At 40.5% G+C, this 72,089-nt stretch overlaps 2 protein-coding genes across 2 annotated transcripts; one reads left to right on the top strand and one right to left on the bottom strand.

Annotated features, from left to right (window-relative positions):
* Positions 1 to 869: 869 nt before the first annotated feature.
* Positions 870 to 3,493, top strand: LOC109622664 (cytochrome P450 9e2). The gene is made up of 2 exons (XM_020077071.3): positions 870 to 2,081; positions 2,145 to 3,493. Exons 1-2 carry the CDS (start codon positions 1,537 to 1,539, stop codon positions 3,223 to 3,225), a joined length of 1,626 nt encoding a protein of 541 aa, XP_019932630.3. The 5' UTR covers positions 870 to 1,536; the 3' UTR covers positions 3,226 to 3,493.
* Positions 3,494 to 23,003: 19,510 nt separating this feature from the next.
* LOC109622653 (alpha-tocopherol transfer protein-like) lies at positions 23,004 to 59,707 on the bottom strand. The gene is made up of 6 exons (XM_020077060.3): positions 59,018 to 59,707; positions 24,664 to 24,758; positions 24,314 to 24,467; positions 23,553 to 23,857; positions 23,342 to 23,492; positions 23,004 to 23,279 (listed from the first exon to the last, which is right to left on the bottom strand). Exons 1-6 carry the CDS (start codon positions 59,199 to 59,201, stop codon positions 23,245 to 23,247), a joined length of 924 nt encoding a protein of 307 aa, XP_019932619.3. The 5' UTR covers positions 59,202 to 59,707; the 3' UTR covers positions 23,004 to 23,244.
* Between the last annotated feature and the right edge of the window lie 12,382 nt (positions 59,708 to 72,089).

The following is a 72,089-nucleotide window of genomic DNA, read 5'->3' as shown; positions in this document are numbered from 1 at the left end:
GGAATTCCTTCGGGAACCTTCCTCCAGGAATTACTTCGGGAATTCCTCCAGGAATTGCTTTGAGGCTTTCTACAGCAACTTCTTTGTGAATTCCTCTAGGAATTTCTTCAGAAGTTTCTCCATAAATTTCTTCGGAAATGACTCCACGAATTTCCTTGGGAATCCCTCCGAAAATTGCTAAGGGGTTTCTCAAGGATTTTCTCTTGGATTTTATTCAGGAATATTCGTCCAGGAATTCCTGCGGGGTTACTTCCGGGAATTTGTTCGGGGATTCCTCCAGGAATTGCTTCGGGAATCTTCCTTCAGGAATTTCTTCGGGAATTCCTCCAGGAATTGCTTCGGGAATTCCTCCAGAAATTTCTTCGGGAATTCCTCTAGGAATTTCTTTGGGAATATCTCCAGGAATTTCAACGGCGTCTCCTCCAGGAATTGCTTCGGAGATTCCTCCAGGAGTTCCTTCAGGAATTTCTCCTAGAATTTCTTCGCATATTCCTCCAGGAATTCCTTCGGGAACCTTCCTCCAGGAATTACTTCGGGAATTCCTCCAGGAATTGCTTCGAGGCTTTCTACAGCAACTTCTTTGGGAGTTCCTCTAGGAATTTCTTCAGAAGTTTCTCCATAAATTTCTTCGGAAATGACTCCACGAATTTCCTTGGGAATCCCTCCGAAAATTGCTAAGGGGTTTCTCAAGGATTTTCTCTTGGATTTTATTCAGGAATATTCGTCCAGGAATTCCTGCGGGGTTACTTCCGGGAATTCGTTCGGGGATTCCTCCAGGAATTGCTTCGGGAATTCCTCCAGAAATTTCCTAGGGAATTCCTCCAGAAATTTCTTGAAAATTACATTACATCTAATGGAAGTTTACATGATATTTTATTACTTTTACATGATATGTTATGTAAATTTCTGTGATATCCCACGCTCCAATTATGTGCATCATATGTCACTGAATTTTACACTCGTTTTTCGATCTGTGTACATTAAGTGTTGTATACTGAGGAAGAATTCAACCACGCGCGGTTGAAAACCACTGAACTAGACACCATTATATCACCCTATTGGTGAGCATGAATTGATCACAGTTCTACTGGATGTATGCTTAGGGTGATTGGTCCAAACACAATCCATAGAAAAATACCATCGTTTTCAAGACCTGTGTGGTAAAGTGCATATCTATTCTCTTGGATCCTAATTACAAAATTCCGAATAAAACAATTTTCGCTAGTCCCTGTTTTCGAACATACGTAACTGACCAACTTTGGTGCCAACCGGTAGATTTTTCGTCAATGAGAATTCTCGCACATCGCAGGTATCAACAAAAACAGTATGCATGGAAATAATCATTGTGGTCGGCTCTGCCAACCTGTTCCTAATGGAAGCAAGCACTTCTTCATATTATTACGCAGTTTAGGCATTCTCGTTACGTCTTAGCTTCCAGTAAATTGACCACCGTGTGTTTAGTAAAGATTCACAGTTCACGCTCCTCGGTTGTCTACGCACGTGTCGGTTTTAAGCTCCGACGAGAACGCAAACAAAATGAGCATACTCGAATGCTTTGCTTTGATCTTTCCCGTTGCGGCGTACCTGGTTTATAGTTGGTGCGTCGGAACCTACAAGTATTTTGCGAAAAGAGGAATTCCATTCGTAAAGCCCCAACCGCTCATCGGTGGACTATGGCCAGTGTTGTGCGAGAATGTCCTTCCGCTGGAAGCTCCCACGTTGGGATACTATATGTTCCCGAAGCACCGATTCTCGGGCTATTTCATGTTCCGAAAACCGGAATACTTGATCCACGATCCCGCGTTGGCGAAACAGGTGATGATCAAGGACTTTGATTATTTCACCGATCACACCACTGTCGTTCCGATGGAAGTAGATCCCGTTATTGGACGATCGTTATTCTTCATGGACGGTCAACGGTGGCGACATGGCCGGTCGGGCATGAGTCCGGCCTTCACCGGAAGCAAGATGAGGAACATGTTCGGTTTGCTGTCGAAGTACGCGGATGGTGCTGTGCAACGATTGGTCGAAGATGCTGGGCAAAAGAAACTGGAGATGGAGATGCGCGATTTGTTTCAAAAGTGAGAGTCATCTTGAAATTATAATTCATGTTCATGAGTTATGTAATTAGAATTTCGTTTCAGGCTTGGTAATGACATCATCACGTCGATTTCGTTTGGTCTGGATATCGATTCGGTACACAACCCTGATAGTGAGTTATTCAAAAGAGGCAAACAACTAGCGGGAACCACCGGATTTCAAGGTTTGAAGTTCTTCCTGTTGATGACGGTTCCCAGCAGCGTTTTTGAGTTTTTCGGCATTCGACTCATAACCAAAGAGGTTGCTGAATTTTATCTTGATATCGTCAGAAAGACTATCAAACATCGCGAAAAGAACAACATAGTTCGACCAGATTTCATACATTTGTTCATGCAGGCTCGTAATAACGAACTCAAAGAGGAAAAAGGTAATAAGGATGATCAATTGGAGAGCGCTGGATTTACCACGGTACGCGAACACATCGAATCTTGTACGGAAAACAGTAAATATTCGGATTTTGGAATCACGGCAGTCGTTGCATCATTCTTCTTCGGTAGTATAGAGACTACGAGTACCGTACTCTGTTTCGCCATGCACGAACTGGCAGCAAATCAGGATGTTCAAACAAAGCTTCAAAATGAAATCAATTTAGTCGAGGAGGAACTCCACGGAAGTCCCTTGACCTACGAAGTTCTGCAGAAAATGAAATACCTCGATATGGTTGTATCAGAAACATTGCGCCGATGGCCGCCCTTAGCCACTACCAACCGGGTTTGTGTCAAACCGTACACCTTGGAAGACTACAACGGGACACAAGTGACCATTGAAAAGGGACAAGCTGTTCAGATACCAATTATATCGTACCATCATGATCCGGACATCTTCCCAGATCCGTTGCGTTTTGACCCCGAACGATTCTCCGATGAAAATAAGGACAACATCAACCGGGATGCGTTCCTCCCGTTTGGCAGTGGGCCCAGAAATTGTATTGGGTCGAGGTTGGCACTGATGCATATCAAGAGCTTGCTGTATTACATATTGGCAAACTTTTCGGTGGAGTTCTCTGAGAAAATGGAACTACCGTTGAAGCTGAAGAAGATGTCAATGACCTACAGTGCAGAGAGTGGCTTCTGGCTAAATTTGGTACCAAAAAGTGATATGTTGAATGGCAACTTGAAAAATTAAGTAAGTTAAATAAGTAGCGTACACATTACACATAAATGACACATATATAGTATTTTTTTATAAAAGAATAAAAAACAGATCTAAAATATGAAAATTATGGTATATGTACAGAGAACAGATATCCAAACTTAACCCGGGAGCGGTCGCGTCGTGTACTGAGTACACGCACCATGAAAAAATACACGCTTTTGGAACATAGCGTGAGCGTGGCGTCGTTGCAGGTAGTCAAAGACGCGACTGCTCGAGGGTTAACCCAGAAACTGTGTAATAAAAATGTCAGTGCAACACAAGTCCTGGCGGCGGTGATATAATCGCCTCTGAGGCGCAGCCCATAAACTACGTATTTAGACTCATTTTTGAACTCCTCTCTCCTAGTAGACTTTTGTCAATACGAAATTTATTGGAAGCCTAGACTTCGACCTGACTTTCTTCCCAAAGAGTCTACGTAGTTTATGGACGGACCCGGACTGATCAATAGACTGCCTGGGAGCGTAAGTGTTTTCAACGGTGTCAGGCCATTCGGCCGAAGGTCATTAGGCCGAAGGCCATTCGGCCGAAGGTCATTAGGCCGAATGGTCATTAGGCTGAATGGTCATTAGGCCGAATGGTCATTAGGCCGAATGGTCACTAGGCCGAATGGTCATCAGGCCGAATGGTCATTGGGTCTTCTTCTTGCCGTTACGTCCCCACTGAGACAAAGCCTGCTTCTCAGCTTATTAACTGAGAGCTTCCTCTGCAAATGACCATTTTGCATGTGTGTATCGTGTGACAGGCACGAAGATACTTTATTGATGCTGAATCTACTGATATTTTACCCATGAATTTTTCCTTCTTTTAAATATAGGCTGTTCTTTCTAGTATCATTGCTGAAATAGTTTTTGGCGCTGAAACTGCTGATATTCAATTCATAAATTTTTCCTTCTTTAAAACATAGGCTATTCTTTCTAGTTCCATTTTTAAACTAGTTTTTGTCAAAAATTGTTGGAAAAGGTAAAAACAACGGCTAACTTTCAATTCGTCCTGATGACCATTCGGCCTAATGACCATTCGGCCTAATGACCATTCGGCCTAATGACCTTCGGCCTAATGGCCTTCGGCCTAATGACCTTCGGCCTAATGTCCCAGCATCGTAAGTTTTCTCTAACACGTGCAAAACTGAAGGCGACAAGAATGAGTGTTTCGTAAGAAGAATGTTTCGTAACAAGAAACTTGTTATGCAATGCGAGGGTCTTGATTTTGCTGCGATCTATTCTGCCGCCACTCGCATAACAGTCCCATCTTTGCTGGGTTTCCTATTCATATGGGACTGTTTTGCGAGTGGGGGCAGTATTCAGCTGCCAAATTTGTGACTTATTCGTAATAAGAAATCTAGTTTGGTTGACTACTGTTTGAACTTGTGTTCACTTTCGCATTCGTTTGCCTGCAGTTCACAACCAATGAGCTCAGCTAAATGTTTGTCAGAATCCGTAAAATATTTTAAGTGTGTATTGCGCATAGCAAGCACGACATAACAAATTGTAACTTAATTGATAATTATATCAACGCCTGCAACATTTAGAAGATATATTTTATGTAATCGGTCTGCAAACAAGATTGTATGTTTGCCTTTCCCGTACACCAGGTGTACCGAAAGGCTATATGTTCACTCCAAAATCGAAAATTCGATAGAGCCCTCGGAGGGGTCAAGTGTTATATACCAATCCACTCAGCTCGACGAGTTGAGATGATGTCTGTGTGTATGTATGTGTGTGTGTATGTGTACAAAAAGGTCACCACATTTTTGGATAGTAAATATGAACCGATTTCAACGACCGATGGCTCATACGACGGGGTACATTGTCCCATTGTTTCCTATTGAAAATAGTTCAGATCGGTGAACTTTGGTTCACCAAGCTTGCGGTACATCAAACAGCGGATTTTTCGATAACCAGATGAACAGTAGGCAGGAAAACATTCTCAGATCATATCTGAACCGGTAGTGTTCCGGAACCAGTTCCAGGTGTCAATCCGGAAGTGGCCAAATATGAAAATGAACCAAGCCCATGCATGCGACACATCAAACAGAGGCTTTTTCGATAACCTGATGAACAGTAGGCAGGAAAACATTCTTAGACCATATCGGAACCGGTAGTGTTACAGAATCGGTTTCAGATGTCCCTTGGCTACGTATAAAAGTTATCCAAACCCTTACATGCGACACATCAAATCGCGGCTCTTTAGGCAACCTAATAAAGATTAGCAAGAAAATAGCTTCAGACCATATTTGGAACAACCGATAGTGTTTAGGAAGTGATTCCGGGTGTCCCGCCGGAAGTGGTCAAATGTATAAGAGAACCAATCCCATGCCTGCGGCACATTAAACAGCGGCTTTTTAAATAACGTGATGAACGATTGGCAAGAAAATAGGCTCAGACCACATCTAAGATCTTTTTAAAGACTACCGATAGTGTTCTGGAACCGATCCAGGGTGTCCCGCCGGAAGTGACCAAATGCCAAAAGAAACCAAATCCATGCAAGCGACACATCAGATAGCGGCTTTTGCGATAGCTTGATAAACGGTTTACAAGAAAATAGGATCAGACCATATTAGACAACATCGGAAGAGTTCCAGAACCGTTTCAGTTGTTACGCCGGAAGTGGCCAAATGTAAAAATGAACCAAACCCAACTATTAGACGCATAAAGTCATAGCTTTTCAGGAAACTTGATGAACAGTTAGCAAGAAACTAGTCTCAAACCATACAAGGGATTATCGATACTGTCCCGGAATCGGTTCCGGGTGTCCTGCCGGAAGTGGTTAAATGAAAAAAAAGTGATCCTAACCCATGCTTGCTTTACATCAAATCGTCACTTTTTCGATAACACGAAAAACGATTGGCAAGTAAATTGGCTCAGACCGCATTTAAAACTACCGGTATTGTTCTGGATTCGGTTTCTCCGGTATCCTACCAAATGTGGCAACAGCAAAAGTGAACCAAACGTATGCATGTGACACATCAAACCGCGGATTTTTTTTAATAACTTTAGGAACAAGAAAATAGGCTCGGACCACATTAGAGGCTACCGATAGTGATGCAAAACCAGCATTGGGTGCTTCGCAGGAACTACAAAAGTGAACAAAGTCAATGCAGCGATAAATATGTGTAAGAGAACGAAATCTTGACTGAACTAAGGCCACATACATACAGACGTCTCACTGTACTCACTACCCATCGTGCTTGTTTTCAACGGTTGCATCAAATAATAATCGTTTTTGCTCGTTTGACGTTTACTCATTACCGTCATGAAGCCAGCAGCGGCTTGTGAAACGCAACCTGATAAGTATTTGGCGATTATTTTTTCGTGACGATGAATATAATAGCAATATGTTTCAAATGATATGTCTGTCTGTACTAAAGCAATCTCATCAAATCACACCATTTCAGAGTCCTGAGATGTAAAAATATACAGTAGGATGTGTCAACGTTATGTGGGAAAATGAAAATTATTGCATCAACCCCAGACAAAGTTTTTTCAATCCTCTTTTGCTTCTAAAACTACTGGGAATTTTTTTTTCGGGATTTAGTATGGGCACTTTCACTTGCTTGCATTTTTTGTCAAATTTTACATGCATCTTGTAACCTACGATAAAAAATATAACCTAAGTGTGAAGAAAAAACTTTGTCGAAGACCGTAAAGTCATCTGTGATTGTGAAAGAAGTTATATCCTAGCTTGTACCGTCTACCCCCGTTGTTTTGATCGACACATTCATGGTAACCCTTTTTGCTGTTTTGTTTTGATTCTGCGTTCCGTTTCACCCCGTTCCTATGAGCAGTATGAAGTTTGAACCATTTTTAGTTTGAACGATGTGCAGATTAGAGGGGGTCAAATTAAAAAGTGTTCAGATTAGATGCGGTCAAACCAACGGGAGTAGACGGTAATTATCGTCTTGATGTTGATCGGCCTTTAGTGATAGTGAAGGTGCTCAAGCAATCAACTGAAAATTTCTGATATTTTTCAGCTCTGTCGATACGTTTAACATAATGCCGGATAATGTTCCATTAATATATTTCCAAATTTTATTGAAATTATTGCTTTTCTGAATAAATTGGTCTCATTTAGGACCAGTTTGGATAACGTCCACGAAAAGATCATGCTTCGGAATGATGGCCCTTGTACAGAAACGTGCTACAAAGCAATAGTGTAAGATTCCAAAAATAGGGACCGAATTCTAGACCGTCCGATAGGTAGGAGATTGTCCGCATCACGACGGTTTCAAACCAAACGAACACATTAGTCCTGTTCAACGACGTAGGTTGAACTAGCTCAAAGTTGCTCCATCCTGCTCTTACCCGTTTGTTGACAAATAGATAAGAGCAGGATGCAGCAACTTCGAGCAAATTCAACCTGCGTCGTTGAACAGGACTAATATATAGCAAAACTTCCGTATGACATTGTTAAGTTTAGCAAAGCCATCTTGACTAGGAAACCTTGACCGATTGAACCCTTGAAAAGGCCCCATACGATGATGATGATGATTATGATGATGATAAAAGTGTACCCGCCATCAGCGCAAGGATTACCTATGGCTGCAGAGTAACTCCGGAAAAGAATGATCTACTGATGGTTTGTTGTAGCAGGGTGCGTTAAAATCGCTGAATCCCTTCGATAGTCAACTTAAAGTTGCTATCTCATGACAAAAGTCTGGCTACTCCACGAACTTAAGTCCGATCATCAGGTCATTTAAATACCTTAAGCATCCCCCCCCCCGTGTGTAAACACGCAATAAGTACAATATAAAAGAAAATTGTACATGTTGTCATACAGAAACAATGAAGGGTAAAATTTGATTGATCTCACCAAACTTTGCAGTCAGTCTTCGACTAGTTGTCTTCATCGTCAGTAGATCGGATCCAGAGGCTCGATTCTCCTCAATTTAGGGAAATTTCTGCCATAAGTTGTGCTATTGTCGTCATCTAGCATCTAGTTTTATGTCCTTCCTGGAACCCAACTTGTTTCCCGATGCAGTTTTTCCATGTGATGTCAGAAACCCGAATGCTATCCAGTGCTTAAATCAGAAATACGCAGCCTTTTTCTCGATCTACTTGCAACAGTATTTCCGTCTCCATCTTGTTTGTTTGTACTGGATTATTGCAGATAAAATCGAAGCTTTTTTTCCAGGAACAGGCGCCTGCACACAATAAAACTTCAAGGAAAACCCCGGCTAAAGTTCTGCCCACGTCCAATTTCGTTAAATGATTACACAAAATTTGAACTAAAATCATAGAAAAGGGACAAAAATGACGGACAGACAAAATTTTGCGTGTGAGGACACACAGCACACTTCGATCGACCCTTGAAAAGGTCCCATACGGGCCGAAATGTCGGAAAATATCATAAACTAGTGTTTTCGATTCCCCCAAAAGACTGCAAAGCCAACATTCTGAAGCAAAATCATCCCAGTCGTATCCCCACCAAGGAAAAATCATGAGTACATGTTCGACGAGAAAGGCACTATCACCACTACACACTACTCAAACGGTTTGACCAACATTGACTCCGCCCCCAGGTTGGTGGTTGAGTTGGTGCTGTGTTTGACCGTGTGTGATGCTGTTTGACGAACCGAATTGGCAGTTCGTCAAACCGATTTGACGGTTGATGGTTTGGTTGGCAAAAATCAAACCAGTTTGATTTTACTCAAACCAACGGTGGGCGGAGCCAATGTTTGACGAACTGATCGTACCGTGTGTAGTGTTGTTGCACAAACATAGTGCGATTTCAAATGGGAGATGATGTTGGTGCAACCAAAGTGACATGTTGGTGCAACACGATTTGGCAGTTCGTCATACGGTTGCAGAAACATAAGATGGTTCTTCGAACCAGGGGGCGGTGGCAATGTTGGTCAAACGGTTTGAGTGGTGTGTAGGGTGCCTTAGGCACCCTACACACTACTCAAACGGTTTGACAAACATTGACTCCGCCCCCAGGTTGGTGGTTGAGTTGGTGCTGTGTTTGACCGTGTGTGATGCTGTTTGACGAACCGATTTGGCAGTTCGTCAAACCGATTTGACGGTTGACGGTTTGGTCGGCAAAAATCAAACCAGTTTGATTTTACTCAAACCAACGGTGGGCGGAGCCAATGTTTGACGAACCGATCGTACCGTGTGTAGTGTTGTTGCACAAACATAGTGCGATTTCAAATGGGGGATGATGTTGGTGCAACCAAAGTGACATGTTGGTGCAACACGATTTGGCAGTTCGTCATACGGTTGCAGAAACATCCGTTGGTTCGACCAATCTGGGGGCGGTGGCAATGTTGGTCAAACCGTTTGACTGGTGTGTAGGGTGCCTTAGGCACCCTACAGACCAGTCAAACGGTTTGACCAACATTGGCTCCGCCCCCAGGTTGGTGGTTGAGTTGGTGCAGTGTTTGACCGTGTGTGATGCTGTTTGACGAACCGATTTGGCAGTTCGTCAAACCGATTTGACGGTTGACGGTTTGGTCGGCAAAAATCAAACCAGTTTGATTTTACTCAAACCAACGGTGGGCGGAGCCAATGTTTGACGAACCGATCGTACCGTGTGTAGTGTTGTTGCACAAACATAGTGCGATTTCAAATGGGGGATGATGTTGGTGCAACCAAAGTGACATGTTGGTGCAACACGATTTGGCAGTTCGTCATACGGTTGCATAAACATACATACATACATAAACTAAGGCACCCTACACACCAGTCAAACGGTTTGACCAACATTGCCACCGCCCCCAGGTTGGTCGAACCAGCGAATGTTTCTGCAACCGTATGACGAACTGCCAAATCGTGTTGCACCAACATGTCACTTTGGTTGCACCAACATCATCCCCCATTTGAAATCGCACTATGTTTGTGCAACAACACTACACACGGTACGATCGGTTCGTCAAACATTGGCTCCGCCCACCGTTGGTTTGAGTAAAATCAAACTGGTTTGATTTTTGCCGACCAAACCGTCAACCGTCAAATCGGTTTGACGAACTTCCAAATCGGTTCGTCAAACAGCATCACACACGGTCAAACACAGCACCAACTCAACCACCAACCAGGGGGCGGAGTCAATGTTGGCCAAACCGTTTGAGTAGTCTGTAGGGTGCCTTAGGCACCCTACACACTACTCAAACCGTTTGACCAACATTGCCACCGCCCCCAGGTTGGTCGAACCAGCGAACGTTTCTGTCAAATTGTGTTGCACCAACATGTCACTGAGGTTGCACCAACATCATCTCCCATTTGAAATCGCACTATGTTTGTGCAACAACTCTACACACGGTACGATCGGTTCGTCAAACATTGGCTCCGCCCACCGTTGGTTTGAGTAAAATCAAACTGGTTTGATTTTTGCCGACCAAACCATCAACCGTCAAATCGGTTTGACGAACTGCCAAATCGGTTCGTCAAACAGCATCACACAGTCAAACACAGCACCAACTCAACCACCAACCTGGGGGCGGAGTCAATGTTGGTCAAACCGTTTGAGTAGTGTGTAGGGTGCCTAATAGCCCAGCATGAGCTACATGGAGATTGTCGGTGTCTGTACGATTGTTTATAATATTGTTGGTGTTGTACATATGGCACCTTTCAAGAAAGTGTAAATTGTTTGATTTGAATGTCAAAATTACATTATGATCCATCGTTGCTACATGGTTCACAACTGAGGCGAGACTCACGAGCAGGAAAATATGCAACGTCATGTGTAGCTCAAATGCAACTGACTCGTTTGATTACGTTACCTAAAACGATCAAAGTATTACTAACCGAGATAAATTATAACGGTAAAATTCTCTCCGAGTACCTGTGTCCTTTTATTGAAAGGTTAGTAAGAGAATCCTAAAATGAAATAGGGTATAACTTAGTCACAGACAAACAGACGTAACACCTTGAACGATTTTCATCGAAATCCATCGCTCAGTTCACACTACCATCACCTGGTGGAAAAGTTGCACGAATCACTGTGTTGTGCCATATCGTCAACAGAAGGCGCTAGTGTGAAACGTCAAACGCATAGAAAAACGATGCGCGCGCCTCTGTTTGTGAAAGCCACAACTATGAAAATTTAAAATGATCGTTAAAAGCGTGGTCGATGGAAACTTCGCAAGTGTTACGTCTGTTTGTCTGTGACTTAGTCATTTTATTTAATAAAAGACAGATATTAACCTTCACGTACCCGACCCCCGACAACTCATTTTCAAAATGCTGGCATTTTGTCAATTTCAACCGTTTTTTTAAAGTCAATCGATCATAAATTGGTGCAAACAGTGAAACACAACTGCGACAATCAGATTTGAATAATTTGACCCATCCTGATCCCCGTGACAGGTTCCGCGGGGCCTCATTGGGGACACTTCTGGTTTTCAACCTAAACATGCCGTGCATATCAAACTTCATGATTTCGAAAGACTGGGTCAGAAACGATAGACTAAAGTCTGTATCAACTATTATGGCCACCCCGGAACATCCAGCATAGGTTCCACGGGGGTGTCAGCGGGGACATTTCTGATTTACTACCAAAACATGCCGTGCAACGTATCAATCTTCATGATTTCAAGAGAATGGGGCAGAAAAAAAATGACTGAAGTATGTATCAACTGATGTGGTCGCTCCGGAGCATCTAGAACAGGTTCCGCGGGGGCCTCTCAAACACAATAGCACACGAAATAATCACTTTTAGCCATTTGGAAAAACAAACACCCCCAACCCCTGACCCCAGTAAAATCCCGAAGATCTCTGCAATGGTTTCGGATATTACATGGCCACTTGAGCATAATAAACTTGCACCAATTTATGATCGACAGAGAGCGACTTCAAAAAAATTGGATGAAAATTGACGAAATGTCAGCAATTTAAGTATGAGTTGTCGGGGGTGAAGGTTAAAGGTGTTCTGTCTTCTACTGACGGAAGGAGAGATGCAATTCTTTTGTGTGGTCCGTGGGCTATTTTTATCCCCGAGTTTAGCAATGCTTGACTAGGAAACCTTTTTCGATTGTTGATTGTAAAACTAACTAAACGTTATGTCTTTTGTAATGATAGTTGAATAATGATATTTTAGAACCCTTGTAAAAGATCCCATACGGACCGAAACCTCGGGAAAAATCATAAACTAATGTTTTCGATTCTCTCAAAGGACTGCAAACTAATATTCCGAAGAATTTCATTTCACAGGGCGAGTATACGAGCTTATGCCTTTGACATTAGGGCCAGGGTATCGAAGAAAATGTCAGTATCCCTTCCCTGGAAAAAAGTACTGTCATGGAGTGTGCATTAACCGTCTTAACAACGCCACTTCCAACGAATCCATATAAAAACTTCAATCTCCTGAAATGAAATGGTTGGTACGGTTATCCTCGTTTCTTTTACCAATAAAAAAAAATGCGTCAATTATGCTACTGTTGTGTGAATAATCTATTTGCCGCTCATTTTTGAATTATCTTCAAACACATAAGTCTGCAGAGTGGCCATTTTAATATTTGTGTCATATCATAACTGATATGCTGCATTTATCAAAGCTGACAAGAAAATGCCAGAAAAAAAATCTGAGATTTCTAGGATGCTTTTCAATACCGGCTGTGCAAGCACTAGAATAAAAACCCGATTTAATCCACCTATGGTGAACAGAACCCTTCTTACACTTATTAAAATTATTGTTTATTATTTGTAATTAACATATTAATTTTGAGTGATGGACCAAAAGTTCTAGAAAATATTGTGGATTTGGCATCTAGTGGATTGGTTTCCAAAATATCATCGTGGACCATGGACTAAACTACCAGAAATGCCAGACAAAAAAAATATCTTACTTATTCTGGAATTATGTATCTTTTGTTAACTGCCAAAAGATCATGAATCGATAAACAAATGGATAAGAAAATAAGCGAGATACACTTTGTCAAATATCTCTTAATCAGTCGAAAAAATTAGCTCCGAAGTACTTGGTATTCATGGTTATGGTGTAAAAATGACAAAAATAATATATCTACTGTGCTAATCAGTTTTGGAATTAGCTAGTTATTTTGGCTGTCCAGTTCTTGCATTTTTCCCACAATATATAAATTCAAAGCTCTCATTTAATATATTGTTAGTTTTCATAGAATTCCTGTTTATTTGTAATTTGTTATTTATAATTTTATTGAAAACAATAATCTGCTAGTATACACTTTATATGAGGTCAGCATTATTGATTGAACAATAATTTCCCATAGACTGATCAAAAGCTTATGCAAGATAACAAACGAATATAATAATAAAAAACCCAAATTAATCCACCTAGAGGTGATAGTGCCTTTCTCGTCGTATATGTTCTCACGATCTTTCCGTCGACGTAAGTCAAAGTGTTCCTGAATCCTGATATTTTTTAAGAAAAGCAAGCATTTTATCAAAGCCATCATTGAATTGACTTAAAACTTATTGATGGCACATACTCCGACGTTGTGTTCAGCGTAAAAGCAGAGCTGAATAATATCAGATTTCTCAGTTGACTGCTTGAGTACCTTCACTAACATTGGGAACTGATCAATATCAAAACGATACTAACAAGCTAAGATATAACTTTTTACACATTCACAGATCACTTTGCGGTCTTCGATAAAGTTTTTTTTGCACATTCTAGGTTATATTTTATTGACCGTTAAAAACAAGAACGTAGTGAGTATAGTGAGACGTCTGTTTGTATGCGGGTTTAATATGTCAAGATTTTGTTCTCTTACACATATTTATCGCTTGCATTGATTTTAGTTACTTTCGTAGTTCCGGCGAAGCATCAAACGCTGGTTGTGCAACCCTACCAGTAGTCTCTAATGTGGTATGAGCCTATTTTCTAGTTAACCGTTCCTCAGGTTATTAAAAAAGCCGTGATGTGATGTGTCGCATGGTACATTTGGTTACTTTCCGGAACAGGTTCCGGAGCACCACCGGGTCTCCCAAATATAGTCTGAGGCAATATCATTGCTAACGTACATCAGGTTACCTAAACCTAAAACCTATAACCACGATTTGATTTATCTTATGCATGGGTACAAATCACTTTTACATATGACCACTTCCAGTGGGACACCCAGAACTAGTTTCGGGACACTACCGGTTGGGGGGCGTCCATAAATGACGTAGCTTTTTTTGAGCGATTTTTAATACCCCCCTCCCCCCTCGTAGCATTTCGTCACAAATTCAGACACCCCCCCTCTAGAAATGACGTAGCTTGTTAAACACCCCCCCCCCCCTCAACTAAATTTTCAAATAAAAAAAACTCGAAATTAGCTCTGATTTCATTTTTAACTTGAATGCTAATAGAATATTTTGAAAAAACAACATTAGCAAGAAACATTGCCGACTGCCAGGTTCAGATCGCCTACAAAAAGACCATAGGTGCAACCAGTGGAGATTATCACCAAAGCTAATGACTCAATAAACCACCCATCGTTCTGCTACCATATTAGCCTAGAAGCTCTTCCGAAGATATTAGTTTGTTTACTAATAAATCTATGAAGAATATCAAACGACATTCGAAGGACCCTGCAGGAGTTTCTTCTAAAATTCTTACAACAGTTCATTTTGGAATTCCTAGAGAAGTTAATTTTGGGATTCCCATTTTTGAGAATGTCTCCCTTTCTAGTTCCTCCAGCACTTCCTTCTGGGATTTCTCCAAGGATTTTTTTTTTTGGTGTTCCACTAGAAAATTCCTCCTTATTGTATTCCTTCAAGGGTTCCTTCAAAGATCCCTCCAATAATTCACTCCGGAGTTCTTTCTTAGATTCCTCCAAAAGCTCCTTCTGAGATTTCTCCAGGAGTTTTTTTTTTTCTAAGGTTTTTCTAAAAGTTTATCCATGGTTTCCTCCAGGAGTTCTTTCAAGGTTTTTTCTCCTCTATTACACCAGCAGTTTCTTTAGACATCTTTACAGGGATTTCAACCGGAATTTCTTTTGAGATTCCATCGGAACTTCTTTCTGTGTTTCCTAAAAAAGTTCCTTTCGGAATTCCTCCAGGAGTTCCTTCGTGGCTTCCTTCAGGAATTCACTTAGATATACATTCCAAGATCTCGGTAGGTAACCCCTTCGGTATTCTTTCAAAACCCTCCCAGGAGTTACTTTTGTGATTCCTCCAGGTGTTCCTTTTTTGATTCCTTCAGGAATTCCTTCCTGGATTCTTCTGGGATTCCTCGAGGACTTCCTTCTAGGATTTATCCAGGATTTTTTTCCCGAGACTCCTTCAGTAACTTTTTCCAGCATCCCTCCATTCACTCTATCCAGGATTCCTCCAGGATATCTTAGAATTCTGCGAGGAATCCCTTTACGGATTCCTCCCATAGTTGCTTCTGGAATTCCTCCAGGATTTTCTTTCTTAGATTTCATCAGGAGTTATATCCAGATATTCTTTTGAGATTTCCCAAAAGTTATTTTCGGGATTGCTTCAGAAATTCCTTACGGGATTCTTTCAATTATTTCTTCCGTGCTTTTTTCAGAAATTAAACCAGGAGTTCCTTCTGACTATTTACAAATTTCTCCATCTAAGATTCTTCCAGAAGTTTATTCAAGGTTTGTCCGAAAGCTTGATCTGAATTGCTCCAGGTACTCCTCACGGAATTTCTTTTGAAATTTCTCTATTTCCTTTCATGATTGTTCCAGGAGTTCCTTCTGAAATTCTTCTGGAAATTCCTTCAAGGATTCCTTCTAAGATTCCTCCAGAACCTTTTGAAATGTTTTCAGGAGTTTTTTTTCTGGGATTCCCAGTATGAATTCCTGTGGAAATGTTATCCTTCTCCTGTTTGGGAAACCTATGAAGAACACAATGAGAAATTCCTTACAAAGTTGCTAGAGAAGTTCCTTAAGAAATTATTGGATGAATTCTTCGAGGAAGTCCTGAAGAAACTATATAAGGAACTCTTGGAATCTTGCCGTAATGCCGAAAGCTTAGAAAAAAATTCCTTTGTAACCTTAGCGACGTGCAGTGCGGCAAACTATTGGTCTTGAGAAGCATTTCAGTGAAATTGATTTTTTCTGCAAACACAATATATTATTCTTTACGCAGGATTTCAAAACCGCGTTCTCAGATGCAGTTGTTGCGTCCGATAGCTGCATGTCTGAAGCCGGCATTTATTTCCATTTTTTGTTATTTACAATAATGTGAATGGAAAAACCCAGGTTAATCCACCTAGTGGTGATAGTGCCTTTCTCGTCGAATATGTACTCAACATTTTTTCCGGCCATAAGCCGAAGTGTTCCTGAATCCTGAGAATACTCTAGAACGGAATAAATCTCATTTTCTTCTTTTGTCACAGTGCTCGTTGACTCGTCAATGAGGGGTGGAGTTGATAAATAATAAATGTATTTGATGAAAAAATTCTTAAAAAAAATTAAGCAAAACCGCTTAAGGCGAAACTGGAAGCATTTCCTATTTTTTTGTTTTTGATTTTTTATAAAATAACGAAGCAATATTTTCAAAATCGGTTTTCGTGCACATGTTGAGTATGGATCAGGGTATATTCTGATTTTGTTACGCGGCATAAAATGTTTTTCGTTTTTGCAGAAACAATTTTTTGTGAAATTTTGTTCAAACATGGTTTCTGCAAAAACGAAAATCATTTTATACCGCGTAAAAAAATCAGAAGATACCCTGATCCACACTCTACATGTGCACGAAAACCGATTTTGAAAATATTGCTTCGTTATTTAATAGTACATCAAAAACCAAAAAATGAGGAAAGGCTTCCAGTTTCGCCTTAACTCATCGGTTTTGATAAAAAAAAAACTTCTGGAAGACTCCAATTTCATTTATTTGTGCACTACTTCAAGATGTTGAATTCCGACAAAAATTTCCAAGGGGGGACCCCTCTGGACTTAAGAGAAAATCAAAATTTGTGTCAGCCTTATTCATAAAAGCAAGAATTTTATCAAAGCCATAATTGAATTTGGAAACTTATTGATGGCTCATATTCCGGCGCTATGTTAAACGTATAGGCCGAGCTGAAAAATATTAAATCTCTCAGTTGACTGCTTGACCACCTTCACTAGCACTGGATGCCGATCATTATCAAGACATTTCGACAATTTTTTTTCTGCGCAGTTTAGCCTATATTTTATTATCATTAGTTATAAGATTCATGTAAAATTTGACAAAAAAAAGTGCAAGCAATCGAAATTTCCCCTATTAAAGACCATTCAAACTTCTACCGTGTTACAGAGCGCGAGGACTCAACCAGTTGCATCAAAATTGTTCGCAGAAATTTTAGACGCAGAAGGGGATTGGTGCTATAAAATTTAAATTTTTCCATACAACGTTGATCCATCCTACTGTAAAATGACGCCTCAGGAATCTAAAATGATGTAATTTGACAAGATCGCTTAAATTTTTATCAAGATTTTGTTCTTTTCCACATATTAATCGCTTGCATCGATTTTGTTCACCTGCGTAATTTCAGCAATGGATCCAACCCTGATTCTGCAACACTGCCGGTAATCTTAAGTGTGGTCAGAGACTATTTTCTTGCTGCCCGTGTAACTGGTTAACGAACATTTTTGATGATTTGATGTTTCGCATGCATGGGTTTGGTTTTGTTTTTAAATTGGTCACATCCGACGGGACATCTGGAACCGGTTCCGGAACACAACCGGTTTAGATACGGTATGAAACTGTTTTCTTGCTTACCGTTCATCTGGTTATCGAAAAACCCCGCTCTTATATGTGTCACATGCATGGGCTTGGTTCACTTTTTTAATTGACCACTTCCAGCGGGACAGCTGGAACCGGTTCCGGAACACAACCGGTTCAGATATAGTCTGAAACTATTTTCCTGCTTACCGTTCATCTGGTTATCGAAAAAGCCGCTGTTTGATGCGTCGCATGCCTGGGTTTGGTTCACTTTTTTAATTGGCCAATTCCAGCAGGACATCCGGAACCGGTTCCGGAACACTACCGGTTCAAACTAGGTTTGAAACTATGTTTCTGCTTACCGTTCATCTGGTTATCGAAAAAGCCGCTCTTTGATGTGTCGCATGCCTGGGTTTGGATCACTTTTTTAATTGGCCACTTCCGGCAGGACATCCGGAGCCGGTTCCGGAATACTACCGATTCAAACATGGTCTAAAACTATTTTCCTGCTTACCGTTCATTTGGTTATCGAAAAAGCCGCTGTTTGATGTGTCACATGCCTGGGTTTGGTTCACTTTTTTAATTGCCCAATTCCGGCAGGACATCCGGAACCGGTTCCGGAACACTACCGGTTCAAACGAGGTTTGAAACTATTTTCCTGCTTACCGTTCATCTGGTTATCGAAAAAGCCGCTCTTTGATTTATCGCATGCCTGGGTTTGGTTCACTTTTTTAATTGACCACTTCCGACAGGACATCCGGAACCGGTTCCGGAACACAATCGGATCAAGCATGGTCTGAAACTATTTTCCTGCTTACCGTTCATCTGGTTATCGAAAAAGCCGCTCTTTGATGTGTCGCATGCCTGGGTTTGGTACACATTTTTAACTGGCCACTTCCGGCAGGACATCCGGAACCGGTTCCGGAATACTACCGGTTCAAACATGGTTTGAAGCTATTTTCCTGCTTACCATTCAACTGGTTATCGAAAAATCCGCTATTTGACGTGTCGCATGCATGGGTTATGTTCACTTTCTTATTTGGCCACTTCCGGCGGGACACTCGGAACCGGTTCCGGAACACTACCGGTTCAGATATAGCCAGAGACTATTTTCCTTCATCCCGTTCATCAGATAATCGAAAATGCCGTGGTTTGATGGGTCGCATGCATGGGTTTGTTGCATTTTCATATCTGGCCCCTTCCTGGGGTACCGGTCCGGAACACCTAAATGGCCATAACGCCGGAACGGCTGGACCGATCTGAACCATTTTCAATAGGAAACAATGGGACAATGTACCCGTTGAATGAACCATCGATCGTTGAAATCGGTTCATATTTACTATCTAAAAATGAGCTGACCTTTTTGTACACATACACACATACACACGCACACACATACATACACACACACATACATACACACAGACATCATCTCAACTCGTCGAGCTGAGTCGATTGGTATATAACACTTGACCCCTCCGGGGGCTCTATCAAATTTTCGTTTTTGGAGTGAACATATAGCCTTTCGGTACACCTTGGTGTACGAGAAAGGCAAAAATCATGCAATTTTTTTATTTACTGGATAATAAGACTTAATGCAAGTAAAAAGTTTATTAATTATGAAATATTTTTTTCTATAGGCCTAGTAGAAAGCTACGTAGCATATCACAAACCCCTACCCCCCTATCGTCAAACTTCGTCACAAAATCACAAACACCCCCCTCCCCCCCAAAAAGCTACGTCATTTATGGACGACCCCTTGTCTAAAATATGGTCTGAGGCTATGTTCTTACGAATCGATCATCGTGTTATCAAAAAAGGGTCTCCAGTTGGCCTAGTGGTTAAGGCTATGAATCGCCAATCCGGAAACGGCGGGTTTGATTCCCGTTCCGGTCGGGAACATTTTCTCGACTTCTAGAGCATAGTGTATCATTGAACTTGCCTCACAATATACAAATTCATGCAATGGCGGGCAAAGAAAACCCTTCAATTATTAACTGTGGAAGTGCTCTAAAGAACACTAAGTAGAAGAGAGGCAGGCCAAGTTCCAATGCGAACGTCGAGCTATAAAGAAGAAGAAGAAGTTATCAAAAAAGCTGCTATTTGATGTACTGTCAAACCCCGCGTATTCATCACTCTTTAATAAGACACTTTTTAACTTGTACCCCGCTCATTCGAAATTTGTTGAATTAAAAAAATGATCAAATGTCTCAGTGTAATACACTGTAAATACGAATGATACGATATTGTGATGTTACTTACACCCGCAGCGGCTCCTCGTGCAGCTGCTACTTCCGAAAGTTCTAATTTGGTGCATTCCGACACCTGATCCGTTTGGTGATCAACCGCAGTGAACCTCGGAAGTCAACAATCTTAAAATGTACAAGCTATCAATTCGTACCACCACAATATCTGTAAGATTTGTGTTCAAAAACAAATCATACAATCTAAACAAAATTAAAATAGAGTTAGTTGATCGAATTGAAAGCTTACACAGGTAATTTGACAGCAATCATTGTCGAATCAGCGTGGTTTTATGGTACGACACGCATGGATTTGATTCAATTTCACATTTACAACTTTCGGTTCACATTTTACCACTTACCCTGATGTCCCTGATGTGGTCTTAGACTAGTTTCATGCAAATTATTAATCGATTCTCCTAAAAAGTCGCAAATTGATGTAATGCATGTATGGGTTTGGTTCATTCGTGCATTTCGCCAGTTCCGGCGAGGTACTCGAATCTGGTTCCGGAACACTACTGACCTGAGACTATTTTCTTGCTGACCGTCCTTCGCGTTATCGAAGAAGCCGTTATTTAGTGTGCTGCGTGTATGCGTTTGGTTTTTTTTTCCACATTTGACCACTTCCGTCGGGGCACCTGGAACCGGTTTCGGCACACTATTGGTTTTCCAAAGTATGGTCTATGATTTTTTTTTGTTAACCGTTCATCAGCTTACCTAAAAAGTCATTAAATGTGTCGAATTTATGGGTTTGGTTCTCCTTTACATTTGACCACTTCCGATGGGGCAACCGTAATCGGTTGCGGAACACTACCGGTTGTCCCCAATATGGCCGGAAACTTTTTTTTTGGTTAAATCAAGATGCCTTAAAATCCGCGATTTGATGTGTCGCTTGCATGGGTTTGGTCCCCTGGACACCCGGAACCGGTTCTGGATCACAACCGATTCAGATATGTTCTGAAAATATTTTCCTGCTTACTGTTCATCAGGATATCAAAAAAGCTGTGGTTTGATATGTCACATGCATGGTTTTATTTCAATTTTATATTTGGCCACTTCCGACGGGACACCCGGAACCGGTTCCGGGACACAAACGGTTCAGATATGGTCTGAGAATATTATCCTGCTTACTGTTCATCAGGATATCAAAAAAGACACTATTTGATATGTCGCATGCATGGGTTTGGTTAACTTTAATACTTGGCCACTTCCGGCGGGACATTTGCAACCGGTTCCGGTACACTACCGGTTCCGATATGGTCTGAGAATGTTTTCCTGCTTACTGTTCAGCACGTTATCGAAAAAGCCGCGGTTTGATGTGTCGCATGCATGGGTTTAGTTCACTTTTATGTTTGGTCACTTCCGGCGGGACATCCGGAGCCGGTTCCGGGACACTACCGGTTCAGATATGGTCTGAGACTTTTTTTCTGCTTACCATTCACCAAGTTATCGAAAATACCGAAGTTTGATGTGCCGCATGGATGGGTTTGTAGCGTTTTCATATCTGGCCCCTTCCTGGGGTACCGGTCCGGAACACCTAAATGGCCATAACTCCGGAACGGCTGGACCTATCTGAACCATTTTCAATAGGAAACAATGGGACCAGATTCCGCGTCGAATGAACCGTCGGTCAATAAAATCGGTTGAGGTTTACTGCCAAAAAGTGATGTGAGTTTTTTTGTACACACACACACACACACACACATACACACACAGACATCACCTCAATTCGTCGAGCTGAGTCGATTGGTATATAAGACTTGACCCCTCCAGAGGCTCTATCAAATTTTCGTTTTTGGAGTGAACATATAGCCTTTCGGTACACCTTGGTGTACGAGAAAGGCAAAAAGGAATTTATTGAAATACTCCCCGAAAGATTTCTCAGTAACCAAATGTCCAATCGAAATAAAATTTCAGGGCCTTCTACAAGGATACTGGAGCTTTCGTTTGGTGCTAAGAGAACCCAAATCGGTTGACAGACGGCTGAGATATTTATTATGATACACTTGGTCAAAAATCTCTCAAAAGTTTAACCTGTGTTAATAAAATTGTATAGGGTTCTACTAGGATGTTATAGCTTTCATTTGGTGCCAGGAGAACCGAAATCGGTTGACATACGGTTGAGATATTTATTATGATACACTTGGTCAAAAATCTCAAAAAGTTTAGTTGTATAAATCCTAAGTACTCTTCGAAAGATATCTCTGTAACCAAATGTCCAATCCTAAGAAAATTTCTGAGCAATCTACTAGGATGTTGTAGCTTTCATTTGGTGCCAAGAGAACCCAAATCGATTGACACATGGCTGAGATATTTAGTTTGATACACTTTGTTAAAAATCTCAAAAAGTTTAGTTGTATAACTCCTAAGTACTCTTCGAAAGATGTCTCAGTAACCAAATGTCCAATCGAAATAAAATTTCAGAGCGTTCTACTAGGATGTTGTAGCTTTCATTTGCTGCCAAGAGAACTCAAATCGGTTGACAGACGGCTGAGATATTCATCAATATGTTAAATGTCAAAAATCTCTCAAAAAGCTAACCTATATGACTTCAAAGTACTCATCGAAAGATATCTCGGTAACCAAATCTCCGATCGTAATAAAATTAAATAGGGTTCTACTACGATGTTATAGCTTTCATTTGCAACTAAGAGAATCCAAATCGGATATCAGACGGCTGAGAAACGTGCGTGACTTTTTTTTTATGTAACATACGCACACACACACATACACACACACACACACACACACATACACACACACACACATACACACACACACACACACACAGACATTTGCTCAGTTGGTCGAGCTGAGTTGATTGGTATATGAGACTCGGCCCTGCGGGCCTCGGATCGAAAGTCGGTTTTTCGAGCGGTATTTATACCCTTCTTATGGGTGTAAGAAGGGTAAAAAGAACAGTAAAAGAGTAAACTCAAATTCGTGAACCGTTTAGCTAAACATAATTTATTTACACGTACAACCTAATAACGAATAATTTTAAATCGAACATAGATATTTGAACCAATGGCTTCGTTTCGTCTTTTTTTATGGAATACTATTTTATCACATAATCATCATCATCATTATCAGAGTGCTTCCCAGTAAATGTGCTTCTTCTTAGAAGGTACTCATTCCGCAGAGTTGGTATAAGTACCGATTAGTTGAGCTTATTGAAGTACATCCTACACTTTTTTGGTGTATCCGTATGAATTGGCAACTAAAAATTTTAAAGTAAAACATTAGAATTTGCAGTTAGAAGTTGCTGCGTTATGAATTTACCTTCATATTCTTTTTGGTACAGTGCGAAAAGTTCTCCGACCAATCGTCCCTCGAATTCCGGAGCATCCAGGGTACCACCATAGCGTGGCCACAGACATATCGGATCAACGAATGATGTCAAAGATTTCCAGTCCTTGCCGTGGAATGAGATCTGTTGGGAAGATACATTTAGTTCAGCTGAACTTCATCCACATGACTCCCATCCCCATACCCTCTTTCGCAGTTTCTCCGACAGGAACGGTTTGAAGATGGTAAACAGCATGTTGAACAGATAGGAATTGTTCACGATGTGGATCGCCTTCAGTCGGATCGCAGTGCACTCCTGGACCCATTCGACGGCCATGGCCGCAAAACGGGGCGTAAATTGGAGAATCTGCGACAGCGACAGACCATCCATGTCCAGAATGACGATGGCACCGTTCAGCTGCGTTCGGGGTTCGGTCATACCGGCTTCGAGGGCGACCTGCATGGCGCGGAACAGATCGTTCAGGGACACTTTGGAGGGTTTCCATTTTCCTGAAATATGGAAATGATTAAGGTTGGTTACAATCTGCTATTTGCGTTTTCGTCTATTTTGATAGTTTTTGAAGCCTGATACATATGCAATTCACATGAGGTCCACACGTATTTCTAACTAGCGATATCAAGGTCTGTTTCCAAGAACGCTTTGAATTATCGGAACGTGCTTTGTCTTTCTGTCAACCACTGTAATTCGATATTGGATCAGACTATCATTTAACACGCGAATCGATCGATTTCTAACATCAGGAACTAGCAATCAACCAACAGTTGTTTTCCTCATTCTGATGATGGGGTTCGCCACTTGCTCTGAACGGATCCGAATCAAACAGGTCTTTCGTATACCTAACGACTTGCATATAGAACACTACACGCAATTGCATCGTAAAAATAGGTACCTGAAACCGTTTTCCCATGATGACAATCAACACTATCGTCTAGAGAGATACTTACTGCCCACTTGCATCACCAGAATCCGGCAGCCGTTTTGATCGCGCAGCGGTTGGAAGTGCAGCAAATCCTCATCGTACACGTGTTGCACCGTCGACGGCAGTAGCTCTTCGCACGCGTCCGGGTGTTTCAGTTTGAACCGATAGTAGCGTTGAATCTAGAGCAAAATTAGCGACAAAAAAAAACATATTTAATCGTAATTGCGTCTCGTCGCTGGAACAGAGATCCGATGAGAACTAATTGACACGGAACGGTATGGAGGTTAATGAGGAACCAAGCCGGCGCGATTCTGATTCTAGATGGGCGACGACACGTTGTTGCCGTTCACCTTTGGACGTTGATGGTTGACTCACCAGGGCGAACGCACTCGACGGGTAGAATTTACACGGTCGAAGGAACTTCATCAGAAACGAGTCATCGTCGATGGGGACGTACAGGGATTTTTCCTCTGAAAGAAGAACAAACAAGGCGGAAACATGTTTTAAGTTGTTTGGGAATGGTGCAAACCCAGACGATATGGCTGAGTGATGTTGAATAAAGCAAAATGTCATAAAGCACATTTTTTAACATATCCTGGGGCTGATGAAACTAATTATTTCCAAGGCCAAAATATCAGAGAATTGCGAGGCACGAATAAAATTAGCAGAGAATTTTACTCACAATCGGCCACACAGGACGATGATATAGAGCTCAAGGCACGAATCGTACAGACGCGACTTCTATATCTGAAAATGTTTTGCATGTTATTTGTTTTGAAATTTTCTTCACCTAGCTTTTGAAAAGGGAATATGAAAAATCCTATTTTTCTTCTTCAAAAAGTAATAACTCAATAACGAGTTGTTGGATTGAAATGACGTACATATTCGAAGATATTCGAGAAAATTTGAAGAAATCTTTTTTAAAAAAATACACAGAGTAATATTCATCGCAGACCTATATTAGATGTCATATAATTTCAATTTTCCAAACAGCTCACCCTTCGATTTATTATTTATTTCTTGTAGAAAGCTGACTTTCAGCCTCAAAACATGCCAAGTAGCCCAAAAACGTCGCTGCGGTGGCTACGATTTCAGAATCAGTTCTCAACCATTTTTTTTTTTAATTTTCGCGTCCTTGAACGATCAATATTTTTTCGCAAAAAAAATCATATCAGTGTTATAATTTTTAATTTTTTTTTTGGGTAAAAAAGTGACTTTTTTTTTAGAAAAATCGTTTCCGTTTGCAAAATAAAACATTTTTTTAGTTATTCCGATCGCTTAAGGACACCTCAATGTGCTCTGGTAATGTTTATGTTTTGGGTTTGCGCTATCAGTTGAGTCGTTGAACTGTAATCATAGTCACGGCAAGCACCTTTAAAGAAAACACGTTATACAGAAATTGTTAAAACTTTGGTAATTAGTAAACTAAGGTCTTTTTTTTACACGTGTAAAAAACGTGTTAAAAAAAACTCGAGGTAAATCTGAAAATATGTAAAGTGTCCTCACTTTCAATTATCCGAGGATTGTTTTAGAGAGTTAGAGTGGAATGGGAGAGGGTAGTGTAGTAAGGGTTGATTCTAGGGGTTAGTGGGAAGAGGGCAAATAATGGACTATGGGGCGCAGAGTGCATACTGGTTCCAAGGTAGATTTCAGAGGTTATTTTGGGGCGTTAAGGACTGACGGACGAAGCGAAGGATTACGGAGACTGTCAACACCCCACACCAATGAGGCATAGTGGTGTAGAGAAAGATTTTCCAGGGCACTCAAGAACTTCCGCGAGTAAAGACTTCAATATCTACGAGGGATCTACGAGGATGGATTGTTCTTACGTTACTTATACGGTGCAAGATCATACAAGTCCATCGAGCATTGAGCTGAAGAGAACAAATCCCCAATGATATTCTAAGTCCTTCAAGAACTTCCGCGAGTAAAAGCCGTTAGATCTGCAAGGGCAATCCATGGATTTGTATTACATTACTGATGCTGTGCAACATCCTACAGGCCCATGGAGCATTGTTGTGTAACGATCGAATTTCCAAAGATGTTCTGGGTTCCCCAAGAACTTCCACGACATAAGGCCTAAAGATCTACAAACATAGCCAAAGATTTCTTGCTACATTACTGATGCGTTGTAACATCCATAGGATGTTTGGAGCTTTGTTCAGTGACAAATTAATTTCCAAAGATGCTCTAGGTCTTTTGATAATTTTCGTGAATAAAGGCCTTAAGATCAATCAAGCGTAATCAACGGACTGTTCTTACATTATTTATATGGTGCAAGATCATACTGGTCCATGGAGCATTGAGCTGAAGAGAACAAAAACCTTAATATCTACAAGGGCAATCCATGGATTTGTATTCAATTACTGATGCTGTGCAACATCCTACAGGACCATGGATCATTCATGTATAACGATCTAATTTCCAAAGAAGTTCTAGGTTCCCCTAGAACTTCCGGGAATAAAGGCATAATCAATGATTTTTTGGTTCATTACTGATACGATGCATCATCGTTCAGGTTTTCCGGTTGGCATCTGCGATTGTGATTGCGAACTTTGGTCAACTCACTATTGAGTTCTCGCATTGGTAAAAGAGAGATGTGTGTGTAATTTCTGTTTGGGTTTGGTCGCTACGAAAAATAAATGTTGCTGACTTATTAGTTAGTTATATCGATTATACTCAATAAGTACCTCATTATGCTCTGTGCCACAAAATCCATACAGAATGAGCGGAAAACAGTCGAGCAACAATGCAACCAAACCTACCCAGCGAAAATTAGTAGAAATCACCACACAGCGAAACAGTCACTGACCATGCTCCATGGACTTGGAGAGTGTTGCAACGCATCAGTAAAGTAATAATAATCCATTGATTATGCATGTTGATCTTAAAGCCTTTACTCGCGGAAGTTCTTGGATTACCTAGAACATCTTTAAAAATTACATCTTTATAGAGCCGTGTTCCATAAATCTGTATTATGCTACATCGTATCAGTAATGTAACAAAAATCCATTTAATACTCTTGAAGATCTTAAGTTCTTTACTCGCGGAAGATCTTGGATGACCTAGAATATCTTTGGAGAGTAGTTTTCTACAGAACCATGCTCCATGGATCTATACGATGTTACATCGCATCCGTAATATAACACATTTAATTGATTACACTCCTAGATTTTCAGGCCTGTACTCGCGGAAGTTCTTGGGGGTCCTAGAATATATTTGGAAACTACGTCTCTACAGAACTAAGCTCTAAGGACCTGTAGGGTCTCCAGTTAGCCTAGTGGTTAAGGCTATGGATCGCCAAACCGGAAATTTTCTCGACTCCCTGGACATAGTGTATCATTGTACTTGCCTCACAATATACAAATTCATACAATGGCAGGCAAAGGAAGCCCTTTAATTAATAATTGTGGAAGTGCTCAAAGAAGAGAGGCAGGCCAAGTCCCAGTGGGGACGTAGAGCCAAAAAGAAGAAGAAGAACCTGTAGGATGTTGCACCGTATCAGTGATGTAACAACAATCCATCGATTACGCTGGTAGATCTCAAGGCGCTTACTCGCGAAAGTCCTTGGATAACGAAAGTTCTTGGATAACCTAGAACATTTTTAAATTCATTTGAAGTTAGAACCATACTCCAGGGACCAGCTTTAGGAAAACCACAATGTAATTCCTCCTCGCCCAGGCACCTAATTTGTCCATAAAACCTCCACCACCTTGAGTTTTGAGCGACCATCTTGGATTTTAGGCCACCATACTGGATATTCTGGTCGCTAGTTGTGGACTCTGGAATCTGAATATCTTCCCCATACAAAATATACTCACGTTGGATGGTTTTAAAGCCTAAAAGCTCTTGAAACAGTCGTCATTTAGAACTTTGGGCAGCAATTTTGGATTTTGAATCCCCATATTGGATATTATGGTCTTCATTGAACGACTCCGTACATCTCCTCCCATCAAATATATTTATATTGCATGGTTTTAGATCCTAAAAGAGTGCATTCAAATTTAAAGTAACACAAAATTTTAAACGATTTGACCGCCTCCCTTCCCACAAAACAACTTTTCTAAATTCTATTGTGTTCAACTGTCACCCCGTTCCGCGGATGTCAAAACGAAATCAGCTGATCCCATCTGTCTCATGGATAGCCTTACATATATCATGATGTTAGAGGTCAAAACTTCTTGAACTGTGGACCGCCATATTTGGTTTTGGGCCGCCATTTTGAATGTTTCGGCCACCATGTTTGTTCTCCGGACATCTACCTCATACTAAATCTACCCATATTGCATAGTTCTAAAGCATGGAACTCTTTAAAATAGCAAACATCTTTAATTATGAACTGCCACCTTAAAGTTTGGGGTGTCATCTCTGATGTTTTTGATATAGATTTTTGCCTTTCTCGTACACCAAGGTGTACCGAAAGGCTATATGTTCACTCCAAAAATGAAATCTTGATAGAACCCCCGGAGGGCCAAGTCTTATATACCAATCGATTCAGTTCGACGAGTTGAGATGATGTCTGTGTGTGTGTATGTGTGTGTGTATGTATGTATGTGTGTGTGTGTGCGTGTGTATGTGTGTATGTGTACAAAAATGTCACCTCACTTTTGGATAGTAAATATCATCTGATTTCAACGCTTTAGGTTTCAATCGACGCGGAATATTGTCCTATTGTTTCCTATTGAAAATGGTTTGAATCGGTCCAGCCGTTCCGGAGTTATGGCCATTTAGGTGTTCCGGACCGGTACCCCAGGAAGGGACCAGATATGAAATTGCAACAAACCCATGCATGCGACCCATCAAACCACGGCATTTTCGTTCATCTGATGAACGGTAAGCAGGAAAATAGTCGCAGACTATATCTGAACCGGTAGTGTTCCGGAACCGGTTCTGGGTGTCCCGCCGGAAGTGGCCAAATATAAAAGTGTACCAAACCCATGCATGCGACACATCAAAACGCAGCTTTTTGTATAACCTGATGAACGGTAGACAGGAAAATAGTCTAAGAGCATATCTAAACCGGTAGCATACCGGAACCGGTTCCGGGTGTCCCGCTGGAAGTGGCCAAATATAAAAGTGAAACAAACCCATGTATGCGACACATCAAATCACCGCTTTTTCTGTGACCTGATGATTGGTAAACAAGAAAATAGTCTCTGATATCTGATCTGGTAGTGTTCCGGAACAGGTTCCGGGTATCCCGCCGGAAGTGGCCAAATATAAAAGTGAACCAAACCCAAGCATGCGACACATCAAATCGCAGCTTTTTCTATAACCTGATGAACGGTAAATAGGAAAATAGTCGTGCACTATATCTGACCGGTAGTGTTACGGAACCGGTTTCGGATCATATCTGAACTGGTAGCATCCCGGAACCGGTTCCTGATGTCCCGCCGGAAGTGGCCTAATTCATACATGCGACACATCAAATCGTAGCCTTTTCGATAACTTGTACGATCAGCAAGAAAATAAGCTAAGCCCACATTAGAAACTACGGATAGTGTTCCGGAATCGGTCCGAGGTGTCTCGCTGAAAGTGGCCGAATGCAAAAACAAACCAAAAAAATATTCGCGACACATCAAATGGCATTTAAGGTATCCTGATGAACGGTTACAAAGAAAAAATATCCCAGACCATGCTTGGGAGAACTAGTAGTGTCCCGGAATCGGTTCCCGGTGTCCCTCCGGATGTGGTCAAATGTAGAAGGGAACCGAACTCCATGCATGCGCTTCATCAAATCGCGGTTTTTTCGATATGCTGATGAACGGTTATTAAGAAAATCAGCTGAGATTACGTTCCACAACCGGTTTTAGGTGTCCCGCGGGAATTGGTCAAATGTAAAAATGAACCATGTAAATTTTCTGGAACCGGTCAAGAGTGTCCCACTGGAAATGGACATATTTTTTTTTCCTTCCATAGGGGGAAAAATCTGCTCAACAAACACCATAACAGGAAGGTTAGGGTAGTGTGGGGTTTAGGCCGTCTTCTACAACAAAAGTAAAAGTCAGGACTACTCTATCCTCGACCCACTAAAACACATTCCTATGGTCGCCAAACCCTTCGTCTCTCCGGAACCACCAAGAAGGCATTGCTTCAGAGAGGGGCTAGTGCACATCGCACCCTCAAGGTTAGCTGCGTAGCCTGCAGCAACGAACATCGATGACTCGCTTTGGAGAGTCCATCACGGTAGCATGCTGGCACTTAGCCAGTTTCCCGAGTGGTCCTCGCCACTCCCTTTGTCCTCGGAAGGCGGGCAGGGTCAATCCCGCCCGCGCCCAACTGCTTTGCAGACATCAAGAACTGATGCCCACGTGCATCCCGATCTGACCTGCTGAAGGCAAGGGTATCACTACCCTTCAGGCCCTATCAGCTGCACCAAAAGGTTACTGACAGCAGGGTCTCCACCTGCCCCGACCCTTGCCGGGGAATGGAAATGGACATATATAAAAGTGGATCAAACCCATGCTTGCGGTATCAAATCGCTTTTTTGTCAGTAACCTGATGCGTGGATAATAAGAAAATAGGCACAGTCCACAGAAGTTACCACCGGTAGTGTTTTTAAATCCGGGTAACCTGATTAACAGTTTTCATAAACTAGTGAACATAAGGTAGTGTTCCGAAATCATTTCCGGGGGTCTCGTAAGCAATACAAAATAGACTGAGACTACATAAGAGGCTACCGGTGATGCTGCAGAAGCAGCGCTGGGTGCTTCAGCGGAATTACGAAAGTGAACTAAATCAATGCAAGCGATGGATATGTGTAAGAGAACCAAAAACCTAAAAAAAACTAAAACGATCTCATTAAATCATACAATTTTAGATTCCTGAGACGTAAATTTACAGTAGGATGGGTCAACGTTATATGGAAAAATTAAAATTTAAACGCATCAGCCCCGAACATTCTTTGAAATCTTTATTTGCGTCTAAAATTACTGCGCAAAATTTTGATGCGACTGGAGAGCGAGCTCTGTAATGTGGTTTATATTTGAATGTGATATAACATTGGTAATTCAAATTACAAAAGCCTGTATCCGCAATAATCGGGACACAGAAATACATCTGTAAATCTGTAAAAGATACATTCAAAGTGCTCAAATTTGGCCCAATAACATCTTAAGATGTGTTCATTGCACCTACAAAATTTCATGTGAATCGGTGCAGTACTTTTTGTTGTAGCAATTAAAGAGTAGAATGTGCGCCAATGAATTTTGTACAGCCCCTAGTTTTGCTTGTCAGCGCTGTAACTTTTGAATTTGGCAAAGGAAATGGCTGAAATTTTGAACACAAACCTCTCAATCCATATTCGTTGCATAGGCAAAATTTCAAAAAAAATTGATGCACTACCAAAAATTTTATAGTCGAAACATGTATTGGGACTGAACGTGATTTTAGCCCCTCAGACAGCAATTAGTCAGCACCCTTTATTGTTTCGATTGTACTATTGAAAGTACTATACCAGTAATCATCAAATTTTGCAGACATAAAATACACATTGTCAACTACCTTCTGTGAAAATTTCATGAAAATTGGCAGATAAATTCAAAAGTTATGAATAGGCAAACATCGCATATGAAAAACCCGAAAAATTTTCACAAACACTCACCTCTATCAACACCAGTAACTTTCAAACCAATTGATAAAAGTTGATGAAATTTTGCAAGAAAGTGTCTCTATAAGTATCATAACTGCTAATGAAATTTCATAATTATCGTCACAGAACTTTGAACTGTAGCGTAAAAGAACCATCTACCATGCGAATGAAAATTGGTCATGATTGTACAAAATGCTTTAAAGCACGTCTGTTTGTTTTCCATCCACAGTTAAAAGTAATGCATCGATTTTAATGAAATTTGGCACAAATAATAAACATACACCAAAGAGTTCTCAGTCAATTATTTGACCAATTTCACCGATTCACTACAGAGCTACAGCCGTACTTCTGTGTCCCGATTATTGCGGATACAGGCTTTAACTAAGTTTTGTAGAACAAATAGTTCAAAAATAGTGTGTTTTAATTTGTTTTTGTCAATTATCTTTGGAACATGCGTAATAAATTGTTATTCTTTCTTAGGCAAAGTTGTGGCCCCTGTTCCACTCTACACTTCGTTCTTTGACATCAAACTTCTACCTCTTATCGTTTTCTTGCAATTTCGATTTAAACATCGCATTGTAGATCATTAATTTGCAACTGTACGAGTAAGCACTTTTTTGTGCATTGTGCCGCTGGAGCTGACGCACGTTTAAATCGAAATTGCAAGAAAACGATAAGAGAAGTTTGATGTCAAAGAACGGAATGTAGAGTGGAACAGGGGCCACAACTTTGCCTAAGAAAGAATTTTAATTTATAACGAATGTTTCAAAGATAATTGACAAAAACCAATTAAACACACACTATTTTTGAGCTATTTGCTCTAGAAAACTTAGTTATTTAACTAAACCAATCTATTCAAAGATGCCATTTGATAGAAAATTCAATAATCTTTCGAATAAGTGTAAAAAAACTGCGATAAATTTGACCATGTACGTAGAACAATTTTTTTCACCATTTATGGTCCTCTATCACCCTTTAAAAAGTTTGCACTCAGGAACCTAACACTTTGTATTACAGCTGAACGAAAATGTGTTGAGAGCTACTGTGGCACATACGTCACTTATGCCATCATATGGGGTTACTAATAGCTCATTTATAGATGTCTTGCCTCAGGATAAATGTTGGACTATAAATAACTAGAATTCGAGGGAATATATTTCATAAATTATCGATGTTGACAAAAACGGAATGATATATTGACGAAATGTAAATGCACAGTTGCTCAAGAGCAAACTCTACTCTGTATAGTTTTGGAAGTACTGTTCTAGACCAACTCAAAGGTTTTGCAGCATAACTGATGAGCTTCAAAAGTTTGACATTGCCGTACTTACGAGGCAGTGAAGACGACCTTACAGTTGAGATCGAAATACGCATCTGTCAAAGGATGCAAATTCTTAGTGGAATTAAATGGAACAGTACTTAACAGTACTTAACCCCTGGGGGTTAATACCCCCAGGTTCATCATCATCTAAAGATCTCTCGTCTTGAGGAAAGTTGCACGAGAATCTTTGCCAAAAATTATGTATATCTTCGTAAGTGTGCAGGATTTTGAGGTATTCGAAGTGGTGCTGAACTTTTTGATATTGTTTTCATGTCTGAGGCCTTTTTATGAGTCCATACCCATGACGGAACGGGCTTGAACGTGAATCACCATCAACATTGCTCTCTGACGCTATTGACATCGGCAAGCCGGTTTGCTAACTCACAAACCTGTTTTTCGTCTATTTGCAAATTATTTGTTGTTTGTTTTCGTTTTTGGATTCCCAGTGACATTGATTGTCTTTGTTGCAAATTCTTAAAAGTCATCTTGTTATTTTCTTTGATTCCATAAAAAGTTCTAACGAGATTCAAACACTATCCTAGCCGTGAATCGAAAGTAAATCTTCCAAAGCAGCTCGTTGAAAACCGCAACCACAACAACAACATCGTCCCTCGCACCGGCAATTTATTATCGTTTAATTAAACCTCACCGGTCCATAAAAGTCGCACACTCATCAACGATAAATGATCCATCGGAAATGAGTATCGAGTTAACGAAGAGTCATCGCTTTTGTCACGTGTCGCCACCGCACTTAATCGCAACGCCATCATCATCAACCTGGCCGCGGCCCAGGTAGGTCTGCGGGTGTCAGGTGAAGCAAAATATTGTCGATTTCCAGCCGACTAATAAATTTGCAAAGCTAAGCAATCAGTCGCAGAAAGGTTCAATCAAGTTCAAAAGCAGCCACGCGTTCCGTCTGACTGGTGGTGTCGGTCGATCGATCGATGACTAGCTGAAATGTCTCCTCGCAACTTACAAGCCTATGTGATCTTGCACTTGACCGATCTCAAGAACATCCTCCTGGCGGTGGCGGCGGCGTCACACGGAACCGCCCGCGAGCACGTTGTGACAAACACGTTGGTGGCAAGGTCGACATCACCTTTACCATACCGAATGTTTGTTGCTGCGTTTGTTACCGACTGACTAGCCAAACATCAATCAAGCCATCGTTTTTGACTAGGGTTTGTTTGTTATCTTACCAAATTCTACTCACGTAAGGGTAATAAGTGCTCGAATGGTCATGCCATGCACACACCATTCAGTTCGGTTGGACTGGGTACGACGATTGCGGGGTGTCAATTAACCGCGCGCTTTTAGCTACCAATGTAAACAGCACAATTGCACAATTTTCCGCATGACATATGGTTTGGAAAATAAACAGTGTACATATGTGGATGGGTTCTTTTCAATGTGAATGCCGTTGTGGTCATGGCAGTGATAATCGTCGGCCGAAAGAAGGTGACACTTTGATGAATGAATGTTCGTAAATTTTGATTGTTTCAATAGGTTGACCTCTAAAATGTGAAGAAATAATCATCCAAATACTTGAAATGAGTTATTTTCACCCTGATCCTCCAAATGTAGCCGATGCGGTTAACACATAAAAGTACTGCATGACCATTGAGCTGCGGCTTATTTTTTAAAAGTTGTTGAATCCTGGAATTCGTAAGCTCTTTTGGATCCAAATGTTTTGTGTCTCAGAGAAACCTCTGAGTTTAAGCCAAAAATATTAAGATTTAGAGGTCGCGCAATAGCTTCAAAGTCGAATTTTCGAGTAATAAAAAGGTGTTTTCACTTCAAGTGCCATAACTTTTTCAATTTTCAACCGATTTTCAGACTTTTTTTTTATGAATTTCTCACAAATTAAATTTCGAACAAACTCGTAGAACATCATTTTTTTCCAAAGTCACGCAAAATATGAGTTTTTGAAGATTTAATTATTTTTTTTTATTTTTACAAAAAAGTTATAGGACTCTAAAACTTTTTAACCGTTTGACCAATTTTAAATTTTTTAGCTTGCTTTTGTAGATATTTTTGTTGCCTAAGAATGCTGTGAATAAACTGTACCTTTTAAAAAAACGTTTCAAAATAGATAAATACCAAAAACCGTTCAGAAACACTTATTTTATTGGAAAAATCAGACTTTTGGCAACATTTTAATAGTTTTCATGCTTAATTTTTAAAAAATATTCTCAATAATCATATGTAAGCCTTAAACTTCAGTTTTTGGAGTGTTCTGAATCAAAAAATATTTTCAAGTTCGAAATGCGAGAAAAAAAATGAAAAAAAATCCTTCAATGAGTTCCATATTCCTAAATATGATGCCAAGTATCTGGTTTGGAGTAAAAAATTGCAAATAATCGTCAAAAACTCCAATTTTGCATGAAAAAAACAAGTTTTAAGGCATGTTTTGGCAGTTTTTGGTGAAAAGCATCGTAAAAATGAAAGTAGTCAGTTTGTTTAGGATAAAGATAGGCAACAAAAATATCTACAAAAGCAAGCTAAAAAATTTAAAATTGGTCAAACGGTTAAAAAGTTATAGGACTCTACAGTTAAAAAATTTGTAAAAAGAAGAAAAAAATGATTTAAATCTTCAAAAACTCATATTTTGCGTGACTTTGGAAAAAAAATGATGATCTACGAGTTTATTAGAAATTTATTTTGTGAGAAATTCATAAAAAAAGATTGAAAATCAGTTGAAAATTGAGGAAGTTATGGCACTTGAAGTGAAAACACATTTTTATCACTCGAAAATTCAACTTTGAAGCGATTGCGCGACCTCTAAACCTCAATATTTTTGGCTTAAACTCAGAGGTTTTTTGAGTCATTTGAATCCAAAAGAGCTTACGAATTCCAGGTTTCAAAAACTTTTGAAAAATAAGCCGCAGCCTAATGACCATGCTGAAGGTGACGAATTTGATTCGCAGCCCATCCAAAAACGTTTCGTAATAGAAATTTTCCTGCCTACCTAGTGCATAGAGTGTTTTGGTGCTTGCCTTGGACGTTTTCCCAATATCAAAAATAGACAATTTACATGTTTTTGAGCCTAACACTCATTAAAACCAGGGATGGGAACACTCACTTGCGAAGAGTCACACTCACTTGCTGTTTTCTCAGCTCAGAAGCGGGCTATCAAGAAACGATGTATGGACGACTTTTGCCTTTTGGTTTTGTCTAAAAGTTTGCCGAACAAAGTATGGGTCGCACACGCATATCGAAGGCGTGAGGGAGCTGCGAAGGCAACTCTCCACGAGGTGAATGTAAGTTACACTCACCTCGTGGAGAGTCGCTTTCGCTGCTCTGTCACGACTTAGGTATGGGTTTGCGACCCGTACTCTATTCGACAAACTTTTAGACAAAACCACAAGCTACAAGTCGTCCATACATCGTTTCCTTGATAGCACGCTTCTGAGCTGAGAAAACAGCAAGTGATTGTAACTTTTCGCAAGTGAGTGTTCCCATCCCTGATTAAAACAGCCGCCATTCTGACTTGTGGCCCGTCATTTGTATTAAGTTGTGAAACGCCATCTTGAATTTTGGACCACCATCTTGGATTTTTTGGTCAAAATTATTACTAAATATTCTCATTTTCCATAGTTTTAGAGCCTAAAACATAATAAAACAACTGCTATCTTGAATTTAGAATCGTGATGGGTGATAGCAGAGGTGCGATCGGTTGGTGGCCGATCGACGAAAGAATGTGCAGGTTGAGGATCAAGGGCCGATTCTTCAACTTCAGCATAATAAACGTGCTCAGCCCACACTCCGGAAGCACTGATGATGACAAGGACGCATTTTACGCGCAGCTCGAACGTGAGTACGATCGCTGCCCAAGCCACGACGTCAAGATCATCATAAAAGATTTGAACGCTCAGGTAGGCCAGGAGGAGGAATTCAGACCAACGATTGGTAAGTTCAGCGCCCAACAGCAGACGAACGAAAACGGCCTACGACTCATTGATTTCGCCGCCTCCAAAAACATGGCCATTCGTAGCACCTTTTTCCAACACAGCCTCCCTTATCGTTACACCTGGAGATCACCACCACAGCAGACGGAATCTCAAATCGACCACATTGAGATTGACGAACGGCACTTCTCCGACATTATCGACGTCAGAATCTATCGTGGTGCCAACATCGATTCCGACCACTATTTGGTGATGGTCAAACTGCGCCCAAAACTCTCCGTCATCAACAATGTACGGTACCGGCGACCGCCACGGTACAACTTAGTGTGACTTAAACAACCGGATGTCACCTCAGCATACGCGCAGAATCTTGAGACCGCGTTGCCAGACGAGGGCGAGTTCGATAAGACCCCTCTAGAGGACTGCTGGAGTACAGTGACGCAGCCGAGAGCACCATCGGGTACGTGGAACGGAATCGACGAAGAGTGAAGAACGGTTTTGGAGGAGAAGAACGCAGCGCGGGCGGTAATGCTGCAGCAAGGGACCCGACAGAACGTGGAACGTTACAAACAAAAGCGGAAACAGCAGACCCGTCTCTTTCGGAAGCAAAAGCACCGGAATGCGGCAAAAGCCTGGAAGAAGCGGAATACGAAGAAATGGAACTGCTGTGCCGTTCCCAAGAAACACGGAAGTTCTACCAGAAACTCAACGCATCCCGCATCGGCTTCGTGCCGCGAGCCGAAATATGCAGGGATAAATACGGAGGCCTCTTGACAGACCGACGTGAGATCATCGAAACGTGGAAGCAGCACTTCGAACAGCACCTGAATGGCGTGAGAACGTTTGTACGGGAGACCACGGCAACGGAGGAAACGACAATGTCAGTGCAGCGGAGGACGGAAATGAACCAACTCCTACGTAGAGGGAAGTTAAGGATGCCATACATTAGCTCAACACCAACATAGCAGCTGGTAAGGATGGTATCGCAGCTGAACTCATCAAGATGGGCCCAGAAAAGTTGGCCACCTGTCTGCACCGGCTGATAGTCAGGATCTGGGGAACCGAGCAGTTACCGGAGGAGTGGAAGGAAGGGGTAATCTGCCCGATTCACAAGAAAGGCGACCATTTGGAATGTGAGAACTTCAGAGCGATCACTATTTTGAATGCTGCCTACAAAGTGCTATCCCAGATCATCTTCCGTCGTCTGTCACCTAAAACTAATGAGTTCGTGGGAAGTTATCAAGTCGGCTTCATCGACGGCCGGTCGACAACGGACTAGATCTTCACCGTACGGCAAATTCTCCAGAAAAGCCGTGAATACCAGGTCTTAACGCATCACCTGTTCATCGACTTCAAAGCGGCATACGACAGTATCGACCGCGCTGAGCTATGGAGAATCATGGACGAAAACGGCTTTCCTGGGAAGCTGACTAGACTGATCAAAGCAACGATGGACGGTGTGCAAAACTGCGTAAGGGTTTCGGGTGAACTATCCAGTTCATTCGAATATCGTCGAGGACTGCGACAAGGTTACGGACTCTCGTGCCAACTCTTCAATATCGCTCAGGAAGGTGTGATGCTACGAGCCGGGCTTAACAGCCGGGAAACGATTTTCACAAGATCCGGTCAATTTGTGTGCTTCGCGGATGACATGGACATTATTGCCAGAACATTTGGAACGGTGGCAGAGCTGAAACGCGAAGCAGCAAAGGTCGGACTGGTGGTGAATGCTGTAGTGAATGTAGCAAGTAATTGATTGAAATTAGTTGAGCGTGCTTTCGGAGCAGTACTAGATTGACTGCGAAAGCCATTGATAATGATGACGGCTCGGATGATGATGATTCTTGGTCGAAAATGTGCGCTTGCTTCGTACTGGAAGGTGGTCTCTTCATTCTTTCTGAGGAACATTAATGAAAGGGTAGAAAAATATAGCAGCCAAAAGGAGAAAGAGAGAATGGTTGGCTGACTGCGTCGCTCATGCTGAATGATGGGAAAAGTATGCGTGCGAATGGACAGCGAGAGAGTGAGTTAGAGCGGGTATATCAACGAAGAATGGAAGTACCGATACCGGTAATGGAATGAAATGTGTATGTGAAAGCGAGACAGTGATAAGTTCTGGAAAGCGTTCTGCAGAAATATGGCTGAAGCTTTCCTCATTCTGTTGGCTATACTTCCGAGTAACGGACGCGTTCAAAATTTCTCTAGATTTTAATTGGGACGCAAAAAGAAAGTTGGTGTATACTACAAATTGTTGGAGAAAAATAGTGACAGCCCCCTGGTAACGACGACGATCGTGGATGTGTGACAGGTCCCCGGTCGATGATGACAGTAATGACGACGACTTGTGTTGAGTTTGTGTGTATTGTGTAAGCAAAACCGAACGAAGCATAATTGCTGATGTATTGTGCACTATATTGTTTGTTATGATTTAGTCCGTACTAGTCCGTTGCGAAGTAAAGTTGTTTGTTGACAAACGTATTCCGCGTACTTAATCTTTCTTCGTATCACGCGAACCCCGGGACGGGTATTGTCCGGTCGAACGGTAGTATAACCGTATCCACTGTGCCTGGGTTTCCATCAGGTAATGGGCTCAGATTGCGCGAAGAAAGTAGAATGAAAAAGTGTGTGGATTGAGAGACACTTTGTAGTGCGTTCTATATGAACGATCTGTGTAATTGTTGTTATATCCCGGAGACTGCAACGGTTTGGTTGCCGACGAAGAAAGTGTGGGAAGTGTCGTCGGCGAGATAATAGAGCTGATCGCGAGAAGAACTAGCTAGCTACGGACAATTTTTGTGAGTTTTGTTTGAGGAGGAGCAGAATTGGCTAATGCGCCGAAAGTTATTCGGAATCATTCTGCAACGGACCCATTTTGTTGTGCGATTCGTTTTGTTATGGACGTTAAGGAGACGTAGCTCAGTGTGGCGTTGAAACGAGTGAATGAAATAGTGTTGAGTCTGTAGTGGTTGGGTTGGAAAATAAAACGGTTCACAGTGGTCCAGAAAGAAGATTTTGTGAGACCAAAATAAAAAGGCAATAGTTGAAAATATTAAGAAAATGACGGACACAAACATTGTTTTTGATCGACTTAACGAGTCCAACTGGGGAACCTGGAGATTCCGGATGGAGCTAATGCTTATGAGAGAGGATCTATGGTCGACAGTTAAAGACCCCAAGCCTGAGTCAGCAAATGTTACATCAGTATGGAGAGGAAGGATGAGAAAGCGCGAGCAATGATCGGATTGGCTTTGGAAGATAGTCAGTTGGCCCATATTCTTGATGCTGTAAGTGCCAACGAAATGTGGGAGATGCTCAAAGGCTATCATGAGCGAGGTTCGTTGTCGAACAAGGTCCATGCTCTACGGATACTTTGTTCGATGCGTTTAGGTGAAGGAGAGAATATGTCAAAGCACCTTGTTGAAGCTGCAGAATTGGTTCACCGTTTGGCAAGAATGGGGGAGTCGTTAAAAGAACATTTGGTTGTGGCGATTCTTCTGTCAAGCTTGCCAGAATCCTACAATCCACTTGTCACCGCTCTTGAAGGCCGCCCGGAAGAGGACGTTAAACTAGAGTACGTGAAGGGAAAGCTTTTGGATGAATGGCGGAGAAGATCTGAGAAGCGGAAACAGGAGAATGCTCAAGAGGAAGTGAAGAAGTGCTCAGTACTGCCAGAAAAACGAAGTATTCGGAAGTGCTACTATTGTGGAAAAGACGGCCATATCCAGTGTTATTGCCCGAATTTACTGAGAAAAATAGCAGAAGTGAAAAAGAAAGAAGATGAGGCGAAATCATTGGCGGTACAGCATCCAGAAGCAGGAAGTAGTAGTCGGGGAGCGTGTTTCACGGTGAAGACAGCAAGTGATGTGCCTGTGAATCAAAAATGGATTATTGACTCTGGTAGTTCAAGGCACATGACGAATACAACAGCGTGCTTGAGTTGGTGGAATCCCTGTGTGGAAAATATAGCGCTTGCAGACGGAAGAACATTAACGGCCAGAGGAAGCGGACAGGGAAGAATCGTAGGACGCGGACTAGAAGCAGAATCCGTTGAAATCAAACTGAAGGAGTTGCTGTTTGTTCCTGGGTTGTCTGTTAATGTGCTATCGGTGAGCCGAATGACTGATGCGGGCTACTATGTGCAGTTTGGACCTAAGGATTGTCGCATTATGAATGCTGAAACTGTGATTGCTGTTGGTGTTAAAAAGGAAGGCCTGTACTATCTTGTGAAGAAAATGTAACTTTGTTGGTCTCGGTATTGATCCAGGAGGAGTTCGAGAAGGATCAGTGGGCTGCACTAAGGAGGAGTGTTGGAGAAAAATAGTGACAGCCCCCTGGTAACGACGACGATCGTGGATGTGTGACAGGTCCCCGGTCGATGATGACAGTAATGACGACGACTTGTGTTGAGTTTGTGTGTATTGTGTAAGCAAAACCGAACGAAGCGTAATTGCTGATGTATTGTGCACTATATTGTTTGTTATGATTTAGTCCGTACTAGTCCGTTGCGAAGTAAAGTTGTTTGTTGACAAACGTATTCCGCGTACTTAATCTTTCTTCGTATCACGCGAACCCCGGGACGGGTATTGTCCGGTCGAACGGTAGTATAACCGTATCCACTGTGCCTGGGTTTCCATCACAAATGCCTCAAAAACAAAGTACATGTTGGTAGGCGGAACCGATTACGACCGGATCCATCTGGGTAGTAATGTTACGATAGACGGGGATACCTTCGAGGTGGGGAAGGAATTCGTCTACCTCGGATCCTTTCTGACGGCTGACAACAACGTGAGTCGTGAAATTCGAAGGCGCATCATCAGCGGAAGTCGGGCCTACTATGGGCTCCACAAGAAGCTGGGGTCTTAGAAGATTCACCCACGCACCAAACGCACCATGTGCTAATAAGACTGGTGGTCCTCTACGGACACGATACATGGGCCATACTGGAGGATGACCTTCAAGCACTCGGAGTTTTCGAGCGACGCGTGCTAAGGACGATCTTCGGCAGTGTGCAGGAGAACCTAGAGGAGAACAGTGTGTGGCGGAGAAGGATGAACCCAGCATCCAGAAGGTGGCCAAAGCCGGTAGGATACGGTAGGCAGGGCATGTTGCAAGAATGCCGGACAACAACCCTGCAAAGCTGGTGTTTGCTATTGATCCGGTTGCCACAGGAAGGCGTGGAGCGCAGAGAGCACGATGGGCGGACCAGGTGGAGCGTGACATGGCGAGCATTGGTCGTACTTTTGTTGATTATGTCTTGTCTTAAATGTGGTGTTGAACAAATAAATGTATGCATGTATATACATATATAGTAAATAACGTATATAACCATAAAATTCTTAAATCCTTTTTTACAGCTGTCTCATTGCCTTGTGTATTTTAAAAAGAAAACTTTTTTGAGTGTCGTTCTATTCATTGTTATGTCAATTGCTTCACAATAACTATTATAGCAGGACACCATTCTATTAATAGGCCCTTTAATGCCATATTCAGTACTCTGGTATTGCACGTACTCGTAGCAGGTAGCAGAATGAGAATCGCATTTAATGCTTTTGATGGAGTGCTTTGCATCGCTCCTGTAACAGCAATGGACGCAAGACGTTGAATTTTCGCAAGCTTTGATTGCGTGGTAGCGTCTTTTGTTTTTGGTAACCAGACAAACGAAGCATACATCACTTTTGGCAGTTTAAATCCACATTATAATTTTTGGTTTCAAGCCCCGCTTCCTGCCAATAGTTTTGGAGCATAATCAGAACGCACTTGTTGCTTTACCCATCACGGACTCAATTTGAGCATTCCAGTTCAGTTTGGCATCCAAAATCAAACCTAAGTAAGTATTTGACTCGATCACTAGAATGAATTTGCATCCCTCCAAGCCGAAAAACTTTTTGGTTGATTTTCCTTCTCCTAGTGAAAGGGACAATTACGACTTTTGACGAGTTGATGCTAAAGCCCTCCTTAATACACCATGAATGTGTATAGTTTAGGGCCAGGAAATGCCTTAAAAGTAAGTTTTTTTATTCTGTATTAACGAGATTTTTAGCCTTAGGCTAGTTAATCTCGGGACCCACGCTTTACTTCCCTTCCGAAGGAAGAACTCACATTTTGCGAGTTTGTCGGGAGTGGGATTCGATCCCAGGTCCTCGGCATGATAGTCAAGTATTCTAACCATCACACCAGATTCGCTCCACTTAAAAGCAAGTGACTTTGTTTTTGTATACAGACATACATACCTCATCACCTCAATTCGTCGATCTGAGTTGATTGGTATATGTGACTTGACTCTCCGAACCTTCAATCGAAGAATCGTTTTTTGAGTGAAAATTTAGTCTTTCAGTATACTTTGGTGTACGAGAAACATAAAAGAGCTTGAGAACATGGACAATATCAAAGCGTTATATGACAGGTTTACACCAAGCAATTAAATTCAGCAATATTTGAAACCAATTTTAACCCTCTATAGACTGTTTCAGAAATTATAAATACACTAACGATTGACTGCCATTTCAATTTGAGCACAATATCCAAAAAAGTTTCTTCTAGCTCTTATAGTAAACATGCTAACGAAGCAAATAATATCAGTTTTGTTGATGTTTCTAGTGAAAGTTAAAAAATAGAGCTCTGTAAACTAGATGATTAAAATTTAAAGTTGCACAAAGTGGTCAAAAATGTTCCATAGTAGAAAAGAAAAAAATCTCACAGATAAAATATTTAAATTCCAAACACAATAAAAATTGCTGTATCGATAATAAAAGATATTTCTTGATTGGTAAGAGTAATTGTTACTGGAATATTTGATAAAGAACCACCATTACGGGCCTTCTCGATACAAAAGTTTTTGTTTATAATTTCTCAACAACGCCAGTAGCAACAAACGTTAAGCAAACGAATGTCTTAATTACTGCTTATTGCATTGGTTTTTATGGTATAACAAGCTTTGACATCTGAAGGATCGAAGGAGCTGAAAAAATAAGTTTGTTTAGATAAAATGCGTTCAGGAAAGCTAAGAAACTGTGTGGCAAGTCTTAAGTTCCGTAGAAAACCTTAAAAAATTAGAAACTTGATCTCCGAAAAAATGTTGTGGAAATGCCTTTATCGATTTTTCCCAAATTTTGATCAAGGCATTCCTTAGACAACTTGTTGAGAAAGCGAATGTGATAAACATTTAGATGATTTTTAGTATTAAGTGATAAATATGGTGAAATCATTTAAAAACACCTTTGTGCAAATGCAAAATTGAAAAATTAAGTTATTTGTTAGAGAACTCGACTGTTTTTTAAAATATCAAGACAATTGAAAGGAAATATTAAAATATGGAGTACAATATGCTATACTCTGAAAGAAGTTGGTAAAAATCATTAGAACAGTTCATTTAATTTAATAAACAAAGTGTATTTATAATTTCTGAAACAGTCTATAATACCCAATCCCGCCTCTAGACGGGGTATAGTTTGAGCATTTTTGTAATTTTTGTTTCGTGGAAAATCAAAATTTTTATATTTTTGGCTAACATTTAGGACTGTTTTGTATATCCCAAAATGGTTTTTGGTGTATTTTAAAGCGTATTTACATTTTTCAAAAATCATTGAAAAATTGATGTTTTAGTCACCTCCTAGAAGTCATTGTTTATTTTGTATTGAATCGCTACAATTAACATATTTTAATTTTTTCCCAAATCATTCTATCCTAGTTTTATAGTTTAAGGGAATCGAATACACTCTAAAATTATTTACCTTAAAATTACACGGAAAATAAAATTTTCTATGAAAAAAAATTAAAATAAAAATATTTCAACAATAATCATGAAATCTCAAAATGTTTGCTTCTCAAAAAATCTGTACCCCAAAAAGGCTTCTAGAAAAAATATAAAACTGTGGGGATGTTCAAAAATAAAAATTAAAAAAATCAAAAACTGAAATTCACGAAATCGAGAATTAAAAAAAATCACCTTCCAAAACATGTTTAAATCGATTTTAGATGACGAAAAATGATATTTAGATCAAAATCAAAAATTTGGGTATTAGATGGTTAATTGATAGATGCTGTCTAACGATATAATTTTATCATGTCTTGTTCCAGAACAGATTTATTCATATTTATAATTGCACTGCATCACATTCAAAGTGCAACCGGTTACAATTTTTCTACCGCCTCCTCCATCCACACGCACCATAAGCTCTTGCCTTGCGCAACCCAGCCAATAATGCAGTAATGCGGACGCGAATCGCTCAAGTTGAGCTTCTCCGTTAACCTAGACCTTGGGCGGGAAAGGCGCCTGATGCCTGATTCAAGTTGAAGTGCTGCCGACGCAGTTACGCCGTCGTAGGTACGTAGACTTGCTACCGCTGCTACTATTGCGCATTGAGCAGCTCCCTGATCGCCTGCCTACTACTGTAAGATGTGAATTGCACACACGCAGCCGGTAATTAACACATAATCGCCTGCCAGCCAGCAGCAGCGGTGTATGGGCTTATCTTTACACCTTATGATTAATTCATGACATTCGTCAGGCGCAACTGAAACTGGCGAGCTGGGAATAGCCGATTGTTTTGATTCTGAGCATTAGTGTTTTTTTTTGCGTTCTTACTAGATTTTAACACTGCTTCAAATTTTTTATCATGAAACTGACGTATTTTGCAGAAACATTAAAATTTGTTACAAATACTGAATATCTCGTGTTTAGTATCATATCGGTGAAACCAAAATTATAGACTTCTCTGTATCGATTTTCTCTTTGGGTTATTGTTGAAAATTAAGTCAGGTGGTGGTGTGGAGAAGGATGGTTAGAATTTGCATCTATAACGTCAAAAATAACTGAAATGATTTCCCAACAGATAAAAAGACACTATCATTACAGTAACTCCCGCTTGATACTAAACGCAAGATTTCATTGAACACTACTACAGGAGATTAATCTTCTAGCAAGTTCACCTAGAGAATGTGAGGGTTAAATATCTAACAGTTAATTGCACCGAGTTTGATAGTTGCACTGGAGGTAATTGCGTTCTACCGAGAAACTCATTGACTTGATTCTGTACTCTGTAGTGGCTCTAATAGTGAGTATCGCTTCGGAATAAGGAAGCGTACTCACAGTTAGATTAAAAATAAGTAATACTAAGGCACATTAGTATACAAATACTTTACATGATATGGACCAAAGAACAAACATCTGTTTGAGAATATTGAAATTCTGATGAATTTAAACTGAATTGAACTATTCTACAAATAGATTTTCGTTATCAATTTCAAACACAATCAACTCATCCATAACATCATCAAGATTGGTCAAATGAACTACACTAGAGGCAGCTTTGCAAACCATATTTAGTAGTATATTTCCTACAGGATTTTTTTTTTGTTTTTTTTCTAATCTGCATTTAGGTTTTTATTCAACTTCAATAAAATATACTTTTATGATGCCCACAATAAATATACTTTCTGCTTCATCGACACGGTCATAAAACTATTAAAACTTACGATAGAAGGCACACGCTGTGGTAATTTATGGCACGTATTGGAAGCAAAGCGGAAACTATGGTAGAATGGTAGATGGAAACCGAAACCGAAAAAGAATGCGGCTTACAAGAACATACACGTGATTAGTGATAAAGACAAAAAGACACAATAATATTTTTAGGAACTTCTAAACTAACTTAGATTTGACAAGGGCCGCATATCCTTCATAGTAATCACCACACAATCTACCACCTTACGAACATCCCCAATCCATGGATCGCATCACCGAACGGTGACTCCCAGATCACCCATCCTTTCCGTCTAGCAAATACCCCAGTCCGTGCAGGTTGTGGGGATGCAGAGGTGCTCTCGGCCTTTAGTAGCAACAACCAGCACACTCTAACATTCCTTTCCCTTCCCAACTGACTGTAAGGATGTGGCCGGCGCCGTTATTGATCAAAAATGTATGAGCTGCTTGAATTGCACTTTGAGAACAAGTGGAGTGTCCCAGCCTTTATTCATTTGGATCTTAGTGCAATCAGTACTAGTTCTGATAAACCACGGAGGAGCAACCATTGACATGTATAGTCAGATATACCTAATACCTAGCGGTGATGGCGCCTTTCTCGTGCCTTCGAAAACCCATTTCAACGAAACTCAAGTGGCATGTTGATGAATCATAGTTTTCATAGTTTAACAGAAATCCATTCCATGGCACCAGAAATCATATCGTTTTTCTGGCGCTTGATATTTGAGCCTTAAACTCTTGAAAAAAAAACCGCCATCTTGAATTTTGGGCCGCCATTTTGGATTTAAGTTCGGCATCTTGGAAATTCTGGTCGCCATTTTTGGACTTCAGACTTCTTCCCCATACCAGATTTGCCCATATTGAATGGATTTAGAGCCCAACACTCAATTAAACAGCCGCAATCTTGAATTTTGAGACGCCATCTTGGATATTTTGGTCGCCATTTTTGAACTCCGGTTGTCTTCCCCATACCAAATATACCCATATAGAATGGTTTCAATGCCTAAAACTCCATTAAACAGTCACCATATTGAATTTTGAGCCGTCATAAAGCGGATTTTTTGAAAAATTTCCACTCCGCGGTAGCCGCCGAGTTCTACCGCAGCTGTCACAGTTCTACCGCAGCCGTGAAAATCATCATATCATTAAATAGATGGTCAAATCAAAGTATGCTAGCAAGGTGATAATTTCATATTGCACTGAAAAAACTTAAAACCAACAACAAACAATAATCATCGGCGTCGTAACCAAGGCGTCGCTTGTGTTAATCAATGATGCCTCAGAGAAAATCAGTAGTCTGACAGCTGCGGTAGCTTTTCGTTCTTCCGTAAAACGGAAAATTTTCTCAAAATTAGATTTTAGACCGCCATCTTGGATATTCTGGTCACCATTTTTGGAGTCTAGACATCTTCCCCATACCAAATATACCCATATTAAAACCATGGTTATAAAACTTAATTAATTAGTCACCATTTTGAATTTTGAGACACCATTTTGGATATTTTAGTCGCCATCTTGGATATTTTAATCGTCATTTTTGGACTTCAAACATTTTCTCCATACCAAATATGCATGGTTGATGAGCCTAAAAGTCCATTGAACAACCGCCATCTTGAATTTGGAGCCGCCATCTTGGATTTTAGATCGCCATCTTGGATATTTGGATCGCCATTTTTGGACTCCGGAAATCTTCCTCATGACATGGTTCTAGAGCCTAAAACTCAAACAACCGCCATCTTGAATTTGGAGCCGCCATCTTGAATATTTGGACCGACATCGTGGAATTTCTGGTCTCCAGTGTTGATTTCTGCACAAAATTCGTTGTGTGCAGCCTGGGCACTGTTGTCCTACTGACTTCAGCTAGATTGAGGAGGTACGTCACGACCGTCTGTTCACCAAGAAGGTGCGGCTCAAACAGCGTCTGTTCTGGCATCCAGCGGCTGAGTATGAAATGCTCTTCCATCGGAAGCTATACCTAAGGTGACAGCCCCTCCACGGTAAATAGGGGACCTTAGGCCAACAACCTACTGTTCTGAAAACCCCAAAAACTGTTACAGAAACCTAAAATGAAAGATTACCAATTGATTCAACGGTAACGACTTTAAGCGCCAAACAACGGACAAGAATTGGAGCTTGGAATGTATTAACTCTACCCCATCAGGGTAAACTGGCACAACTAGCCAATGAGGCATGCCGTATGAAGCCTGAGGTCCTAGGACTCAGCGAAGTCCGTTGGCCAAACTTTGGAGAACACAGATTGGCGTCGGGTGAAATTCTCCTATACTCTAACCTACGAGGTGAACACACTCCTCATCACCGTGGAGTTGGTTTCCTGTTAAGCGCTCATGCTCACGCTGCGCTCTTGAAGTGGGAACCAATTAAGGATAGACTTGTTAGAATTCCAAAATGGCCGCCACAATGGCCGACTTCGGCACCTACTCACAATTTCAAGCGCACAAATCTCTTCGTAAACAAAACCAGCACACCTTATCTTTTTAAAATGCGCTGCTGTTTGAAGTTTGCTTCTTGAGATTTGTGCGTCTGAAGTTTCTGATGCACTGTTAAAGCGGGATTTCAAGACGTTTGTGCTTAATGAGAGGTTAATTGTAGCCAGATTCAGAACATGGCTTCGGAACCTTACCATGGTCCAATGTTACGCGCCAACCGATGCTGCCGAATTGCAAGACAAAGAGAACTTTTACAGTCAACTCAATGCTGTCTTGCACAAGATTCCGAAAGGTGATATCAAGATCCTAATGGGCGACTTCAACGCAAAGGTTGGTTCCGACAACTCGGACTATGAGCACGTCATGGGACGCCATGGTCTTGGAGAAATGAGCGAAAACGTGTTACAAACACTTTTAATGAAGAAAACACAAACTAAAAAGTGTGATTTAAATTCATGGAAATGCGCACCGAAATGCATTCGAAAGTCTCACTACAGACTTGCAACTGAGATACTCTCACGCGTCAAAGCACCTCTCACGGAGCATTATTGGGCGACTGCCAAATCAGCAACGGAGAGCAAAATCATTCGCGTCTTGCTGGCCTAGGAAGTGGACATGCGTAGGTAAACAATAAGAGTGCCAAAGCTCTCGAGCAGATCCACCTTTCCTCGAAAACTGTGCCTTGTATATAAATAATCACCATTGCAGTACAGAACAAACGAAAACATCATTTCAAACCAACAAAAATAACTTACTCACTAAACTCACCGTGAGTAAAATGAGTAACTCACGCGTGAGTAATGCCGTCATACTCTCGCGTGAGTATTACTCACAAGTGAGTATGGCGTCATTACTCACGCGTGGTATACTCATACGTGAGTAACTCACAGCGTGAGCATTACTCGCAAATGAGTAAGGTGAGTGAGTATTTTTTACTCGTGAGCATGAGTTTCGCAACACTGTATTAGGCATGGGGCTCAGATGAGGCAATTTTCATTCGATTTTTGGCGGGGATTTTTGTTCAGTGCACGAAGCCTCGGCCAGCCGAACGAGTGTGCGAACACCACTACACAATCGTCGAGGATAGAACGACGACGAAGCAACCATCATCACCCGTCACCACAGCGACAGCGGCGCACTTACTACGGTTGGTGGGTTCGTACATTTTGAGTGATCCGTGGTGAAGGTGCCCATCAGCGAAGTTCGTTGAGTGCGTGTGCGGAAAAGATAAGCTCCGATCCCACCTCATCGACCAACGGAAACTCAGTGGGTGGTGAACGGAGAGTGAGTGCTCCAGGTGAGAGAATTCCCAACGGAGATCAAGCAGTATGGGAGAAGTTCGAAATTCAATCCCGCGACGTGGATGAGCAGTGAGAAGCTGAGGTTGACCATCGGGGTCGGAGCAAGTGAGACAGTGTTCTTGAGTGCAGTAGGTGACATGGTAGTGCAAGTGTACGTGTTCGAATAATGCACGTTCGAAAAAGTGCGCTCTGAATCGGCGCGATCAATAGAAATACACTAGAACGCCAATGGCGCTGTAGTCACTTTTCTCATTTAATTATTTTTAAAACTTTAATTGCAATAACTTACTATTTTTAAGAGGCCATCTTGTAGAGGACCTTTTGTTTTGGTAAACAAACTTAACTTCACTGAACCAAAATCCCCGCCATAAATTGAATGAAAAGTGCTTCATTTGAGCCCCATGCCTAAAATCAGATGATTTGTAGAAGGCCCTCATTCAATTCCAGATCTGACAGATACAAAACAAGCGATATGGAAATCATTCAATGTTATAAGTATAATCATTCTATACGGAATCAAAACAAATCTCGGTAAGGATGATAGTCATTCAAAATCCATCCAGTTTTGCGGTTCAAATATAGATGACAGTCATTGAAAAATCTAATGTTGCTCATATAGGTGTATTCTCTTGAATTTGTTTCAATTCTTCTTCAAATATCCTAGAAAAAATAAAATCACAATCATTTCAACTAGTTTAAGAGAAATTGAGAGTCAATTTCTCTCGTACTACTTGAAACGGTTATGACATTATTTTTCCTAAAATATTTGAAAATAATAACAGAAAAAAATCTAGTCGTAGAATTACGCTTTATTTAAAAAACACAAAACATACACGATTAAAACATTTTATAACTACCATTGAACTGAGCACTGCAAGGGCTCATATCACAGTTCACTGGAATCAGCCAGCAATATTTTTTTTCCTTCAACTTAGAGAATTTCAGGCGACCACTTCGACCGCCACATTTGTTTTTATTTCTATCTTAAACTGGTGCGTCAACAACAAAACGAAAAGCCAAACTAAAATAGAATGATTTTCGGAATGGGGCTGTCATGGAATACATTCAGCTTGTTTTCGAATTATGCTCATATGCACATTCTGCCTGTTCATATTTGTCAGACAACTTGCAAAAAATTATAATATGTACAGAAGTCGAACAAAAATCCGACAAAAAATGCATGGAGAATCATTCGATAACATTTTTAGGAATGATGGATTGAGCACACGATTAAATGAGGAATCATACTGGGGTCGTAAGGATTTTCGTTCTGTGTATTGAATGATTTTCAGTATGAGGCCCATGTAGAAACGATTTCAGATGGTTTTGTGATGATAATCAATCACAACAAACTCTAACTCAAAATTCATTCGTAATTTGTGACGATTCTAATTTTATTACAGGATGATTTTCATTGAAGAGAGCGCAGTAAACTCATTTTCGTACAAAATCATTCAAAATTCGGATTCTGCGGATCTGTATCGCCTTGAATGACAAATCATTCTCTGTACGGCGGGAGATTTCGTTCAGTGTTGACACTTCTAGTACCGCTGCTGACGCTGTAAGGGCGTGGCAAACTAGATGTTAGTCACATGAATAGTCGCGACATTGGACTTCTGTTTCTAGTTATTATACTGCGCGATCTGAATGCAGCAAGAGAAGAAGGTCATCGTCGCATGGTGAGGATGAAAATGGGAGCCACATGCTTAAGAAGGGAACCAATACCCTAGTAGAGAAAAGTAAGACTGCTATAAACGGAGAGCTGTTTACAGATTTTGTGGCAACAATGACATATGATGATTGGGGGGCTCGATCTTTCCTCATCGACCATGCCCATACCTAAAGTGACATGAGTTTCTCGTGATGGCGTCACGGAAAATCAAATCGACCGCATCTGCATCAGTCGAAAATGGAGACGAAGCTTTCTTCATGTGCGGAACAAACGTAGCGCCGACCTGCGCCGACTGTTGCGAACAGTTTAAGGGCGGACGGGACGGTCGAGGAAATATCCGCCATTGCTCTGTTGCTACTAAGATGGTAATCTCAGATTCTACTTCATATAATAGAACAAAAATCTATCATTGTGTATGCTCACTTGCAGTGCATATGCTGATTGTTTTTCAGCCTCATTGGTGCGATAGAAATCGAGATTACCATCTTCAAAATCGCGAGGCAAATTGTTAGAAAGAGAGGGAAGATAGGAAAAATAACACAGCGTCCCGATTCACCTTAAGCAGCACGAGCGTTTTTGCTCGGGCACCGCCGACGCCCGATGTCGCGACCATGTGAGTGGGTTGCCGTGGCAACATACGCACCACGCGCACTGCAATTGCCCATTGCACGGTGACGTCATCAAGAAATCGCTCTCTTTCTCTCCTACGGGAAATTAGAAAACAACAGGACCAACACCTGTCAAATTTGACAGGTACTGGTCCTGTTGTTTTTAAACTCTCTGAAGGAGCAAAAGAGATAGAATTTCGCCGTGAGGTGGTCTATCGCAGCAGGCGGGTTGGCATTTTTGAATTAGAGGAAGTAGTGAAAATTTTCTAGCGCTAGGAAGACGCACATGGTCGTCTGTAATACTGAAAATTAATTGTAAACGAGTTTTGTGTAAGATAAGTTTGAATAAATTAGTTTAAATTCCAAAAAAGTGCGTAAGTGGTCAATTGTCGAGAAACGAACCCCTGTACAGTAGATTTGGTGACGTGACTGTGGCGCAAGTGAGTTGGAACCTGAGCCGAAGCCGAACCTGGTGCTTCCCCTACCCCCAATACGCTGCCCAGAAGCCAAACGTCCGTCTACAGGTGAGCGATTTTGTCGGTCGATTCCGATCCAGCCACGCTGTAACACCGACATTGCGTCCGATCATCATCTTTTAATCGGCAGGTTCCGACTGCGCATTGCTAGGATCCATCGACAGGAGGAGAAAATCGGGCGCCGGTTCAACACACGCCGACTGGAAGACGCTGCGGTGAAAAGGTCCTTCTTCGAGGAGCTAGAGAACCGTGCTGCGAATATTCCAGAAGGTGGAAGCGTAGAAGATCAATGGAGCGCCATCAAGAACGCCTTCATCGCCACCGGCGAGAATAATTTAGGTGAGAAAGCCCGGAGAAAGCAGTGGATCACAGATGATAACTGGCGGAAGATGGAGGAGCGAAGGAACGCCAAAGCCGCGATAGAGCGAGCGAAAACACGAGGAGCCATAGCCGTAGCCCGTCAGCGCTATTCGGCTCTCGGGAAGGACATGAAACGCTCATGCAGACGGGACAAAAGAGCGTGGGTGGACTGCCTAGCCGACGAAGGCGAGAAAGCCGCACACACCGGCGACATCCGTCTCCTCTACGATGTTTCACGTCGCCTTAGTGAGACTAAGATGAATGCTGCTACGATGCCCGTGAAAGACACGTCTGGAAAGATACTGACCGACTCGGCTGGCCAGTTGAAACGCTGGTTCGAGCACTTTGGAAACCTTTTTCAAGTGTCGGTCACGCCATCAACACCTCAGCATGATCCGCCAAGGGTGCAACGTATTACCCGTGTCAACACCGAAGCACCATCATTGCAGGAGATAAAAATAGCCATCCGTAGCATGAAATCGAACAGGGCCCCAGGGGTCGATCGCATATCAGCTGAGATGCTCAAAGCTGACCACGTAGCATCCGCACAACTACTGCATCAATTATTCTGCAACATATGGGAAACCGCGACATTTCCGGCCGACTGGATGCAAGGCGTCTTAGTAAAGGTACCCAAAAAGGGTGACCTGACTGCATTTGATAATTTTCGGGCATCTTGTTACTGTGTATCGTCCTCTGCAAAGTGATCCTTAACCGGGTACAGAAGAATATTGACGCAACTCTCCGACGGCAGCAAGCGGGATTCCGTGCCGGACGATCCTGTGTGGACCATATTGTCACGCTTCGTATCATTCTGGAGCAAATCAATAAATTCCAAGAGTCTCTCTACTTGGTGTTCCATTACAAAAAAAAAAGCTTTCGAGCATCTCAATCACGAAAACCTGTGGGAAGCCCTCAGGCGCAAGGCTCTCCCTGAGAAAATCATCGGCCTTATTGAAGCACAGTACAGAGCCTTTTCGTGCAGAGTACTGCACAACGGTGTTTTGTCCGATCCCATCCGGGTCGTTGCTGAAGTGAGGCAAGGATGTATCGTGTCACCGTAATCCGGTAGGTGCGATTGACCGTGAACCAAATCGTGGATTGCTTTGGCAGCCCATTCATGGAGCACCTAAATAAATGGCTTCGAACTGGCTGATGACGTTGCTCTCCTAGCTCAACGGCGCTCTGAAATGCTCGATGATCTTGCCAATCGCTCCTCAGTGGCAGGTCTTACCATCAACGTCAACAAGACCAAATCATTGCATGTAAACACTGTCAACCCTTCCAGCTTTACGGTAGCTGGGCAATCAGTGGAGAATGTTGAAAGCTTTCAGTATCTTGGTAGCCAAATGGCGGCCGATGGCGGCACCAAGATCGACATAGGTGCACGGATCAAGAAGGCAAGGGCTGCTTTTGCGAGTTCTGGAAATGTATGAAAAAACAACCAGATCAGTCGACGCACCAAAATCCAAATTTTTAACTCGAACGTGAAATCTGTGCTGCTATACGCCAGTGAAACCTGGTGTGTATCAGTGGAGAACACTCAACGGCTGCAAGTCTTCATCGATAGACGCCTGCGGTATATAATTCGTGCATGGTGGCCTCACAATTGGATCTCCAACGTGGAACTCTATCGTCGAAGTCATCAAAAGCCGATAGCGATAGAAATTCGGGAGCGAAAGTGGAGGTGGGTCGGCCACACTCTGCGAAGGGGCAGAAACGAAATCTGCAAGCAAGCTTTAGATTGGAACCCAGCAGGGCATCGCAGCAGAGGCAGACCCAGAGGCTCATGGCGACACGACGCAGCCTTAACCCGGGAGCGGTCGCGTCGTGTACTGAGTAGACGCACCATGAAAAATGCTCGTTTGTGATAGACAGCGTGAACGTGGTGCAGTTGAAGGTGGTCGAAGACGCGACTGCTCGAGGGTTAACAACGAAATAAATAAAGTTGACAGAAATTTGACCTGGCCAGAGGTCAACCCAGCAAACATTTTTGCTGTATAAGAGTGGAACAAACCACTCTGATTCGACCGGTTTGAGAAGGAAACAGCTGGCGGTGCTACGCCATCCGGTAGAGAAGAAAATTGTTACTTCAAGAAGTGATTCTTCCGCATGATTTATGGGAAGACTGGTGGTGCCACGGTTTGATGCCAAGCTTATAGTTTTTTCGTGAATGAAAGTGGGTCTGCTCCGTGTATTATCTTGTGGTGCAGAAAATGCTTTCGCAATTTTTGTTAGTTTCATTGGATTCCTGTGGACTAAATAACAATGAAGGAGCAAGTGCATGTGGACTTTCAAGTGATATTTTTTGGTTCACGAGAAAAAGCTGTCACACAAAAAATATCTTGATTGAGTTTCAATAAGCCGAAATCGCTATAATGTGATGCTGACGCTGATTTTACCTGATCAGCTTAAAACAATCTTGCTGTATTGCTAAGGCCCCAAATGGAAACAATATGGTGAGATCTTTCTGATTTTCATTTATACTCCTGTCAAAAACAATCAAATATCCGGATAAATGTTCATTTGGGGAGGGCTGGATACCATAACTTTTGATTTCGTTTCAGAGAGCGGGTAAAGACGTTTAAGCCTAGGCTTGAGAGCCAGGGCATACGGGGGAAATACCGTTGTCCCATCCCAGGATTCCAAAGGACATGGAGTGACATTAACATTCTTAGCAAAGTCACTTCCAACGAAGCGGTATATTATTCTCACTTTTTACGAAACGGTTGGTATGAGATGTCCCCGTTTTCTGATTACAATAACAATAACAACGCTGCACAGTAGGCCTGGCCGCATTAATGCTTGTAATGCATCTCTGATGCACTGCACAATGGTTCACGGAACAGATTTACGAGGAAAGATGCATTCAGCGCCTTCAAATGACACCCCTCTAATTTTTTGGTATGTTTTATAACAACATTTCTTCTTTTGAATGCGGGCTAAAGATATTTTTTATGTTTGCCCCAACCCGTCATAACACCTTTTTAAAAAACTATGAACGAAAAACGCCTGTAACTTTTGAACCAAAAGAGATAACGACCATCTCAGCGCACGAAACGAGGCGTCTTCAAATGCTCTACATGTGTTTCTTGGGCGACTTTGATGAAAAATCGAAACTGAAAAAGTTAACGCCAGAAAAACGGTTTTTCTTGAACCACCCTAAGCTTATTCAGAAAAATACATCTAGATCGGTCAATTTTACAGCTACATAAAAAGAGTGTTCAGCAAACTTGTTCAAAATTGATAGATCTACAACTATCCCGAAGAATGTATATAGTTATTCTTGCAAATTAAAAAGTTTGATTCCCAATTTCTTTGAAAATATGGACCACCCTAAACATTTTAAAAAAGGCCTTATTATTAGGGACAACTTTGTAGAAGACCATATTTGCATAAAAACTCATTTGAAGGCGTTGAATGCATCTTTCCTCGTAAATCTGGTCCGTGGACCACTGTGCACTGCAACCATTAATATTGACAAGAAAAATGATAGGAGTAGGGGTGGTGGGGGTAAAGTGGACAGGGTACAGTTTCATGGCTTTTATTGTTTTTCAAAATGTTTCAACGATTGGAGCTTATGCCTAAGCATGAATCATTATACTTTTGCTGATATTGAACATTAAAATCAAATAAACCTCTTCAAGATGACAAAAACTTTAAAAATCACGTGAAAAATCAGAAATGATGTAAAATTTGCTTATAATGGCTAAGGTTTTCTCGTAAGTTATTTTCAAATTATTACAAGTTTTACGCCCTTAACCAATAAAGTCTTCGTAGATAAACATATTTGACAGAAAAAAAACTTAAGTTTTGTAAAAAAAAGTTTTGGAAATAATTTTAACAAAATAAGACCGTGGGGGTAAAATGGACAATCGGTTCAAATTTCACCAAAATTTCAATTTTTTTTTGCATACTTCAGAATCAGCAGCCGTCATACCTATCGTGAGATAGTTGAAGTAAAAAGTTATAAAAAAATATTTTATATCAACAAAATATAATTTTCCTCCAAAACAGTGCTTGTTTTTTACACTATTTTCACAATAATTGTTTGAGTGTGTTTCAAAGTTTGTATTAAAACTTTGAAAACAACAAAATAAAGGTATCGTACGAAATTTGATAGTTTGTATTTAAAAACATGGAAACAATATGCTGTTATATAACTTTTAACGACTTGTCCATTTTACCCCCACCAATTTTTTTCACGCTATTTTGATGCACGATTTGGTGAAGAAAATAATCAAAGAAAAGAATATTTTTTAAATGCAACCCCTTACAAGATTTCTAGAGTATATCATTACCTTCCATGTTACTCGGAAAAGCAAATGGGTTTTGCCGCATTTCCGCGGGAAACGACCAAAATGCTTAGGTTGTCCACTTTACCCCCACCACCCCTAGTCGATCCTATCATTTTCCAGGATTCTTTCAATGAATGGCTGTGTATGTGTAGACTAGACTAGACTAGACTAGACTAGACTAGAGTGGAACAAACCACCCTTAAGCAAACTTTAGCTTAAGAAACTGCTGTTCAGCTAGTTCTGTTACTTGAGAAGGCGATGGCGGGCAATCACCCAGCAAGGTGAGCTTTCATTTCGGCCCTCTGCACCACCGTTGATGCTCAGGACCGAAAGGACAGGACAAAATCTGAGATCATTCGTGCTGAGCTGAGACTCTACCCCCCAAAAAATCAAACGATCATTTTAAATGAAATACAGCCAATGCACATTTTATTCTGAGCGTAGAAATCCTGAATCGGTGCGGCATATTCAAATAGAATGTTTTAATATGTCAAACAAATGCGCCTTTGTGGTAACTTCCTTTCTGAATACATTAGCATCGACGACGCGACTGAATTTCCGGATTCCAGTGAATCCCCATACTTTTATTTGTCTGAACGTGAGTCGCAAAACCAGTTTATTTTAAAACTTTCTAACCATGTGGCCAGATGGGCATATGAATAAAACATTTTGCGATATTTCGGCAAATATTCCACGCGCTCCTATGGATTTTGAGTAACCGGTTAGATCGTGTTCATGCTGCATGCTGTAGCAAAACGTCAAGAACGCGGAATCGAAGGGAATTTCCTGAAATTCTTGGCTTAATGTGCACCAACTCGATTTACTGGAATTGTCTTCAGAATCAAACTTTTGACAGAATATAATATTTCCACATTGTTTTAAAACGTTCATTTATAGTGCGAAAGTTCTGAAATAAATTCAGTGCATGTACTTCAATAAATTTTCAAACGTGCACTATTTGCTTAAATTCGAATCACAAAATTCAAATTACTAAAACTGACCGGACGCGTCCGCCAAAATGCGTGAGAATCCGGCTCTCCTTATCAATCAACGATCACCTTTCCGCTCAGAACCCATTCGCTCCGCACCGGCGGCTCGACTCGGCGCGTAAATATTTAACATGTAAACCCGATAAACCCCCAAAGTGAAAAAACCAGTTTTCGGTTACTGCGGCTGCATCACCACGCGTCGCGTCGTTCGATTCACGGGTAGTGACAGTGGTGAGTGCGTGCCTCCGTCTCCACCAGCACTAGCTCCAATACTGACCTTGTAGTTTGGCCCTCAGTTCCTTGAGCGCCTCGGCGACGACGTCGGGCGTCTCGCGCAGTTCACGTGCTGCCTTCTCCTTGGACTTGGCATCGGTAAACTCGTCGTTCTCGAGCCGGACGCAGTAATCCTTGCCCAGGTCGATGTAGGGCACTTTGTTTTCGTCGAACTTTAGCATAGCCATCTGCGATCGATGCTTATTTTTTTTTGGGAGAATTGAGTAAAAAAATAAAGTTTTAGCACACTTCGGTTTGGCAAGTTTAATTTCACGGTTGCTTCGATTCACTATTTAAATGTGCGCTCTTCGATTCTGGCTAGGCATTTCACGAAATCCGCGCACAAGGAAGACGAATCCAATTATGGACGAAAGAAGAAACGCGGTAAAGCGCTTTACCCTTGCCGAAGTTTCGCAAGTTTCGCGGGTTACTTGTTGTTGTTGTTGCTAAGTCCACAGCCAGCGGCCAGCCGCGACTTTTATGTGTCCGAATGGAAGTCTTTGGTGGCCTCCAGGAAGGTTGCACTACTGCAGTTATAAAGTCTTCTCACGGGAGGCGATCGAAGAGCGGCGCGCGCACACGAGTTTGTCTCGACTTGGATTTAGGAGGATCCAACCGAAAGTGCTAAACCGATCGCGACGGAGAACCAATGCGAAATGATCGAACACTTTGTTGTTTGCTGCGCGATCAGTTTGGCTGGATGGAAGGACGGTGAAGCGGGCTGAGAGCGGAGATCTTCGTCAGCACAACACAACACAACACACAGTCTACAACGGATAGAAACGATGCGAATGGGTTCGTTCTAATGGAAATGTGTGTGGTTGTGATTTGTGATCAACCTGTGCGGTGCGGTGCCGGCGTGAGTTTTAGTCCGTCTGAACAACAATAGTGCAACTCTATCTGCGACTGGGAATAGTGTTGTTAGTTTCCCCACAGCAGCAGCTGGCTGTCTACGCTGCCTGATGTGTCTAATGATGTTGGCATTGTGTGATTACATGGGGTGAGAAACTGTTGATTAGTGAAGTTTGCTGTGTCGTGAAACGTATATGCACTTGGTTTCAAACAGAGATCGCACTGGCTTTCCATGATTGAAATCTTGTTCTACTTTGATGTCTAGATCAGAACAATGTGACATTTAGAAACTTAATTCTCATGCGGCTATATTTACCAGGCTAAGTCTTCAATTCAGTTTCGCACATTTGTGTTTGTATCACGAAGCTTTTTTCAGGTTCTCGTTCTTTCAAATATTTTGAATGGTTTTGAATTAGCTGTTTTTTTTTATAAATTACCTAGAGAGTCATCTCTAACTCTCTACTTCCCATGGTTGCTCTAGAGCACCCTCCATTTTCGACGAACTCGGGACAAATTGAATTAGGACGGATTTGAAGCAATTATTTGTATAACATGATTGTTACCTCAAAAAGGTGACCCAACTTCTAACAGCGGCAGTATTGATAAACAATCAAAAACTCATTCAATTTTTCGAACATCAAATCACATATTGTAAAGATTGCATTGAAAAAATCTAAATATACTAAGCTGCATTTAAACAACTAATGTATTCAGTGTATGCACAAAAGCATTACATTTAATAAGAAAAATGTGCTGCTTTAGATTACTGATATGAAGTTGAATAGAAACGAAAATTACATCGTCTATTCGTTTGAAACTAAATATGTAGATCACCAACCGACGTAGCGTCGCAAACCAAATCGCAATGTCTTCTTTCTTGCCTACTTGCGATACTAGCGCCTTTCGCTAGGCAACCAGTGTGTTTAGTACAGACCGTACAACTATGTACGTTTGGTATATGAAGTCTCGTTAGTTTCAAGTCGGACGAGATAACTGGAATGATTATTTTAATTAGATGTTTTTTTTTTCTTGCAGGCGTTGGACCATTAAACAATGCCAATATTCGTGATATCCATGCGGGCCCAATCATTATTAACGACATATCAACCTTTGGAGCCGGAGGGGTCGTATATGACTCCGAATGAAAAATGGCTGAATAAAATCAAATCGCTGTCTTCAGCAAAGTTATTGCAAACCTACTCCTATATTAGGGAAAAATGTCAGTTATTGTGTTTGTGATATCATTGAACAACAGATGTTCAGAACATCCTGAACATCAACAAGTTTGAAAACTAAAATAATTGATACACAAGTAGCGTTAAATGTAGATATTGGATATGGTTCGATTAAGCCTCAAATAAATGAACTAGATTAAAAAAATTGGATATGGTTTACATTAATATATATTTTAACAAACATTTTCATACAAAGTTGTTGGAAAAGTTGTTCATAAAGGGCGAACACGATGAAATTGCCACACAGAAAATATTGTATAACTTTTGATTGCGTTCGTCAAAATAGCTAATTTTTTGACCATGAATAGTATATTATGTGTAGCTAATACCATGCAATTTTCATTAAAATCGGTTGAGTATTGGCGCATATATTGTCGATATCATGAAATGAGATTTTAGAAAATTTGTGCATCCATTTCAAAAAATTACTTAGGCTATAACTTTTTTGTTACCTCATCAAATCGTTTGAAAATTTCACTCGATATTCTTAACATAGTATCAATTAAGTGGTAAAAATTTGATCGAAATCGGTTCAGTACTTTTTCTAGTAAATATCCAAAGCTCAAATCGCTTCAAGGTAAATTTTAGGTACTTTTTGACCATTTTTAGTTCCGCGTGCACTATTTTGACTGTAGAACTGGTAACACTGTCCCGATTTTTATAAAACTTTGACAGTGTAAAATTGTTGTGTTAAACTGTTTACAATGAAAATTTCAGCCATTTTTGTTGAGTACTTTCAAAGTAAGAGCAGTTTGAATTTCACTATACTGCCGTAATTCTGCAATGTGACGTAAGCGCCATTCAAAATTTCGACTTTTTTTATATATTATATAAAATATCTGGTGTAACAATAACCCTGTAGTATGCATGTTGTATTAGAACGCTAGATCTACTCGTTATCTATGATCTATGGAAAGAAACTTAGAGAAAGACCAAGAGTTTTAGGCATAATAACCAAAAAATGGACCAAAACGATCAATGTCGCTTACGTCACTTTGCAGAATTACGGCAGTATACCAAAAACCACATCTGCTTATTGTGACATAGTGCGACATATATGCCTATAACTTTTTAACGGTATGATCATATTAAATGAAATTTTGACAAACAACTTCTACATACATACTTAACGTACATTTCATTGAAATTGGTTCAGTATTTTTGGCGCCAGCGTTGAAACGGCAAAAAAGTGATATTTTCCAAAATGTTTGTTTGCACAAGATTCTCAAGTGGCAATTTCCTTGTTTCAACGATATCTCCGCCAATACTCAACCGATTTTAATGAAAATTTTATGGCATTAGCTACATATAATATATTATTCATGGTAAAAAAATAGCTATTTTGGCGAACGCAATCAAAAGTTATACAATATTTTCTGTGTGGCAATTTCATCGTGTTCGCCCTTTATCTTGGGATGTTCAAAGTGTTCCAAACTGCTCTGAAACATATCCAACATATGGAAAATCTACAGGAGTAATTTTGTTCCTTTTAGCAACAAATTGTGGCAATTGTGACCTTGCATATTCTGCTGCAATCCGAGATTCTCTTGGATACTCGGAAACCACTTATTTACATTATTGGAACATAATAGATATTTTTATATACATTCAAGGTCGTCCAAACTACCCTGGAGTGTAGTCTTTAATATCTACAGTTGCTACAGTAGTTTTTTTCGCTTAAAACTCCAAAATCACGTATATAACTATTATCAGTGATCCCTTTTGCAATTGTACGAATCATTACCATTTTCTTTTAGATATTTTAGATAAACCAACAACTCCGAAGAGCAGAACTTCAGGTCGTAAAAGTAGCCATACATAGTTTACAGAGTAACGACGCATAATTTATTATGGTTAACGGACCTACTAGAAGACTAATAGACATTATTATATACATTTGGGAAATTCTAGGCCATTCAAACTGTCCTGGAGTTTAGCCCTAGACATCTCCAGCTGTACAGTAGTTATTTTAGCTATGAGCTACACAGAAAAAAATATGTAATTAAAATTGAGCGAGAAATCATGCATATAAAGGGAATGCTAGATTTAGTGCACTTAAACATGAGATATAATGTAAAATTACATTACCATCGCGTAAACCATCATGGACTCCAACCGGTTACGTGACTATTAGCGGAAATTTACACGATTGTAACGTAATTTTACATGATATCTCATGTAAATATGCACTAACTCTAGCATTTCCTTTATGTGTATGATTTCTCGCTGAATTTTACGTGAATATTTTTTTCTGTGTAGTGTCCAACTAATAAAACTTCCCCGAGAAGCCGAGCTTTAGATTAACACATGGCATAATCTACAAAAAATACTGAGCCTACCTAAAGATTGATATAAATTGTAACATGCTTTTGTAATATTAAGCGTCGTCCAAACTGTCCTGGAGTTGAGTTGATGAGATCTACAGTTGTAACATTAGTGATTTCCGCTATGAACTGTAACATTAGATATACAGCTTTTATCAATAATCTGCTTGGAACTTTATAAATCATTACACAGTACTTTTGGGATATTCAAACTACTCTGAATTGCAAAACTGTAGGTCTACTCTCGTGCAGTAGTTATATGTGCTTTACATAGTAATTTGTAATTTGTAATTTTATTAGTGATAACGTAAACCTGGTAGTTACAGAACTATTTTTCAAGTCAAGGAAAAAAAAAACAATTGCTTAAAGTTGGAAAACATAAGGAAAACTAATACAAAAATAAACACAACGTTAACTTTAAGTATCTAATTGTTGTTCAGTGATTTTTTGAAGGAAGAGATTGTTGGACTATGCTTAGCTTCAGGGGGAAGAGCATTCCAACTCAGTGCCCCAGAGATTAACACGCTTTTTCTGCTGCTGGTGCTGTTCCTAGGTATGTTGAAGGAGCGGGTGCGCTCCGACTGACTTTTTTCGAGATGTTGTAGAATATATCCAGGATGAATGTCGTTATACGCACCGTGCATAAAGCAATTGATGCGAAATTAGTGCTGTACAAGATCACGTCCCAAAATAGTGTGACGAACTGCGGCAGTAGTATTTCTCCTCCGGATGTTGAATACGAAGCGAACCCCAGCTTTGAAGCATCGATGTAGTTGTTCTGTCAGACGGGCGGACAATCCAGGGGTATACACTGTATCAGCATATGTCAGGAAAGGTACAATAACCGCTTGCATCAGTTTCTTGCGTGTAGGAACCGAGAGGACTGGGCCAAAGCGACAGAAAACTTTCATCGTCCCGAAGACCTTCCTGGTCACGTCATTTACTTGCGCTGTCCATTTCATGTTGTTGTCCATCTTCAGTCCCAGGTTGGTGACTTCCTTGGAGAATGGAATAGATTCACCACAGAACAAGATTTCATTCTGGGGAACAACATCACCTTGCTTGCTAAAAATTATAGCTTGAGTTTTGCGAGGGTTAGGAAAAAGGTTGTTTGTCGTTGTCCAATGTTCGATCGCATCAAGATCTGCATTTAGTATTTCGATCATCCTGTCGACATCTTGCACTGGACCAGAAATGTAGACTTGCAAGTCGTCTGCATATAGGTGGTACTCACAGCGTAAAACCTCCGGCATACTGTTGACGTATAGGCTGAAAAGTAATGCACTTAGGCAGGATCCTTGGGGTGTACCGTCAAGCAGTACTCTTTCTGCAGATTTTCTGCCGCCCACCTTAACACACTGAGTACGATGTCGCAGATATGACGCCACCAAATCACAGGCGGGTGCGCAAAATCCAAACTCCTCTCTTAACTTTATACCCAGCTTCTCATGCTTAACGCAATTGAACGCGAGTGACAGGTCAACGAGTACCATAACGGTACACCTATTTTCGTCTAGGTTTTGATAGATGTCATGTGTAACTTTCGTTAATGCAGTGGTGGTGCTGTGATGTTTCCGTTATCCTGATTGATGTTTGGCTAGAAGTTGAGGTTGATGATTATTAAGGTAATTTGTGACTTGATCCAAAAGAATCTTCTCAAAGATTTTTGATAGGGCAGGAAGGACACTTATTGGCCGATAATCTGTAGAATCAACCGGATTGGAGGTTTTCGGAATTGGCGTCACAATAGCCTTTTTCCAGATCGTAGGGAATTGACAGCTGTCGATGATCGCATTGAAGAGGTTCACAAGAAGAGGAAGAATATGCGGGCCCATCATTTTGATGAACGAGATAGGGATGTCATCGATCCCTGTTGCGGATGTGGTGATCTCGTTAATCATTTTGGACACTTCCGTCGCATCGGTGTACACAAAATTGAAACCGTAGTAACTTTACATAATCAACTATGGTCGGATCTACTGGAAAACTGATTCATGCTATTATATACCTTTGGAACATTCAGGGTCGTCCAAATCATAGATGTCAGTATATTATATCAAAAATCTTTATTAATACATAATATCGTCGTTTTTGAGGGTAAAGCAGACACCGAGATTCCTAGATTTGAGCATGAGCATGAGCATGAGCAGCATAGATGACCGTACAATTCGTAGTTGCTACTCCGTGATTGACCAGAACAATCGAAATTGCACAAGGAACCAACAAACGGAGCTTGGGAGTAGCTACCGCTCTCAATGTGCACAGTTCGAGAATTCCAGACTTTATTAGTCAATAACGGCGCCGGCCACGTCCTTACGGCCATCGAGGAAGGAAAGGAATGTTAGTGTGACGTACGTTGCTACTAGAGACCGAGATCACCTCATCTTCTCCACGACTGTCACGGAAAGGAGTTTTAGTTAGTAGGGAGGGGAGAGTCACATGATTTGGATTCACTTGTGTAAGTGATTTGATTCATGCAACCTTTACTTGAGTCAAAACATTTATTCATTTTGACTAAAGTATTACAAATGTCGACACCGAAGATGACGAACCATTCAAATTTGTGTGTAAATGCGAAAAATAAAAGAAAAATATTTATTATCAACTGAATGTGCATTGAAAACTAGCGCCGACACATGACGTGACGAACTTTTCAATATTAGTTAGATAAATACACAAAAACCAGAGCAGAATTTTATACATCCTTTAGCATTAATTATTATGATAAAATGGAAAGAGCTCACCAATAAACATCCTTCGAAGTGTCCAGTGCGTATGTGCTGCAGCATCTTCCACTAACAGGCCTCTTCTCCGAAATCACACTGAAACGCTACAACTATACACGGGTACGACGATGTGCACATTCAAATTGACGACGACGACGACGCGGCCGGTCTGAATGAAAAAAAAAGCGGCCTCTTCACTTCGCCACCAAAATAACACTAAACCGCCCCGTACGAAGATGCGTACAGTCAAATCAGCGACGACGACGACGCGGCCGGCCCGAATGAAAAAAGCGGTCTCTTCACTTTCCCTCCAAAATCACACTCTCTATCGCGCGTCTCCACTCCACTAGGGAGCAAAAACCTTTAGTCTATTCCACACAGAAATACACTGAACGCGACTCACTTGTCGGCGCCCGGATTTTTTTCGACCGGCGAGCCCGAACTAACATTTTTCACTCTTTTGTGTAAATGCAAAAAATTAAGGAAAATATTTATTATCAACTAAAAGTGTATTGGAAACTACACGGAGAGACGAAACTACCCAAAAGTGAGTTCTTTCCACCCAACTTCGGGGTTGCGTGCGTCAAGCCAATTTTGAGTTGATGGAATCGATGTTTTTGTTGGGTTGTTCCCGCTTGCTTCCATGTGAAAAAAATACCTAATTTTAAGTTTTTTCCACTCAACCGAAATTTTGACTAGGTTGTATTCACTCAAATTTGAGTACTGTGCTAGAAACTCAGTTTTGGCTTGACGCACGGAACTGCAAAAGTTGGGCTGTTTCTCTCTTCACTCTCTGACAACAACAGAAAGAGCGCATGAAAAGGGAGATGAGAAAAAAAAACTCAAAATTGAGTTTAAAAGTACCTAATTTTGAGTTTTTCAGTTTCTCCGTGTAGCGCCGATGGGAAACGAAAAATTCGGAATCGACTCAAACCACGGCGCGCCCACCGCACACTCGTCCCGTCGTCGGAGCCCCGCAAAGAAAAAAAAATCGTAAAAATCTAGCAAAGCGAGCGCGCGAAACTTTGCTGCTGCCGAACTACCGCACACTACTCAGCAGACACCGAGAGTCCTAGATTTCAATAGAAACTATCAAAATTTTACTACTTTTTGACGGTTTCAAATTTCAACTGGTATTTATTTTACTAAAACATGCGTAAAAATGTACAAATTTTAATTATTTCTTTAAAGTTTAAGAAGCAATTTATAAGGTTTTCATTATTTATATTGAAAATAATTTCAAATTTTATGCTTTCAAGAGAAATTTGTATCACATTTTAAAAATCTGTATTTTTCTGTACTCTGTATCTTGTCTGTATAGAAGGTCAAAAACCTGTATAATACAGAAAAAATCTGTGTATCTGGCATCTCTGGTTCAAACTGTCTTGGAATTTAGTCTTTGACATCTACAACTGTATACTAGTTATTTATGCAATGAACTGTTTTCCAACTATGATCTATGATTATGTTGGCATTGTAAAAATCATTCCAACATTTTTTGGGACCAACCAGTCCACTCAGATTTTACATAATATATTGTTTAAAAATAAAGATCTGCACTCGTAATAGCGGTCATATCCGTTAAACAAAATTTCATTGCCTATAGTAGTATAGTGGCTGGATCTATTTAAAAACTGATTGACAACAGCCAAGGGCTGAAAGTCTCTATAATAAAGATAAATCAATCAATTACTAGACATTAGTCAACATCCATTTATTACGTAACGTTAAAATCTCCTCCATAACGCTTTTTTGTATGAAAATCCTAATAATTTTGTATGAGCCGTAACGCTTGGCAGTACTCCCTCCCTCCCCCTAGATCATTACGTAGTTTGTGGACGGTGCCTTACTATCTTCCTTTTGGACATTGAGAGTCATCCAAACTGTCCTGAAGTTTAGTTTTTTATATGTATCTACGGCCGCTACAGTAGGTATTTGCCACGGTGTGTCTGGTAGAACAAAATTATTTAAAAAAAATCGGTATCGCTAAGACACCCACCAAACGAAAGCTGAAGGTCCCACCTTTCATTTGAGGCTAAAAGAAGAAAGATCTATCGGCGGTCCTAGAACAATTTTTTTTTTCAAAAATTTATTACTATAAGGACACATTCCACGCACTTCTACACCGCGGTTTTTGAACTTCATTGAACGATATTTCCGGGCTCCTGCTGTCGATTTTGATTCTTTTTGCACCAAAATGAAGATAATTACCTATATTCTTCTAATAGTACCTGAAACTTTGAAAACTGCTTCTAGGAAGTAGCAAATTTCTTGGCGTTCGGTCAAAATTCGTCATTTTTTGCGATGATGTCCCGTTACGCTGTATTTCTTGTTTTCTGTCGAAGTACAAAGGTCCAATTCCCAATTAGAAAGCATAAACTGAATCTTCTATCCAAATCTGATCGTTTGATATGCTGGTTGGTATGTATATGACAACATATCAATTTTTGGAAGCAAAAGTTTGATTCTCGCTCAAAAAGTAACGCGTGGAATGTGTCTAAGACTTGCATTTAGAAAAATCCCAATTTGTTTTTATTTGTATTAGCAGGTTATTGAGATTATTGATCAACTTTTTCTGAAATATACCAGACATAGAAGTTGGTATTATCCCACGATAATATATCGCAATTACTCATTTAAAGTTTATTCGTTCAATGATGAGATCATACCCTTTAGAATTACTCTCTTTATGTATAAATACAATTTGAGTCTTCTACGCAGAGTATTGATATTTGCTGTAATTGCGAAATATGTAGTGCTGCAAGAACTACAGTTTCTTCTTTATTTAGGAGCAAACGCGGCAGATCTAGCACTACTACCGATGATGCAAAAAGATAGTGCTCGTTGCAGTTCTGCTAAAGATGCAAAAGGGAGATTTCATATTTGCATTGAAAATGTAATCACTGTACTCCATTCTCCTGCAACAGTACAGTAAATACATTTTTGATACGAAAATATCAGTATTGGACGAGAAAACCACTTTAGATTTTTCAATGATTATAATCATATATGTTAATGACGGCTTTGAGAACAAAAAAAAACTCGGATAACAATTAGATATTATGAAAAAGTACCTATTTTACCAAAAAACTAAATAAATCTATGCAATTTTTATTTAAGTTTTGCTCCATTATTGTAGGACCGCCTTTCTCAAATTATATGTCGTGACCCACCTGCCCCATTAGAAATAGACGCGTTTTAAAGATTTGATTCCAGAAAATATCGAGTTGCGGCCATCTTAGGATTCTGGAAAGAGTATGTCGTCTTGTAATTAATTGTAGTATCTTAGCATCTAACATCGTGGCCTTAAGGATGTTTTTCACTTAAAACAGCTCAGTCAAATATATTGGCAATGTTCTGTGCCTAGAGATTTGTAGAACTTGTTTATAAAGTAAAAGTATCAATAACATGTTCAGTTTACAGTTTTAACCTATTCATGGTATTTAGAACACACATCCATTCCCTTATATCACAGACAAGAAGACGTAACTCTTAGAGAAAATGCATTAATTTTTTTTGCTGTCTTTTTCATGAACATGCATCCACCTATTGGTAGAACCGCGCGAGACACTGTCGGTCATGATGGGATGCGATTTGACGTTTGCCTAACACGCACACTTTTATACATGTCTCCTGTAAGTTTCGTTTGTATCATTCAGCAACGTGTACACTTGCAAACATCAAAGCGATCGAACATTAGCACCTCTGGTAAAGTGACCAGATGATCAGAGCTCCAACGCGGGACAATAATTTGGAAAGATGCATACCTAGTAAGGTAGAATCGTGATCTTTTTTTTTGTTAACAAATACGTACCGATTTTTTTTGTTCGTAGAATACGAAGCACTCATTTCTTCTACCAAGCATATCTTTCTGCGTTGTGAGCTTCGCAGAAGTGGGACAAACTCATAACAGTCTTCAAAAGAAACCTGATAATTCAATCTAGCTGTTAAACATGGTTTTAATATTTCAATTCTCAATTGCTTTCAAAATTAAAATTAAGGTGGTTCAAACTTCGTACACAACAGAAACAAAAATCGTTTGTTACAGCATTTTTGCCTGACAACAATGACGTGAACTCTACAATTTTTTGAGGTTATTATTAACCTCAAAGTGCCTGAAAATTTTAACCAATCTAGCTTCTGCTTGTCCAATTTTGTCATTTGCGTACTATTTCCTTAAGTAACTCAGATACTTCTCTGTTAACATTGATTAACTTATTGGTTGAATTTAATTTACAAGCGTAGTCGTTTAAACCGCCTGCCAGTCAATGAAGGTTTTGATATTCACCCATTTGAAAAAATAAAATAGTAACACAGTCAAAATTTCCAATAAAAGTTTACTATACTGGGCTTGGAAAGATTTTAACTTCGGGCAACGATTCCCTCCAGATTTTTCATCTGGCTGTGCACAGTGCGCACTTACATAGTAATAAAAGTAGTTTTCTACCCTGAAGTTTGAACTTGAGACAGTTTCGTCTACTACTTTTGTAATTGTACTCTTGCTACTCTCTATTTTCTTCACCGAACTGTAAAATGTTGCTGCAACCAAATATTCGATTATTTTTTCTTCAAAAAAAAAAAAAAGAAAAAAAAAGCTGGGACTGCTATTGCTCAATAAAAAAAAAAGCTTTCAACAATCCAAACTTTACTGCAACCCAGAATCTTCATGTACTTTCTCGCAAAAATCTTTCAGTTTTTGAACTCTGATTCCGTTAATATGTTGATGTGATTTGTGCTTTGTACTTTGACTATTTTGGCTCTGAAATTACTACAATATTTTGAATGGTTTTTGATTTTTTTTTCAAACGCGGGACATTTTTACGAATTGAGACGAACGCAGGACATTTCGCGCGACATAATTTGTCGCGGGACATTTGGTCAAAACGCGGGACTGTCCCGCGAAACGCGGGACGTCTGGTCACTTTAATGGTGAAAGAATCGCGGAAATCAAACGAAATTGAAATTCGTTAAATGCATGTGCCAAGCCCTATTGAAGAGTGTTACGTCTGTTTGTCTGTGCTTATATCGTGCATTGCTCAATAGAGAAAATAATAAAATTCTTTAAATAATTGAAAGTTTTGTCAAATGCATTCTATAAGGATGAACACGGTGATTTAATAATAATTACGAGTATTAGAGCATGATGCGGTACACATGTAAATTGAAATTTGAACTCACCATGTCCACCTGCTTGAAACTATTACATTTTTTAAGCATTACTGCTCAGAACCACGAAACTGACTACTGTTTACTGTTTTTTTTTATTAACATGGGACCATTATGCTTTTATGGGAAGTGTAATTAACATCATATAAAAAATCTTCCGTCGGAAAGCCATGTTGGCAATGGACAAACTGTTTTTCGTTATTACTTAGTACTTCGAGAAAATACAAAAAATATCACACTATTTCAAAAAAAAAAAAATTGTTCTAGACCCGCCGATAGAACTTTCTCATTTAAGTCTCAAATGAAAGGTGGGACCCTTAGCTTTCGTTTGGTGGGTATTTTAGCGATACCGATTTTTTTAAAATAATGTTGTCCACCAGACACACCGTGTTTGAACTATAAAGTCACATACAGGGTGCGGCAGGGAAAAATGCGAAAACTTTAATGAGCTGTCATAGACTAAATTTGCGGTATATATGACTATGTTTTCATGACAGTGTATCAGTCAATGTCTATATACTTGCAAATGAAAATAAAAAGAAGTATACAGGTATTCATCGATATAACGTACAAAACAAAATTCTCTTTGTACGTTATATCGAAATGTACGTCGAAGCAGAGAAAAATTTAATGTTTTTTTTATGCTAGTGATGATGGATTCGATGTGAAATTAACCTCAAATTATGATTTCGGTAAAATTCACAAAATTAATAATGAAAAATAAGAGTTTACACGAAATAATATATCGTGTTTTGTGCTTCGATATAACGTAC

The sequence above is a fragment of the Aedes albopictus genome, chromosome 2 (assembly GCF_035046485.1).
Source record: "Aedes albopictus strain Foshan chromosome 2, AalbF5, whole genome shotgun sequence".
Lineage (NCBI taxonomy): Eukaryota > Metazoa > Arthropoda > Insecta > Diptera > Culicidae > Aedes > Aedes albopictus.
The sequence above is the reverse complement of the archived record's forward strand: the minus strand, read 5'-3'. Positions and strand labels throughout refer to the sequence as shown.

Excerpts from the sequence above, each read along its gene's own strand:
- LOC109622653 (XM_020077060.3), bottom strand. The coding sequence starts at position 59,201 with ATGGCTATGCTAAAGTTCGACGAAAACAAAGTGCCCTACATCGACCTG. Across the intron at positions 24,468-24,663 it reads CGTCGAGTGCGTTCGCCCTG|ATTCAACGCTACTATCGGTT; the intron begins GTGAGTCAACCA and ends ATTTTGCTCTAG. Across the intron at positions 23,280-23,341 it reads GTACCAAAAAGAATATGAAG|TTGCCAATTCATACGGATAC; the intron begins GTAAATTCATAA and ends TAAAATTTTTAG.
- LOC109622664 (XM_020077071.3), top strand. The coding sequence starts at position 1,537 with ATGAGCATACTCGAATGCTTTGCTTTGATCTTTCCCGTTGCGGCGTAC. Across the intron at positions 2,082-2,144 it reads ATGCGCGATTTGTTTCAAAA|GCTTGGTAATGACATCATCA; the intron begins GTGAGAGTCATC and ends ATTTCGTTTCAG.